Here is a 72,089-nt window from a genome sequence, read left to right on the forward strand (position 1 = left end):
AAAATTTGCTAGCTTTAAACATGCAGCAAACATTTATTTTGTATTTTGTAAATCGGTGGTCTGGAAGTGGAGTTATGGTTTAATTTGATTCACGATGTCAATCCTTCGCATCTCGCCGATCTGCACATGCGAGAAGATGCGCGGCGCGGCCCAGTAGTGCATCGCGCTACAATGGTTTAATGAAAACTTTTGGTTTAACAGTAAACACTGTTTGTATTATCATGATATCATTATCAGAAATAACGAAAAGATGTGACAGTTGGCACTCAAGTGTACCTCTTATTACAGAAAAGAATAAACGGGAAAACTTTTTCCGGCCTGCTGTCGGCGCGCGCACGATAAAAGGCATTTTATACAACGCAAGGACATATTCAATATTCGAATTTCAGCTACTGGTGGGACATATTCAAAATTTTCATTGCATCAATATTTTTCCGGATATACTGATTCCAGTACTTTGCATGATGGTGACTCGTGTCACTCTCACCGACCTCACTGATTGATCACTGGTAAAAATATACTGGTTCCAAGAGGTTATTTATTAACTTGCATCTCCTGCTGCAGTAGTCATGGTGGGGGTTGTTCTTAATCAACTTTGAGTGTTTGAGGATGAGTAGTTGTCATTGGGATAAGAGTTGCTTGGTTTCAGTAGTAGACATTGATGTTTGTAAGGCTAGTGGGTGGTTTTTGGGTAATTGTTAAATATTAGGACAAGAGTAATTGGTTGATTTTGTGATTGCAGATGTTATTGATAACCAACCATAAACTATTTATAGTTTCCTTACAAGGAACCCCTTGATTAATATGTGGACCATGGGTGGGCAATTAGTCAAGAAAAGATGTATATTTACTGACATCCAATTTTGTTCATTGTTTTTAATTGATTAATTATTGCTGATCTGCTGCGTGCTGTTGACCAGTTGGAACAGTGGCGTAACAAAGGGCCCTGCTGAGTCGCTGACCCTGCTGTGTGGGGGAGTGGGGTCATCTTGGGGGGCAAAATCGTCGTTTGAATGGGGGGGGGGGGGGGGGGGGGGGGGGGGGGGGGGGGCAACAAAACTGCAGGTAGAACTATTGGACACATAGAATGAAGAGTTGAAATAACTTCAAACACACCAAATCAAACCGTGTCATTTGGGTACAAGATGGGTGTTTTGGGGGTTGTGGATGTTTTCAGGGCTGTGGTAGATTTTATTCATAAAAAAATATTTCAAAAGCGAAGCTAATTGTGGGTGCTTCACTTGTTACTAATTATTTTCTTATTGTCTTCCTCTTTCATTTAGGTGTTACAATGGCATCGGAAAGTGTGCTATCAAACGGTTTGAATGAAACTGAAACGATGGATGTCAGTGTTAAGGTTGATGAACCTTCAAAAAAGTATGTACTTGATTGTTTATTATTTGGAGATTAATTGGTAGATATGGCCTATATAAGGCCACTATGCGGCCTCTTTACAGCCACTATACGGCTACTATACAGCCTCTATTATACGGCCACGATACAGTCACGATACGGCCACTGTACAGTTACATTGAAAACAATCAACTCGTTTTATTGACTACTGAAATTTTAGGAAAAGACACAAGCATTATAGTTGCACACATGTACATTCAACTATCATATCTGGAAAATCCTATCGAAATAACCACATTCATTCAGGGGGAAGGAGAAGTCTGGCAAGAAAAAGAAGGAAAAAAAGGAAGAAGAACCTCTTATTGGAATCCTTGAATATGTAAGTAACTATAACTAATTATTCGTTAATGTTAGGGCCTTACCTTCCTTACCTGTGATTTCATATTTAAGGGGGCCGGGAGAAGGGTCTTCGTCAAAATTCACTCTGAAATTCACTTTGAAGTTGTTGCTGATAGAGGGGAGTGATAGCTGTTTTTGGTCCCATGGAAAAAATATTGTTCCTAGCATAGCCGAAATTATCGCTGGTCTAATGTCAGCGCTAATGTGTAATTGAATTGTGTGTCCTGGAAATCGAGTCTTAAAATCTATCTTCTCCTACATTTTTTTAGCAATCACCCTCAAACTTTCAGGATATGTTCTAGGCACCATTTAGAAGAGACCGCTCAGACAAAATTTTGAGATAGGCCCTTTTTTATTTAAATTTTTTGTTTAATTTGAAAATCTTGGACCTTAAAAAATCGTAAGAAAACGACGTCCAAGATTTTCAAAATTGAATACAAAAGGCCTAACTTAATCATGTAGAGGTTGCTGTTCAGCAAATTCCCGAATATTGAAAATTCACATCATGTATATTTCAGTATCGATATGCAACAGCAGTTGACTGGCTTTTGATTTTAACTGGATTCCTGTTTGCGATGTTCAAAGGCTTTTCCTGGCCTGGAATCATGATTATTTTTGGTAAGAATGTAATTTATTATTATTAATTAAATTATCTTTAAATAAATTAGGGTGTACCAGAAAATTCCCCAAATTGATTTATTGCTAACATCCCTCTAATTTTTATCTAAGTGAGCAACTTCCCTAAAAAAGCAGCTGTCTGTGGCCCCAAGTGTGCCTCAAGTAACCTTTTGCCCCAAGTGGTATACCCCAAGTGTGCCCCAAGTGTGCCTTGCTAGATTACCAAAGTTTAAAAATGTTTTTTTGATGAGTTACCACTCACATAATCTCGAAGTTTCATTTTCTAAACGTATATTGACCCACTTACGTTTCTCCAGGTGAAATGATTGAAAACTTAGGATCGAATTCTGAAGCTATGGAGAATGATCCAAATATTAATATACAAAAAGAAATGTTAACGTTCGCATTATGGTACATTGGCCTGGGCCTGTTCCAGGTATTGGCTGGATATGTCGCCACAGCATTTTTAAACATTTCTGCGGAGAGGCAAGCGTCCAGAGTGCGTAAAGCGTATTTCAGAGCAATGCTGAGACAAGAGGTGGGATGGTATGATACGGTATCAAGTGGTGAACTTACTACAAGACTCCAGGGGTTGGCATGTTTTTATTATCTTTTAATCAGTTGTCATGGTAACTATCGTAGTTGTCATGGTAATCAGTGCAGTAGTTGTCGTTTTAACCAGTGTAGTTTTCATGGTAACCAGTCTAGTTTTCATGGTAACCAGTAATAAACGTTAATTCAGGGATATAGAGATGATAAGAGACGGTCTGTCAGACAAATCAGGCCTATTTGTCACTTGGACCTTCTGTTTTTTAAGTGGTATTGCGATTGCTTTCTCCTACTCCTGGCGACTATCCCTGGTTATAATGTCTGTCGCACCTATCATGGGTGTTCTTAGTGCTATTTTTGCTAAGGTACCATATTATTTTGCTACTGTTTATAATAATATTTAAATGTACGACAAAAGCTGAAAAGATGTTGAAAAATCTAACAAATATAAAAATGCACTTGCACTTTCTGTGAAATAGGATTTAAAAAAAGACAAAGATTTCAGTTTTAAAATTTCAAAACCTTGCAGTCTTAAATTAAAGTTGTTCCTCGACGTCTAGTCGCACCTGTTTTCATAACCAGCCATATTCTGAATTGTAAAATCAATTATTTCTTATAATCGTTTAAATTTTCTTTATCATGATATTCTGTACTATTGGGGTTATTACTACCAGGTCCTGGCGGGTTTCACAGCAAAAGAGCAGACTGCTTACGCTGCAGCTGGGGCTGTTGCAGAGGAAGTTATCGGGGGTATTAGGACTGTGGTTGCTTTTGGGGGCGAGAAAACAGAGGTTCAGAGGTAATTAGTGTAGTTGTCATGGTGACCTGTGTAGTTGTCATGGTAACCAGTGTAGTTGTCATGGTAACCTGTGTAGTTGTCATGGTAACCAGTGTAGTTATCATGGTAACCTGTAACCTGTGTAGTTGTCATGTTATCAGAGGTAAGTAGAGGTTTCTTAACTCCAGATCTGAGAGCTAAAAATACATCATATAAATTGTAGATTAGAGACCATAGCTATAGAATATATTGTGTCTTCGGTGGTAAACGATCATCTTAGGCATCACTAACTTGTTAAATCTAATCGTAGTTTGAACCTGAGAAAATTGTATAAATATTCAATGACTGTCATACTATTTTAAAGTATTCAATCATAATATAATTGTAATGTTTCAGGTATAAGGGAAAGTTAGACACAACAGTGGAAACTGGAAAGAAAAACACACTAGTTTATGCCTTATCTCTTGCCTCAGTTAATGGTCTCATGTTTTTGATGTACGCACTGGCATTTTGGTGAGTAATCCGATGTAGTAATCATCTCTACATTGAAATATAGGTGATTTTCAAAATATTTTGAAATTACAATCTTCAACCAATTAGACTATTTGAGTACGATTTTACTTTTAATTCTCAGAAAGACCATCTTACACTCAATAATGCCGACCTTGATGTTAACTCTAGGGTTCTTAAATTGCGATAGTGAAAACGCGACAACTAGCGCTGGATAGCGACAACTAGCGCTGGATGGCGTCAACTAGCGTTATCCAGCACTCGTTGCTATCGCAAAAGAACCAACTCTAGCATGGCACTCAGTGAAGTATATGCTCTAATCTGTATAGCATGATAACTGTGACCTACAACAGCATGTAACCACAGTTACCACAGTAACCACAGTAACCACAGTACCCACAGTAAACACAATAACCACAATAACCACAATAACCACAGTAACCACAATAACCACAGTAACCACAATAACCACAGTTACCACAGTAACCACAGTAACCACAGTAACCACAGTAACCACAGTAACCACAGTAACCACAGTAACTACAGTAACCACAGTAACCACAATAACCATAATAACCACAGTAACCATAGTAGGGGGGGGGGGGTCAACCTCATTTTACCTCATGAGGCCAGCCAAAAAAGGCAAAATTGGGATGAGGTAAAATGAGGTAAAATGAGGTAAATAAATCTAGTTTTCTAAGCCTTTTTTAGAGACAAAAAAGGTTTATTCGAAGTCATTATACTATAATTCGAAGCTGTGCATGGTCTCCCATGATATTTAATGGTTTATTAGGGGTGATGTGGTCCCTGGGAAGGGGCATTCCCAGTTTAACCTACTTACTCTCCAAACTTGGGGTAAATAAAACTTCGCATTATAATTATCATTTATGAAAAGAAAATTGAACATTTCAATTTCCATGATCTATTAGGATATTGTTAATAGCACGTGCTAAGTTTTGTAAAGGAATTAGCAATAACTTTAGTGTCACTTTGGCAGTTGCCAATTTATGGGGATATTTCCGCATTGCATGACATGGACCATTTAAATAATGTCTTAATTTGATATTGCGATTATCGAGTCACTCTGAAACAAATTGTGTCTAACTAGACCAAATGTAAACAACAACTGGATTGGATATCTCCATGAATTTAGTCGAAATTGCATAGTGAAAGGTCATTTCATAATAAATTACTCATATAAACTCATACTTCATACAATTCTAAGTTCTTATGTACATGTTCAATGTTCATGATTCGCTGTAGAATAAAGGGCGTTTTACAGAACCACTTTTCGTTCAAATAATTAGACATCACCTCTAATTAGTTGCTCTATAGGATCAGGAATAACCAAACAATTTTTTGTGTATACGGTTTCGTATAATACTGACTTGGGCCACGCCCATATTTTTCACCAATTTTTAACAGGTAAAATTATCTAAATCGTCAATTTAGTCACGAAGGAGTTTGGGAGGAGTTCTAAATGTGTGCTCCTCTAATATAAACAGTAGGAAATGGTTAACTTTAGTCGAGGTTTCAGGTCTCTACAATGTCGGGAAGTTCCTGCAGGAATTTGCGCATTGCGCTGAAGCGCAAGATTCACTGCGCCAAAAGCGAAGGTCGTAGAGACATGAGACCTTGACTAAAGTTAACCATTTCATACCATTGCTATCAGAGTATGCCACTTTCAGAGTCCTGAACACACTCCTACAGCTCTTAATCGTCAATTATATGAATTTTACCTGTTAAAATATATCATCTTTAAGGCCACAGGGGGGGGGTCGAGGCTTTAAAAAATGCAAAAAAACATTATGCTTTGAATCAATATATATTTTTGTGGTGGATACTTTGCCACCACTCATTTGTCTGTAGCTATTTTACTTTTTTTTATAAATGAGGTTAACCAATTCTCATTTAACCTCATTTTTTTGATAAATCGATAATGGAGGGCAGAAATATTGATGCCATTACAACTGAAAACTACGATAAGCTTTGTTTTTATTGTTTTTGTGTTATTTCAGCAGTTAAACTTTGAAAAATATACAAATAAAAGCAAAATACTCAAAAATCACATAACATAAAAAACAGTTTTTTGCCTCTCCTGAAAACCTCGAATTTTTGACTTCAAAATCTATCTTCTTCTAGAGTTTTTATCCATTTCACCTCAAATTTGGAACTTATGTTCCTGACATAAATTTAAAAGTTTGTTATGTAACGATTGTTGTAATTTTGCTCCTAACTCTTATTATGAGGTTAACCATTTTAAATTTTGTAACCCGCACTCATGGTTAACCTCATATCTCAGCTTTGGAGCAAGATATCATAAATCGTTACATAACAAAAACTCAAAATACCTTGAAGAACATTGTTGCCAAGTTACAAGGTTCTAAGTCATAAACTGAAAAAGAAGATAGATTTTGAACACGATTTCATTTAAAGTTTTCATTTACAATAGAATTACAGGTAAACCTCAAAATTCAACGCGCGATATCTTCAAATAGGAAACTTTGTTTTCGGTAAGGACAAAAGCATTTGAAAATTTAGATCGAGCTCTACAACATATCTCAAAATCTCAAAATTGACTTCGGACCCCCCCCTGTGGCCTTAACTGATATCAATTTAGTTTAAAACACTGTTAGTTTTTAAAAAGAACATATTACTTCACACCAAACTAACGCACAATATGATAATATAAAAAAGGAAGGTTTTCCTTGGATTCCGAATTCAACTTTGATTATATCCTGGCACTGATTATCATTTCTCGATTGTTCTCCATTTTCCAATGCAGTCAGCAAGTTCAAATTTAGGTAGACTAGGTTTTCGAATCTTCATATTATGTTCAGAAGCAGGCCAGAAGGGGTTGTTACCAGAGGAATATCTTCTTGGAACAAGGAATTAATGAGGTCTTCATTTATTTCTTCATAACTCGTCACTGACAGTCCGGACAGGATGAGCATTGACGAGATCCACTGATTACTTCATAGCTCGTCATTAATAGGATCAGTATTAAATGAGATCGAATAATTACTTCATAGCTCGTCACTAACTGGATCAGCATAACATTGATTGAAATAAATTTTCGTGCACATACAGAATGAATGGTTAATAATTTAATATATATGTAGACCAAGCTCTGTGCACGGGATGCTTCCTTGAAGAATCCAGTTCTTTTAGCGGGGCACCCTACCTAAAGCCAAATTGAGATATAATAATCATATTCCTAGGGAAATAATCAGAAATCGAATACCAATCAAATAATATGATATATAGGAGTAGTAACCATATTTACTATGCAAAATGCCCCAACCACATAGTGTAAATTCATATAAAATTAAAATTCCATATCATCATTAAACCTCAGTAGTCAATATAATAGCCCAAGCAAAATTAAATAACTTCTTATATACATTACTGTCATACTACAAATTAATTAAACATTTGAAATCTGTTAACCAGAGAATAAATTTCTAAACCTAATGCAAGTGAAATAATTTAGATGCAATAATGAATGCCTAATGTGAGTATCATCTGTCAATGTCCTTGTAAAACAGTCTGTACAAGAGATATGAGTAACTAATATAGAAGAAAAAAACAGGAAGTTGTCGTCTGTTGAAAAATAAATAAAATATCTAGAATATAGATTAGAATATAAAATAACTCAGTCAATGTGTCGTCAATAAACTGTACAATTATCAAATGTTAAAACTGGGTGATACAGTCACCAAAAATAAATACTAAGTATAATAAGTTAATAAATTAAATGTGGTCTATAAAACTACCACTAGGTATAATAGGTCAATAAATTAAAAAACATGACTAACAACTAACGAGGTCCAGTGATCTCTTGCTGATACGTCAAGACAAGATCAGTAAATAGCTATAAATATCGAAAAAAATTAGCTTAGAAATTACAGAGTACAAATTCCTTCTTCACAACTAACTCTTTGGCCTCATCTTTTTAAATCACTCATTCCCTCTGAAACAAGATAATGCTTAGGACTAGGAGGAACTTAGTTAACTTCTTGTATAATTCGGTAAGAGGAAAATTCCTTAGTAAGCTAACATTCTTTTGTAGGATGTTACCACTTATCATATCTGTTATCCAGCATAATCCCACAACTAGACCCTCTTATTCTGGAGTCTTGACAATGACAGCAGCATTAATGTACACTATTTTGATGGTCCAGGTCTCCAAGAAAACCTCCCTCTTTATATTCTCATATTGTGTGTTAGTTTGGTGTGAAGTATTATTTTCTTTTTTAAAACAAACAGTGTTAAACTAAATTGATATCAGTAAAAGATGATATATTTTAACAGGTAAAATTCATACAATTGACGATTAAGAGAATGGGAGCGTGTTTAGGACTCTGAAAGTGGCATACTCTTATAGCAATGGTATGAAATGGTTAACTTTAGTCAAGGTCTCATGTCTCTACGACCTTCGCTTTTGGCGCTGTGAATCTTGCGCTTCAAGCGCAATGCGCAAATTCCTGCAGGAACTTTCTGACATTGTAGAGACCTGAGACCTCGACTAAAGTTAACCATTTCCTACTGTTTATATTAGAGGAGCACACATTTAGAACTCCTTCCATACTCCTTCGTGACTAAATTGACGATTTAGAGAATTTTACCTGTTAAAAATTTTTGCCGAGATTTACCTCATTTTACCTCATGAGGCCAGCCAAAAAAGGCAAAATTGGGATGAGGTAAAATGAGGTAAAATGAGGTTGACCCCCCCCCCATAGTAATCACAGTAACCATAGTAACCACAGTAACCATAGTAACCACAGTAACCACAATAACCACAGTAACCACAATAACCACAGTAACCACAATAACCACAGTAACCACAGTAACCACAGTAACCACAGTAACCACAGTAACTACAGTAACCATAATAACCACAGTAACCACAATAACCACAGTAACCACAGAAACTACAGTAACCACAATAACCACAGTAACCACAGTAACTACAATAACCATAGTAACCATTATAGTAACCACAGTAACCACAGTAACTACAGTAACCATAGTAACCACAGTAACCAAAATAACCACAGTAACCATAGTAACCACAGTAACCACAATAACCACAGTAACCACAGTAACCACAGTAACCACAATAACCACAGTAAACACAGTAACTACAGTAACCACAATAACCACAGTAACCACAATAACCACAGTTACCACAGTAACTACAGTAACCACAGTAACCACAGTAACTACAGTAACCAGAGTAACCACAGTAACTACAGTAACCACAATAACCACTGTACCCACAGTAAACACAATAACCACAGTAACCACAGTAACCATAGATACCACAGTAACCACAATGTAACCCCTCTAGGTACGGAGCTAAGCTAACAGGGGAGGGGACCACTAAACCAGCTGATGTTCTAGTTGCTTTCTTTAACGTCCTGATTGGAGCATGGGGGATGGGCTTCGCTGCTCCGCAGTGGAAGATAATGACTGTAGGGCGTGGGGCTGCTTGTAAAGTATTCGCTACTATTGATAGGGTGTGTAGGGCGTGGGGCTGCTTGTAAAGTATTCGCTACTATTGATAGGGTCTGTAGGGCGTGGGGCTGCTTGTAAAGTATTCGCTACTATTGATAGGGTCTGTGAGATTTACGTGTTTTGTTTTATGAAGAAGGTGAATAATCAGAATAGATTCATCGTCTCCTCAAGTTATTTTTGATTGATTTTACAAGATTTTGCAAGTATTGTACCGCTGTCAAACTTCAGGAATCAAAGATAGACCACGAGGAGGAGGGAGGGGAGACGATACCAGGATTGGAGGGGAGAATAGAGTTTAAAAACTGTAATTTTAGCTATCCTTCCCGATCTGATATTACGGTAAATACCATTTTACTTTATTTTGTTTAATCAAATGGAATAAAAGTTAGAACTTGTACATAACGAATATTTAATAGTAGTGTTATTTAATTAATAGCTTAATCAGATTAATATTTTCAACGATTGAGACGTTTGGGTTATTAATTGGTCGTGCTACATGATATGTTCAGATTCCAGATGTACCAATCTTCTTGTCACCCCTGTAAATCTCAGAAAAATCACTCATAGTTAATAACCAGCTAACTCTCTGATCTCTCAACCTCAGATAATGAAGGATTTCAACTTAGTACTAGAGCCTGGCAAAACACACGCTCTCGTTGGTCAAAGCGGGTGTGGTAAAAGTACTGCTGTGGCTATTCTGGAGAGATTCTACGATGTTACTGAGGGATCGGTTAGTTGTTACCAGTGTAGTTGTCATGGTATCCAGTGTAGTTGTCATGGTTATCAGTGTAGTTGTCATGGTAACCGATGTAGTTGTCATGGTAACCAGGGCCAGTTTAGTTGTCATGCTTCATGGTAACCAGTGTAGTTGTCATGGTAACTAGTGTAGTTGTCATGGTAACCGGTGTAGTTGTCATGGTAACCAGTGTAGTTGTCATGGTAACCGGTGTAGTTGTCATGGTAACCAGTGTAGTTGTCATGGTAACCGGTGTAGTTGTCATGGTAACCAGTGTAGTTGTCATGGTAACCAGTGTAGTTGTCATGGTAACCATTAATTTAGTTGTCACAGTAAATACTCGTGTTGTCTGTTTCGAACAATCTAACGAATACCTATGGCTATAATGGAATATACCAGCACACATATTTTAGGTTTTACTTGATGGAGTGGATATAAAAAAGCTGAATTTACATTGGTTAAGAGAACAGATCGGTTTAGTTGGACAGGAACCTGTGCTTTTCTCCACCTCTGTTGAGGTTAGGATATTTAATCACTAATTTCACTATTTAAACCTATATTTAATCATTAATCTCGATACTTAAATATCATTGATCGATATAATTTGATGATTCTGTTTCGGTATAATTTTATTATTTACCGTTTTGAATTAAGTCATTGCTTTTACATTACATACTAACTTAAATTCAGTAAATTCAGTGAAAACTTTAATAATTTTAAAGTATAATATTCATTAATCAGGAAAATATCCGTTACGGAAGGGAAGGTGTTAGTAAGGAGGAGATAGTTGAAGCAGCTAAGAAAGCGTTCGCTCACGACTTTATAACCCAGCTTCCAGATGTGAGTTGTTGGATTATAGAGTTAATTAATGAGTCAATTAATGAGTTAATTAATGAGTTAATTAATGAGTTGATTAATGAGTTAATTAATGAGTTAATCAATGAGTTAATTAATTGAAGTGAGTTAATTAATGAGCTAATTAATTGCACGATGGGACCACTGGAAGCGCATTGCACTAGAGATTTTTCGCGCGCTGAGTGTTGCCAGGCAAATATTTCATCATGATTCCCATTGGCTTCCAGCTCTATTTTTACTTGGCATATCATTAGTTCATGTTTCAGTTTTAAAGAGAATCCTTTGTTCTGCATCCCAGTATAAATTTTATCAGTTAACTTTTTGATGAAGTTGACTATCAAATGTGCGTAAAGTAATCAGTTTTCGACAGACCACTGCAAGAGAACTTCATTTTTATCCTTCCCAGAAAACTGAGAATATATTGGAAATCATCTCAACTTTATGTGTGCAAATTTTCAGAATGGCTCGACAAGATGGTTTCGAGATAGAGATGATCAAACACGATGTTTCTGTGTTATTTTAATACATTCGCGTGCAATTTTTAACGCCAATTGTAAGATGTAAGCATTGAACGCCAATTGTAAGCATTGAAAATATTAGAGATTTGATAGAATAGTGCATTGTAACAGAATATAATAACACATAGTATTGGATAAAGTAGTTACCACAATAGCTCGATCATGAGATCAGTGGACTGTTTGGATGCATTCAATGTCAGTAGTAAGCTGGGTGTGGGTTCGAAGCTCACCGGGGGTTGAAATCTTCGATTTCAAATCCCGGTGAGCTTCGAACCCACACCCAGCTTAATGTTTTTGCTTCATCCATTAAGTTTATAAATATAAGATATCATTGAGATAAACAAATTAGGTTATTAGTTAGATTAAAACACTACCACAAATATAATACTCCATCATTCACTTTATTACTGAGTACTGACACGTAATAAAGTTTACTATCAAATGTGCGTAAAGTAATCAGTTTTCGACAGACCACTGCAAAAGACCCTCATTATTAGCCCTCCCAGAAAAATGAGAATATATTGGAAATCATCTTAACTTTATGTGTGCAAATTTCCAGAATGGTATGACATGATGGTTTTGAGATAGAGATGATCAAAGACGATGTTTCTGTGTTATTGTAATACATTCGCGTGCAATTTTGAACGCCAATCTTAACAATATAACAATTGAAAATGTTATCAGTTTGATCGAATAGTGCATTGTAGCACAATATAATAACACATAGTATCAAAATGACCAGTTACCACAATGGCTCGGTCATGACAGCAAAAGACTAATTCTACATATTGAAACAAGCAATGAGTAAACTCAGTGTAGGTTCGAGTCTGGCCAGAGGTTGCATTCTGCGATTCCGAAAATTTCGTAGATATCAACCCCTGGCTAGACTCGAACCCACATCCGTTCGAATGCTTTTGCTTTATCTATATTATTTATAAATATAAGGTAAATACAATATCTTATTGAGATAAACAAATAAAGTCAGTAGTTAGATTAATACACGAACACAGATATAATCATTGACATTATTACTAACACGTAATTTGCCATAACTCCGGATTGGAAATATGTTCCCAAGGCCCAATTATTATCAAACCCCATCGATATTGAAAGACTGAAAATAATTCAAAACTACCACTACTTACTCTCATTCTGTTGAACAATCAGTAAAAAGAGTTTTGATGATTAAATGTGAATCCTAATTCAGAAAATGGATTTCATGATGCGTTTGATATTGGGTACGCACTATGCGAACTAGGATTTGCTCCTTGATGAGCATTGTAGCGTTTCCCTTCAAAAAGCATCACTGGCCAGTGCGAAAAGCCTGATGGCTTTGGACCAATTCATTATATTATATTCGACCGACCATATTATATTCAAATTTAACTCTGATCTAAACTGACAGTTCTTGCTTTTTCCACAATTCATAGATGTGGCACTCGCGCCTTCCGTGAAGTTGAGCAAAATTCTGAAATTTTACCAGGCAAACTGGACTTTTCCAACATTGTTGGAAGAGTTTCTAAAGATGATCAAGAAAGTTACTGAAACGATTCAGTCTATCCTACAGTATTTTAGGCCTCGTTTGCAAAATTTGAGCGCACAGAATTAAACCAAGTTCTGCTGTGTTGCGAGCAGCGATAGAAGGAAGTTTTCTCCAACAGTTGAAGAGCGAGGGGTAGTGTGAACGAGTTCATCAGTTCATTCTTTTCTTTTGTGGCAGAATTAACTCCCTGTCAAAGATTAATAATGTGAAACGACTTTAAACATAACCTCAGTAAGTAGTGAGTTGCGATGTGTCAAAATTGTATGATATATATAATAACTTTCCGAATCACAATAAAACATTTTTCATCAGCAGGGGCAAATAATTTGGGATAGTAATTTCAACTTACATCTGTTCTCGGAGAGATAATGTTATAGTCACACTCCTTATCAATGAACTCTTTTCTTGTGTAGCTGACTTGTTTTCCTAAAATTGCATGCTTGTTTTTTGACGGACAATAAAACCTTTAAAGTTTTTCTATAGAGTTTTAAGTCAGCAGCGAAGACTGCTATGGAAAGTATGGATAAGATGAATGAAATTTCGATCAATTCATATCTTATTCATTAAGATTTTTCCGCTGTGTAAGTACAAGGCTTCAACGCCCTAGCATTTTTTAATATCATAGCCTCGTTAAAAATGAAGTATTTATCACAAGGATTTCTTACTTGACTGAGTCTTTGTCTATAATTTTTGCATAAGAGCGGTGAGATTCATCGATATGACGTTTCTTCTGAAATTTATATATAATATTAAAGTCAAGTCGACGATAATCATTGGTGTTATTGATTGTTCCTAAATCAGCATATTTGGCCGTAGACAAAAACTAAAGTATAAAAGATCACACGCATTAAATAAGATTCCATCCTTAAATCCTCCTATATGTAAATATTTCTTACATTTTTTGTCGTTGCAAAGAACGGTTTATTGATGGTGATGTCGCCCTGCAACCACATATGTTGAATACATTGCGTCAGGTTCTTTTCTAGGTTTCCTTGGAAACAACTGTGGTTGCGAAGGTTCCTTGCTTTCCCCTGTTTTGACTCCAGCGGTTCCTCACTATAGTTAGTGATTCCATAACCACCGTTGCGCTCAATCCACTCCCATGAATGAGCGAGAACCTGTGATGTTAAACTATTAGACAAATGCAAAAGATGCAATAATGGAAAAAACTATTTCAATAACGATATCTCTGTTAAAATACAATACGATACGATATGCACAGGTACGGCATATTTCATTCATGTGGCATTTGACAATTCAGTGCCTACCAACACCCAAATCCCGATCATATAGATACAAAAATGTAACTAGTACTTATTACTCATTAACAGCTAGTGAAGTGTGAGTCAATAGCAAGTCGTTAGTTAGCTGATGACGAGTATATAATAAAACTAAAATATGTTAATCTTCTTCAATTGCCAAAGATTCGTGCTTTTCATAGGTTACCTGATTCTTCTATGATAACAGGTGGAGGAGTTGCTACACAATGGCGGGGGGTATCCTTACTGTTATCAGACATATCTGATCCTGGAAAATAATAAGTCAATAAATATGTTCGTCAAACCCTAAAGTGAGAATGAATGTAAAATTATGTCAACGCCTCGAACTGTAACTCACATAATATAAAATCCATTTTAAATGCTATCTTTGAAACTATACGATAATTCGAATTCTAAAACTAATAGTGGCTGTAACATATGGGTTTATAACAAAATACTACACATTTGTTATCAACTATTTTATGTGGTCGGATCTCAGTCAATATTATTAAGGTTCTTAAAACACACGAAACATGAAAAAAATAAAGAGCAATCGCAGTTTGCAAAATAACAAATAAATGTTCGTCACTATAATATTTTCTTTTCACTGTCGCTAAAAGTGCAAAGGAATTTCACTGCCAAATTACTTTGATATCCATGCCATACATTTGCAGTAAGTGTTATGTATCAATTAATGGTATTAACTAATTCAGCAGCAGTCATATTTCGTAACCAATATCTCACAGTCAAACTAGATAGTATAGTTGAGCACTCACTTACCCAAAGGTGTGCTGATGTTGGATGGAGTTGTAGAGGATATCAGAGACATATCGGCTCCTGGAAAATAATAAGTTTTAAATAGATATATTCATCAAACCCCAAAGTGAGGAATGAATGTAACATTATGTCAACGTCTTGACTGTAATTTACATAATGTAAAATCCATTTAAAATACTATCTTTGAAATTATACGATAGTCGATACGTTCGACTTCTAAAAATTTGACACATCTGAATAATATTAAAGATAACAGGACCTAGATTTTTCAAGTTTCAAATGAAATACCTTATACAGCCAGAGAACAACAACAAATGAAACTCACAAATAATTAAAAGATAAAGGAGATATGTCAAATTTTCAAACAGAAGAATAATCTGTTTTAATGTACCAACCAGATGCAGATATAAAGGGATCGAAATCCCTCTGTCCAATGCTTTCTATGCCATCGAAATCATCGTTACCCTCATCTGAATGTTAACTATTTCAATTTGTATTAGAATAGCCAGAATAATTACTCTATATATAGAACAAGAATTGCCCCGTTGTTTCGTTGTGGCGGACGCAAGATTTCCATTCATTTCAACCACAAGCTCTAACCACAAATCAGCTCACTTCATGATATGAAAATTATGTTTTAAATAGGGAAACACTTTTAACTGATTCATTTCAATTGCAATGGAACTTAATTTTTATCTGTAATTTAAGAAATTGTAATCAAAAAGTGAACTATACTCATGTTTTATAATTGTATAAAACATGAGTATTGATTGCTATCATACATTTAATATAAATTGATGTTACCTTCACTTTCTGAGCTATCCTCAGGATCTTCTTGATCCATATAAGCTTGTAAAACAGCCCAATGAACTTTGTTAGCCCCATCAATACGAAGTCCCTGAAAGAGAATTCATTAAGCTTGGGAGGAAAAGTGTTAACTGACTCAAACTAAATTGTGCGAGACAGTTAAATTATGGATTATTTATGATTCATTTTTCTTTTAAAGCAATCAATAAATCATTTGCAGCACAATCAGCAAGAATTATCAGTCCAATGGTGCACACAGCAACTTAGTCAACAAGGCTAGGTTTGATGCTTTATCAAAGATTTCGGAAATTGTACACCTCGAATCACTGAGCTGTTTCGCCAATAAACAATAGATGCTAAATTAAAGTACCAGTAAATCATGGTTTCCCTTTCTAATAGAATGCTTATAGAAAATATGCCACCAAAAGATGATATAATGGAATGGCTCAAAACCATCCGGTCCTTTCAATCAGTTTTAGGTATAGTCAAGATTTAACAACCTAGCGGCACAAAAATCGATAACAGCACATAGCTCATTAACTTTGATAAAATGCATGCACTCGCCACTCATGTGAATAGATTACTTCCTTGGTACTAAGTGGCTGTGAGTCTTTAATTCGGTACTTATAGGGTGTCCTTAACCCATATAATACCAACAACTCTAAACGTTCGAATTTTTTGGTGAAATTTTGTTTCCTAAGCACTGAGGTACCAACTCCGACGGTGCATTAATTATTTTGAAAAAATTTATATTTTTTATAGCTTTTTCGACCCGTACTTTTAAAAGTTCATTGTTGGAGCTTGCTTTTTTGGAACATTGCATCGTACTTTTAAAAGTACATCATATTTGAATGATGTACTTTTAAAAGTACGGGTTTAATAAATAATGTACTTTTAAAAGTACGGGTTTAATGAATAGTGTACTTCTTGAGATACGTTAGTTAATTAAACAGAAACTCAGGGTCAGATAATAAAACTAAAAGCCCTTGTCAGAATGGCTGAATAAAATTTAAACAATAAATACAAAATTTAAGTGGTACACTAAACAAATCATGATGGTGGGAACAGCTACATACTTATAAACTACTATCATAATTCCATTTACCAATTTACTAGAATTTTACGAAAATTTTCAGGTTTTGTGCGTTTTACTCTAACTGATGATAAGGCTAAGGATAAACAAAGCACACAAAGTGCAACGTCACACACTTCACACTTAGCCAGACGCTTTTCACAACTTAAAGAATACCGAAAATGGTGAGAATGAGAAGAGAGTAGCAGAAGCTGAGGGAGTTCTAGAGGAGCAGAAGAGAGTAGCAGAAGCTGAGCGAGTTCTAGAGGAGCAGGAGAAGGTAGCAGAAGCTGAGAGAGTTCTAGAGGAGCAGAAGAGAGTAGCAGAAGCTGAGAGAGTTCTAGAGGAGCAGAAGAAGGTAGCAGAAGCTGAGCGTATTCTAGAGGAACAGAAGAGAGTAGCAGAGGTGGAGGGAGTTCTAGAGGAACAGACGAGAGTAGCAGAAGCTGAGAGAGTTCTAAAGGAACAGAAGAGAGTAGCAGAAGCTGAGAGAGTTCTAGAGGAGCAGGAGAAGGTAGCAGAAGCTGAGCTTATTCTAGAGGAACAGAAGAGAGTAGCAGAAGCTGAGAGAGTTCTAGAGGAACAGACGAGAGTAGCAGAAGCTGAGAGAGTTCTAGAGGAACAGAAGAGAGTAGCAGAAGCTGAGCGTATTCTAGAGGAGCAGAACTGCAGAAGAGAGTAGCAGAAGCTGAGCGTATTCTAGAGGAACAGAAGAGAGTAGCAGAAGCTGAGCGTATTCTAGAGGAGCAGAAGAGACTAGCAGAAGCTGAGATAGTTCTAGTGGAAAAGAAGAGAGTAGCAGAGGTGGAGAGAATTCTAGAGAAACAGACGAGAGTATCAGAAGCTGAGAGAGTTCTAGAGGAGCAGAAGAGAGTAGCAGAAGCTGAGCGTATTCTAGAGGAACAGAAGAGAGTAGCAGAAGCTGAGAGAGTTCTAGAGGAACAGAAGAGAGTAGCAGAAGCTGAGCGTATTCTAGAGGAACAGAAGAGAGTAGCAGAAGCTGAGCGTATTCTAGAGGAACAGAAGAGAGTAGCAGAGGGGGAGAGAATTCTAGAGGAACAGACGAGAGTAGCAGAAGCTGAGAGAGTTCTAGAGGAGCAGAAGAGAGTAGCAGAAGCTGAGGGAGTTCTAGAGGAGCAGACGAGAGTAGCAGAAGCTGAGAGAGTTCTAGAGGAGCAGAAGAGAGTAGCAGAAGCTGAGCGTATTCTAGAGGAACAGAAGAGAGTAGCAGAGGTGGAGAGAATTCTAGAGGAACAGACGAGAGTAGCAGAAGCTGAGAGAGTTCTAGAGGAACAGAAGAGAGTAGCAGAAGCTGAGATAGTTCTAGAGGAACAGAAGAGAGTAGTAGAGGTGGAGAGAATTCTAGAGGAGCATAAGAGAGTAGCAGAAGCCGAGAGAGTTCTAGAGGAGCAGAAGAAGGTAGCAGAAGGTGAGCGTATTCTAGAGGAGCAGAAGAGAGTAGCAGAGGTGGAGAGAGTTCTAGAGGAGCAGAAGAGAGTAGCAGAAGCTGAGAGAGTTCTAGAAGAGCAGGAGAAGGTAGCAGAAGCTGAGGGGGGGGGGGGGGGGGGGGATCAGGTACCAAGTGCTGTACGTGACGTCGACTAAGTGCAACTTTGGAATTTACAAAAAAGACCCACCCACCCCCTTCGCGGTACTAACCGTTTTTTTCGGATAATATTTAGGACACCCACCCCTTTTGCGGTACTAACTGTTGAGAAATCACGGTACTAACTGTGTTTTGGTATATAAAATAAGATACCCACCCATAAATTGCTTTAAACAGCTCATTAGACATTGGGAAATGGACAAAGTATACCTACTATTTAATAGGGATTTTGTTTTCAATGCAGTCGAATTAAATAAAAAGTTGCAAAAAAAAGGAAACAAAATAAAAAAACCCAAAAAAAAGGAAAAAAACCTCAAAACTCAAATAAAATATAACCCACCCCCCGCATTAAGTAAGAGTATATTGAAGGCCGCTCTGGAAGACGTGGAATAACCGGGTGAAAACGTGGATCCTTCAAGATCGACTAAATCCCAGAAGTCACAACAGAAAGTTTCTGTTGTGACTTCCGTTCTGATTCAGAACAATTTACCTGCCATTACAGTCTTACCGACATTAATCAATAATCATGCCAGCACACATTGTGTAGTCTATATAAACCTGTACTTTTAAAAGTACATTTTTCGTGAAACCTGTCCTTTTAAAAGTACATCATTCGAAGATAATGCACTTTTAAAAGTACGTACTTTTAAAAGTACATCATTGTCTAGAATGATGTACTTTTAAAAGTACACCCAATTAACATCTCAATTAGAGGCAATTTATGATTTTTATGTCGCCCCACATTATTGCCTATTTATTGCACAATCGTTTAGGCAATATTAAAAAACCAAATTTGGGATCCATCAAAGTTGGAGAATTGGCTGGTGGTACCGAGAATTTACCATTTTTCAAAGTACCATTTTTGACCACCTTTGCCAACATCCTATAAATTTCTTGCTTTTTTTAACCATCTGGCCAGGGTGTTAAAATCATCAGCATACCTTTTCTAACCTAATGCAAAAAACTGTATCAAAAAATATTTGTCATGAGACAAGTTAGGGCACTGTTTATGAACCGTACTTTTAAAAGTACCGTGGAAGAATATGTGAAAATCACTGCATTGAGAGAAATTATGTTATATGCAGTATGAAATATGCTTTGACTGATGGAATAGCGTGAGTTATATCAGCAGTAATATACAAATACAAAGCAAGAATATTGGAGTGTTCTGACTTTTTTCTTTTATATACCGACCCTGCAGCTGGAAATAAAGTACGTTATATATAATATATTCCTTAAAATTTGTATTCCTTATATATAGAATAATGTGACTGACATAAAATTAAATGTCAAATTTGGATAACAACAGAAATAAGAAATAAAATTGAACATTGCAATAGTTAGACATTTTCATTTTTTTGCAATTCTTGTAGTGAACAAGACCAATCCAAGTTTTAAAAATATAACAGATTGTTGTTTGAAAAGTATTAGGCATACCTTATTAAGTTCCAATAAAGATTTGTTTATGTCCATCTTCTCTATTTGATAGAATTAAGGCGCAGTTGACTTGTGACTCGTTGGATAAAATGTATCAAAACGTATTGTTTATTGACGTAGAACCTTTAAAGCAAATAACTATAACCATATAATTATGTAAAAGAACAATTTCTAAATAAGAACTAGCGCTCGATTTCTAAGATTATATTTCAATGTATAATATTAAATTGTTATTGTGAGTTTTTGATCAAATATTCAATATTTTGTATTCAGATACTAATACATTTTTGATCTTTCACTAATTCGCTTAAAAATGTGCCGCGCGCGCAAAATGATAATCTTGCAATAATAAATACATTATCAATGAAAGAACGTAAACGTAGCGCGCAAACGCAAGCGCGACTAGCAACGCCAAATGCAAAAGAAAATAGCGCGGCGCTATTCAACTCGGTCCCATCGTGAATTGAAGTGAGTTAATTAATTGAGTTAAACTAGGGTTTAACATTACGGGTATCGGCCTTACAAAATGACACGAAAAAGGAGATGGCTCTGAAATGCACAAAAAATGAGTTTTGTTCATGTTTTATTATCCAGATAGGTAGTTCAACAGGTATATTTTTCTTCCCGGGGGTTGATTTGATTGAAAAACCGTAAATTTTGCGATAAAAATTGTCATCTTTGAAATCTTCCAAAAAAACATGCCTTACAAAATGACAATTTCGTCACGGCTGTCATTTTTTAACAGCAGCCTATAGAAATTTGATTTCACCTAGGACAGTTAGATAAATATAATAGATTGAAGATTAGAATAGCTTTTACAGGAAAAAGGATGATTAAAAAAAGTTGGGCAATTTCGCGTGAGATAGTGCCTTACAAAATGACAACCCAAAACGGCATCACTTCAAATCCGATTTGGGAAAAAGTTTCATTATTCTTTCACGTGTCTTACTGTTAGATATATATGTTGTTCATATTATACCAGTTCTGTTTTTACCAAAATATATTTAAAAAGGAACATTTTTTATACTTTGAAAAAATTTAAAAAATGTCATTTTGTGAGGCGTAAAAATAATTTTTCGTTTTCATACTTGAACACAGTATTTGGTTATATTTGATATTTTCTATGACTGGATAGATCACTTTTCAGTGTTTAGTTAACGTTTGACATGTTTTAGGAGTTGTTATTACTCTCTGCTTTCACAAAATAGAAGCTTTATTTCGTTGAGTTTTGAAATCAGAGTTTGAAATCAAAGAGTTTGAAATCAAAGTTTTGATATCAGAACTGCACTTTTTTAATGCTACTTGATTGTAAACTGTCAGATTATGATTATTTTTAACTCCTTCTTGTACTGACTGTCTCTGATCCATTTTAGATGATGAAAATAATTCAATCTGAAACATTGTCATTTTGTAAGGCTTTTCGGTGTCATTTTGTGAGGCATTTTGATCAAAATTGATGATCAAACAAACACATTTAGGCTCATCATCAGCTTACTGGGTTTAAGAATATCAATAATTAGGCAAGGGGCATCCAATATAAATATGCCATCTTTGTATCATAAAATAAAACTGTCATTTTGTGAGGCATAACACTGTCATTTTGTGAGGCTAGGTCATTTTTTTGTCATTTCTTCTACCAAAGTCACTAAATCAGTTTTTTTTATTTGACCAGAGTAGTCTTTGATTGACATAAGTCATGGTAGTACCTGGTTTTCTGGGGTTAAATTCAAAACTTTGGTCTCCATTCTGGGTAACAGTTAGGCGGGGCAATGACTGAACAGCAAAAACGTCCATATTTATGTAAGAAATATAGATTCTATGTCATTATCATTCCTTGGGAAGTGTTAATTAATGCTTTTTCTTTCATACAGTAAAAGGAATAGGGTTCAATGTATAGAGAACCTAAGCTACAGCATGGTCTATGTGGGCTGTCATTTTGTGAGGCCTGTCATTTTGTAAGGCCGATACCCGTAGTTAGTATCAGGCAAATCTGTAAGATGTCAGTTAGCGTTATAACTCTTACATCCGAATGTGAGAGCTCAGAATATAATAGATTATTTTCGGTTAGAGACAAGAACTGGAGAATACATGTCTTCGCTTGTTGTTAATTGTAGTACATATTTAAATTTCAACTCTATTTAAAAATCAGACGAAAGATCTGGTAACTTATCTAGTAACTGAGATCTGGTGACTGGTAACTGGTGTCTTGGTTAGCGGAAGCAGGTACCTAGTCAAGATTAATTGCCATGAACTTACAACTTGCATCTTAATTCTTGTAGATTTTGCATCTTTTGGACTTTCTGATCTGCCACACCAACAGATCTTTTGTACAATGTACTTTCATTACACTGTGATTCAAACTGTAAAGAATGAATTAGGTTGTAAGTTGCGTCCCCGCTGTTTTATCTGGCGTTCAAGAAAAAAATGGCTAAAAAAGATCAGTCGGAGAGAAAAATCAAATTTTCGCTGTGTGGACTTAATATTTTGAAAAAATCACTCTGCTTTAGACGGTATAGAGAGTGTTAGGTAACCAGCAGTTCCCCTACAATCCCCTACTATAGTCTATACCTAATTCCCCTACTATACGTAATACCCTATAATTCTTGTCTAGAACATCAGCTGTAATCAATTACGTAATACAGTGTCTGCTCTAACTAATTAACCCTGCCTCAGAGAGGTGGTACCTTTAGTGTGTACTTAAGTTATGGGTTATATACACACTGTTTTACTGTGTAAAGACAACATAACGATCCTTATTCCGGTCTAGAGCTGCTGAGGATTGCAGTTCACATACACCTTATAATTTCTATTGAAGTTCATTATCATACCTTATCAATTAATTAGAGTGTATAGAAACAGGTGCCAGTAAAATGACATAGTTTACACACTGTCAGTATACTGATTACTGCCATTTCGGGTATAATTCGTGGCACCTTCCCTAGTCCCTACCTCTTACTGCGGCGGTGTTTCTGTTAGGATCATACTCAGTGAAGTATATTATGCATTATTATAGCCTGTACATTTCAATCAAGGTTTTTATTTTAGTATAGTATGATACGTTCATTTTAGTGTGATAAGAATTTTAGTATTTTTAGTAGGGTAAGTTGAGCGTATAATTTAGTAGGGTAAGTTGAGCGTATAACTTAGTAGGGTAAGTTGAGCGTATAATTTACTTAATAACTTTGTTGTGTGGAAACCCTGCACTCTGGGAACGTCTATAATTCATGAATAAATTGCTAGTAAATTACAGGTTAATAATCATTATATTATTATTTAAATAAGCTTCACATGGCACTGACTCGCAGATTATACTCGCTTATATACGGAGTATAATTGACAGTTCTAAACCAGAGATTAATGACGAGCTGCACACCGCATAACTCTCTGATCTTCAGTATAAAATGCAGTGTAATAACTACTGTCTAGTGTGTACGCGTGCGGCACGTACACGGCACGTACGGCACGTACACGCCACGTACACGCCACGTACAAGACACGTTCACGGAACGTACAAGACATGTACGGCACGTACCGTTTACACACTATCATGTGTATAACTGTGTACTGTGTAGCTGTGAGCTTGTTACCATGATTATTTCAATCCGTACAAACCACTTTAACTCTTTAACGACTGTATTCAGCTCGTGTGGTCTCTACTCTCTCTCTCTCTCTCTCTCTCTTGTCAAAACTATTTGAAAATTAGCTCAAGTAAGTTAAGATCCGGATATATGCACTATTTACACTGCTCATTGTACAATGTACAATGTACAGTGTACACACACTAAGATTGCTTCCAGGAGAGAGCCGCGCTTTACTGAGAGATCCATATCCTTGTTTTGCCATGATATTTGGAGGAATAATCGTCCGTTAACCATTTTATTCGGAAATGTGGCAAAATCTTTATAAAAATTTGCGTCCATTGAAGTGCAGACAAAAGTTGTCATGAAAAGTCAGAACCTTGCCAAAGGTCTACAGACTCCATCCAGTGTTTTACAGGGAGACAGATGCTCTTGAACAATTTAAATTACTGTACGTGACCGTAATTGTGTACGTGACCATAATTGTGGACCAAATATATTATCACAGTGGACCACTTATAGTTAAATCCAGTCTGGGTAAGTTCCATAATGTACATTAACTTCAAGTATTTATACCATAATTATGCTTGTGTAATGTGAAATTGCACCGGTATAGAAATGAGGCAGTTTTATTGTTCGTAAGTTAATTTAGGTTACAACTGAGTAACAGAGTTGTACCAGCTTACCAGGAATCAGGGAAGATGTAGGTGACAAAGAGAAAGAGAGAGAGAGAGTAATGATTATTGTCTTACTTCCCTATAATATCATGTATAGTGTAAATGTGTTTTAACTTTATATAGGCCCCTGTACTGAAATGAGAGTTGTTAATAACAGAATAGTGAATCAAAATATTAAAGAATTGGTGTAATTAGCGGTAATTTGTAGTGCCCATTTTACCTGACAACACTAAAATATACCTGTAACTAATTCTTAACAGGGCTACGATACGTTATGTGGCGAGAGAGGGAGTCAGATGTCAGGAGGGCAAAAGCAGCGCATAGCCATTGCACGTGCACTAGTGCGCGACCCTAAGATTCTCCTTCTTGATGAGGCGACCAGTGCTCTCGATAACAAATCGGAGAAAATAGTGCAACAGGCACTAGATAAGGTGGGGAAAGTTTATAACACTGCAAAAAAAATGGGTTAAGATTTAACTTATATATTGTCGTGAAATTAATTTGGATTCAAGATTTAATGCAACAGAAATCGTACTTAAATCTCCATGAAAGTATGTAACTGTAAGACTATTATAAAGGAGTATTTAGTATTGTAAAAGTTGAACACTCCAGGCTAGAGAAGGACGTACGACTCTGATAATAGCACATCGTCTCTCAACAATACGGGATGTAGATAAGATATACGCTTTATCAGACGGAGCTGTATTGGAGGAGGGGACACACGAGGAGCTGATGAAGGTTACTGACGGACTATACCGGGGTCTGGTTAACTACCAACAAGCTGTTCAGGTAATTACTAGTGTAGGTTACTGACGGACTTTACCGGGGCCTGGTTAACTACCAACAAGCTGTTCAGGTAATAACTAGTGTAGGTCACTGACGGACTTTACCGGGGTCTGGTTAACTACCAACAAGCTGTTCAGGTAATTACTAGTGTAGGTTACTGACGGACTTTACCGGGGTCTGGTTAACTGCCAACAAGCTGTTCAGGTAATTACTAGTATAGGATCAATTAACTCATTAATTAGTCATAATTAATTAGCATTGAACAGTTAATTCCGTTATGGAGTACCTACATAGCGGGTTGTAGTCTGTAATAATGTTTCTGATAGGAAAAATTAGTGCAACTAATTGACTTATTAATCAAAAAAATAATTAGTTATTATTTAATTAATATAATTATCAGGATGAAGATGAGAAGGCTATGACAGTTTCAGACAAGGTTGTAAGTATAATGACGGCGGATGGAGTTGAGCTCCCCTCAACTCTACAGGAAATAAAGGTTCTTATACTTCTTTCAGACGCATTCTTTTATTATATGATTAAAGAAATTTACATTTCTTGAATGATAATTTCTTGAAACGTTCGCAATTCTAAACATTCCCGAAATTTTCTTTATTTATCATAAAAATATCCTTATTACTTTATTACTTGCTATACCTTAAACTCTTCAACGTGTTTTACCTATGTTAAAATTCCGTAAATTCAATGTCGATTTATATGTTTTCTCAAGAATAAATTTTATAAAGGTTGCACTTTGATTGATTTATCATTACATCAAAACTATTAATGTAAATTGTCGATATGTTTTTCATTTATTTTCATCAAAATTATGAACAGCATACGATTCAACAGGTCGAACTTGAACAAATATTGGATGTAGGTTTAGTGTGTTGTTTTGATGTTGAGCCAATCGCTTATCTTACAAAAATCTTACAAAAATCTTACAAATATCTTACAAATATCTTACACAGATCTTACACAGATCTTACACAGATCTTACAAAGATTTTACAAAAATCTTACAAATATCTTACAAAGATCTTACACAGATCTTACACAGATCTTACAAATATATTACAAATATCTTACAAATATCTTACACAGATCTTACACAGATCTTACAAAGATCTTACAAAAATCTTACAAATATCTTACAAAGATCTTACACAGATCTTACACAGATCTTACACAGATCACTACCGTTAAATGTGAACACTCTTTTTAGTCTTTGTGAACAGTAACTCATTACATATACTATTTAAATGGCAATTGTCAATGTTAAGTGTTTACATGCTCATTACTCATTGTGTCTATGTGTGAGATTTGAGAGTCCAATAATTTGTTATTATCAATTTATCAACGAACTGAAAAGTTGTTGTTTTAAATTAACTCGCTTGATTACTTAATTGTTGCATGCTCAGGATACATTTAATGGAAAAGTTGGAAGTCCTGTAAAAGAGTCCCGGTATGTTTTGGACATGCTTTCTGACGCTGAAGAAGAGGTTAAAATCTTAACATTTTATATTTTCATTCGATTATTTCATGTAGAACCTTTCATAGAACCTTTCAGACTCATAGATCCTCTCAAATGTCGGATTTTACAGTTTGAAAAAAAGAAAGAAAAAAGATCTGTTCAAAACACATCCCAGGGATCAAATCATCATCTTATGAGATTAAACAGATTGTAACAGCAGGTAAAAGTAGTGACTGACGAGAAAGTGGAAGAGATCCCTGAGGAAGAAATCAAACCAGCTACGTTTTTGGAGATATTAAACGAATGTAATCATGCCGAGTACACTCTGATGGGTAAATACTACAACTCATAATATAATATTACCATTAATGGTAGAAAGAAAGCAGAAGTTAACCCGAATATCTTTATATCTTTAGACTAAAATATTATTAGCTATAATTGTTCCTCATCAACTATTTAAGGTAACAAAAATTAGTGAAATATCTTACTTATCTCTGAAACTCTTAACTTGCTGAGCTTCTATAACGTGCTCCTATAAGTATTATAAATTATAACGTCTCCTATTTTCACGTGGTGTGACGTCATGTCACGTGGTGTGACGTCACACTATAAGTTTGAAGTATAAGTAAAACTCTTTGTTCATTTAGACTTAATCACACTGAGGTTAAAACATTCTGAAACATTATAAACATTAGTATTAAAATAACTGAAACAAATAAACAAGAAATATAACAATCTCCCCGAATAAATAAACACAACTACAAAATCAAGATCGAAAAGTGATCCCGTGCGCGTGCGCGCGCAAAGTTTAAAACAGAAGTGCTTACAAAAACTTTGACCTAAGATGGCGTCCTAGAGTAGACCCTTTCAAAGTGCCAATTTAAAATGTGCACGGCACAAAATATAAATTACCTTCCTAACACAGGTTCTAAGAATAATGCCGATTTCCCTACTCGGGTAAAAATTCAATTAAACCTCCGACAGGCTAAATATAATAAATACGTCAGTCACGCTCTATTGAACGGAATACAAAACAATCAGAATTCAATTCTAATAAAGAGAAAAACATCTACTTCGGAAATACCCAATTCAGGTGAATATGAAACATGAATGTGAAACATAAGTATGAAACGTAAATATGAAAACCGTGAATATGAAATGTTTACTGATAGCCAGAGTTACTAGACGTGCTATCAGGTGCTGGATACAACACTGTGGGAGTTCTGTCTCTACCAGATCTACGCAGTCTTATAGGATTGTCAATAGTTTTGGTTACAGCCTCATTATTACTTTCGTTTTCATTAATCACATTATCTGAAGGCACAATACTGTCATGAACATCGGAAGTCACAATATTGTCAAAAGCATTAGGCCGGGAATCATCACCAATAGGAGCTAGGTGTTTATTGGAGACCGTCAGCTCTACCCCTTCTCCAGTTCTGACATGACTGGTGTTAGGATTGACGTCCAGAAGCTCCACTTCTTCTACGAGAGGATCGTACTTTGATCGATTGGTGTGACGTTTCATTAGTGCTTTAGAGTTATCTGTTAGCCACCAAGGAAGAGAGCTACCAGTTGTTGATTTACGAGGAAAATTAAACACACGTTCGTGAGGGGTATCGTTAGTTGCAGTGCAGAGGAGGGACCGTATAGAATGTAAAGCATCAATAATCACCTGCTCCCAAAGTTTTAGTGGAAGTTTTCTCGTCCTTAAGGCTAATTGTACAGCCTTCCACACTGTTCCATTGTATTTCTCCACTTGACCGTTTCCTTGGGGATTAAAACGTTAAGAACGGCTTGTAGCAATGCCTTTTTCTAGTAGCCATTTCTTGAGTTCTGCAGACATGAACCCACTACCCTGATCGGAGTGAATGAAGGACGGCATGCCAAATACTCCAAAGATTGACGTTAGACAGCTTTTGACAGAATCGGTGGAAGTGTCGGTACAGGGAAAAGCAAAGGGGTAGCGAGAATATTCATCTACGATAGTGAGGATGAATTTGTTTTTCGTGTTTGTTGGGAGTGGTCCCTTGAAATCCAGGTTCAAACGCTCAAATGGGGCCGTAGCTTTTATAAGATGCTGGGGCTGTTGAGGTTTAAAATAGCGTGGCTTAACCTCGGCACAATCCCTGCAGGATCTTGTCATTTTCTTAATATCTTCCACAGAGACAGGAAGATTCCGAGAGCGAACAAAGTGAGACATACGCGTTACTCCTGGATGGCAAAGCTGATCATGTAAGGCTTTTAGACTAGTGATCGCTGAGCAATGAGGATACACTAATCGAGATAAAGCATCGGCTGGAAGGTTATCTTTTCCAGGCCTGTGCATAATGTCAAATGCATAAGGCGAAAGCTCAATCCTCCAACGGGTTATTTTATCGTTCTTAATTTTATCATGGTTTAAGAGACCGAACATGAAGGAAACTGACTGTTGATCCGTGATGACAGTGAATTGGGACCCTAGGAGGTAGTGTTTCCATTTACGAATTGCCTCCACGATAGCGTAAGCTTCTTTCTCTACTGAGTGATGATTGCGCTCTGATGAGTTAAGAGTTCTGGAAAAGAATGCAATCGGTCGAGTGGATTGACAGAGAGTAGCGCCAATTGCATAGTCTGATGCATCCGTTTCTAGAGTAAAAGGAAGATTAGGATCAGGCGTGGCCAGGACAGCTTTGGCAATTTCAGATTTTAACAGTTGAAATGCTTTTATCTGTTTGTCATTGAGAGGAAATGAAGTGACATGAGACAGGGGGTGAATCTTGTCTGAAAAGTTCTTGACCCACCTAGAGTAATGAGCGAACAAGCCAAGTACACTCTTTAGGGATTTGTCATTGTTGGGTGCAGGCATACCCAGGAGAGGTTGTATTCTGTCAGGATCGGGCTTTATGGAATTATGACTAACAAGATATCCAAGAAGCTTAATCGAAGTGACCCCGGACACTGTTTTACTATCATTAAATTCAAGATTGTACTTAGCAGCAGCTGTAAGGAATTCTGCTAGGTTATTATCATGCTCCTCCTTAGTCATGCCTACGATGGTGATATTATCAACATATACGTATACACCAGATAGGTGTTCTGCAGCTATGATATCGTTGACAGTTCTTTGAAAGGCAGACACTCCGTTAGTCACCCCGAAAGGGATAAACATGAAACAGTAGAGCTTACCATCAGCTTCGAAAGCGGTATATTCTTGCTCGTCTTCGGCAATAGGGACCTGGTGGTAAGCAGATGAGAGATCAAGTGTACTGTAGTACTTGCGCTTTAAGATATCTTCTACCATCTCGTCGATTCGAGGGACTGGATAAGCATCCAATTTAGTAAATCTGTTTATCGTTTGGGAGTAATCGATGACAAGGCGTTTCTTGTGATTCTCATTCCCTTGGTGGACCAGGACCTGGGCTCTCCATGGAGACTCGCACTCTTTAATGATTCCTGCTTCTAGCAGCTTTTTAACCTCGACTCTGATAAATGTTTTATCAATGTTAGAATATCTCCTTGATTTGATACTTATAGGGTGGCTGTCTCCCTCTAATTGTCCAAAGAGCTTCGGTGTTTTGATGAGACAAGCAGCTGCAGATACAATAGTAGGAGGTTTGTGGCCTCCAAACTCCAATGTCACGGATTTGTAATCAGAAAGGATATCTAGTCCTATGATCATATCAGCACATAAGTCCTTCATTACCACAATCGTTTGATTTGGTAATAATTCACCATTGAAATGTACATCTACTGTACAGTGACCGACAGGATGAGAGATGTGGGATGAAGAGGCCATACTGACAGGTGCATGGTCTCCGCGATTAATGTCCCATTGATGCTTCCGGACACTGGCATTACTGAGAAAAGTTGCTGAACTTCCAGAATCTACCAAGGCATCAAGCTCTCTTCCATTGACAAGGACTCTGGTAATACTCTTGGACAAGCATGGAGGCGAAGCTGCAAGATAATGGTTGTGAAGAGCCGATGATGTCCCGTTTTGGGATTGAGAGCTACTGTGAGGGACTGCTGATGATGTCATATTCTGAGAGCTACGATATTGATTGTTACGTCGATTCTTGCCGCGGGCACTGCCGCCCCGAACTTGAGATTGGCGACCGGCTTTGCAGACTTTCTGGAAATGTCCCTGAATTCCACAACCGTTGCAGTTAGAGTTAAAAGCAGGACAGGCCTGTCTGTTTGTGTGCGGTTTGGGCCCACCGCAGAAATAACAGGAGAATTGAAATGGAGCAGCTGCTACGAAGTTGTCATCATGGTTAGCACACCCTTCTGAATCTGACACTGATTCATTGTTATTAACAATTGCGTTGAGAGATGAACTTTGGTTGACATAAGATTGGGCCTGAACCTTTGCTGCCTCTAGCCCTCTAGCTAAGGAATAGATGTCTGACAATGCAGTCTTCTCGCTTTCCAATACCCGTTGACGTATACCAGGAGACTGTAGGCCAGCTATAAATGCCTCTCTTATGGCTTCATTTTGGTGTGTAGCCTCATTTACTGCACCGAAAACGCAGTCTTTGGCTAAAAATTTGAGTTTTTGGTAATAGGCGTCCACTGTATTGGAGTCTTGCTTGCAAGTGTTAAGCAGGTGTCGTGCAAAAATGACGTTCCTCTTAGGATTGAAGACACTCTCCAATGCTGCAATTGAGGCTGTGTAATCAGCTGTCTCCGAAATATGAGCATAGATCTCCGTGCTTACATAGTTTACGAGTAGGTCCTGTTTGTTAGCCTCCGTAATGCTAGTGATTGATCCAATGAACTTCACGAACCTAGCTTTCCAGTGCTCCCACTCCTTGGAACTGTTGGCGGCAGAGGGGTCGGCGCTAAAAGTCTCAGGACGCAGTAGTTTGTCCATAGTTGTTACCTCAGTGTGATTAAATGAAGTATAAGTAAAACTCTTTGTTCATTTAGACTTAATCACACTGAGGTTAAAACATTCTGAAACATTATAAACATTAGTATTAAAATAACTGAAACAAATAAACAAGAAATATAACAAAGTTGTATTTAAACGTTCCCTATTTTCACGTGGTGTGACGTCACACTATAAGTATTATAACGTTCCATATTTTCACGTAGTGTGACGTCACACTATAAGTTTTGTAATGTTCCATATTTTCACGTGGTGTGACGTCATGTCACGTGGTGTGACGTCACACTATAAGTATTATAACGTTCCATATTTTCACCACCAGGATAACACTCTCTCCCTCAGGTTTGGGAAGTCTGGGTGCGGCAGCTAATGGTGTTACTATGCCTGTCTTCGCGGTCCTCTTTGCTGGTGTTATTAATGTGAGTCTACTGTTTCTCTTTCTCTCTCTTTCTCTTTCTCTTTTTAGTAGTTATTAATGTGAGTCTACTTTTTCTCTTTCTCTTTCTCTTTCTTTTCTCTTTCTCTTTCTCTTTTTAGTAGTTATTAATGTGAGTCTACTTTTTCTCTCTTTAAGTCTTTAGTATTTTGAGTAGCCAGCATGATTTGATGATTTCTTTTATTGTGCAGAAAAGATGACTCCACTTCGTGAACCATGTTAATGTAGAAGTAGATGATCTTATGATGAACATTTTATATCCAAACTTAATTTTCAAAAGATGTACAAACACTATGTAACCTGCAGGATCTAGTAGAACTAGCCGTTGCTCATCAAGCAGGAGAGGATCCGGATTTCAGTAAAACTGACAAATGGGCCATGTACTTTGCCTTCCTGGGAATTGGGACTGCACTTGCTTTCTTCACCCAGGTACTACGGTTTTAAAGTTACTAAATCAAATAGCTAGTACAATAACTAAAATAATTTAAAAACAGATGCTAAATTCAGTTGTCATCATCGTCTCCTCTGCTGTTATTATATTTCGGAATGTATTTATGTTGATAAGATTGATAAAGTACTGCGTCACAATTAGTCTTTATCTACTGAAAATTCGTATAACATTTCATTTTGTTTGCTTTATTTGCTTTTAATACACTCATCAAGTATTTATCCCTCCAAAAATTTAACGCGATTTCAAAATTTTACCACGTGTCAAAATTCACGTGTCAAAATGATAGATTATAACATTACTGACTATTTCTACATGACTCTACTTCAGACATGTCTGAAGTATGTATACTGTATTGGACTTATGAGCGAGAGTTTCACTTTCACTTTCACTTTCACTTTCACTTTCACTTTCACTTTCACTTTCACTTTCACTTTCACTTTCACTTTCACTTTCAATTCTACATGACTCTACTTCAGACATACTGTATTGGACTTATGAGCGAGAGTTTCACTCGAAGATTAAGAGTCAGATCTTTTAAAGCTATTCTACGACAGGTAACTTCATAAATGACAGTTTTTCAATTGCCATCCAACATTTTTTATTATATAGTGCTCATGTTTTATACCGCAGAAATAAACTAAGCACTGACAGCGAAAGATTTTCAAAGTTTCAACTTTAGATCCACTTTAATTTCAGAATTTAGCGTTTTTCGACGACCCCGCCAACTCAATCGGAGCCCTTACCACCAGACTATCCACTGAAGCAAACGCTGTCAAGGATGCCACAGGTGAAAATGATTAAGATTAATAAACTAGATCAGAACCTGCTCGAATGTTTTATAAAATTTCCGTTGCAGCAGGTAAAATTATCTAATTACCAAGAAATAATCAGAGATTATGTCTACAGTAATCACTATGATCACCACATGTTACACCGTGTCAGTTATCAGGTTAATCTACTGAATCACACCACTTGACCACAATATTACCATGGAAACCTGTAGCTGCAGGTACACATGTCACACCACGTGACCACAATATTACCATGGTAACCTGCAGGTACATTTGTCACACCACGTGACCACAATATAACCATGGTAACCTGCAGGTTTACTTGTCACACCACGTGACCACAATATAACCATGGTAACCTGCAGGTTCACGTGTTGCTACCGTGATCCAGGTTGTGGTTGGAATGTCTGCCGCGCTTGTTATAGCTTTTATGACAGAGTGGAGATTGGCTCTGGTATGCCTGGGTTGTATTCCCTTCATCGTAATTGGAGGTTTGTGGAGTTATGTAGCCAAGTTCATTCCTGTTTAGTGTTACTGAAAAAGATATTATTAAAGGCTGATTATTTGAGTTTAATGATTAAAGACTTTAAAGTTAACCACAGGAAAAGTTATAATATTATCTTAATTTTTGGACTTGTTCGGTGGTTTATCTGAAGAATATGGATAATCGAGGCATCTTTGTAGGTATAGGTTTAAAACTATCGAATAAACTCCCACTTTTCAGGTATAATTCAGATGTGGCAGGTAACTGGAACTACCAAGGGAGTAGCTAAACTTTACGAAGCTTCAGGTACTAATTGCCTAATTAGCTAAACTTTACGAAGCTTCAGGTACTAACTGTCTAAATAGAGATATATCTCTAAGTGACTAAATCTGCCGATAGAAGTTTACAGCACGTTGTGTAATATTTCCTTATTTCTTTTCATTTTCAATTTAGAGGGTTATTGGAATTTCTGAATGGTTATTTGACGGTTAGTTACGTTTCTATACAGTATGCATGCACAATGCACATGTTAGTATTGAGTTACTGAAACTGCGTTTTATCAGGTAAAACAGCAGCTGAGTCAATAGAGAACATAAGGACAGTAGCCTCACTTGGTATAGAGAACCTCTTCTATAAACACTACTGTCAAGCGCTCAGAGCACCCAGGAGGTACAATTTTATTTAATTCCGGTTATTTGCCACACCCTTTTCCTTTTCTCATAGTCCGCGATGAATCGACGTTTCAGTGTAAGTGTTTGATATCACTTGAAATTACTGTTACCCCACCAAAATTAAGGTCTAAAATATTAAAATTCCAGAGAAACGACCCGGAAAGCTCACGTAGTGGGTCTATGTATGGGTCTGAGTGAAGCGGCTACTTATTTCACCTTCGCTGCTGTGTTTGGGTACGGTAGTGTTCTCATTGCAGACGGGCTAACTAGCTTTGAGGATGTTGTTAAGTGAGTTACATACATATTACATGTCTGTTTCATTTTGTTAAGTGAGTTGTTTTGTTTATGTGGTTTATTTATTTTTCGGCACATATTCAGTGAGTGAAGAAAGTTTCTAAAATGAAAATTTACAGCAATTATTTTGTTTCCCCAATTTTACTCCCAACATAAAATATCAAGAAAAATATGGTATTTTTAAATTATTGGCAGTGGTTATAATTAAAAAGCAATTCATTGAACAAAAATAGATATTTAAACACAATTTTAATATAACCTCAATACAAGATCTTTTAAAAAAAACAGGAATGAAATAAATATAACTAAATTCCTGGAGCTGGAGTCTGAACATTAATGATATAAAATCGTTTACAATTTACCTAATTACCTGAATCAAATTTCAGTCATTTTAGACCCTTCCCCTCGACCCGGAAAGCCAATTTACAAATAGCTATTGTAGTTATTGCGGGTATTGCCTATTGTATAGAATCCGTGATCTCAGTAGTTACAGGATCATTTGTGGGGCCAATGTTTCTCATTTCAATTATTTCTCCTGCTGCATGCTCTGCCACTATCACTGTAGACATTACAATGTCTCTCTCAGTCTCATTCCTCCAGAGGTTCCTCGCTGACAACACTGTGTAACTCGTTACCATGGTGATCATTGATGTTGCATAAACAAACAAGGATCTCACTGCTCGGAGGTTGAGGTGCTTAGAGATGCTGTCATCATAAAGGATAGGGTTAATCATTGAGTTTATAGGTAAAATACCAATAGAGAAGATTGAGTACAAAAATGTTGCATCCAGCACCTCACACGAATGTAGGACACAGATCACAATGAATGGTACCCAGCAGATAAAGTCCGTACAGATGATAAATGCGATCTTTCTATTAGTTCTCCTCCTCCTTTTGGATGCTGCATCATTTTTTTGGACGTTAACAGCATGGGATGAACGTGTTGTTATGACTCCTATGGAGATGTAGCAGACTGCTATTATTAAGAAGCACAGCAGGTCTATTCCTAGAATTGTCCAGACAAAATGTCTCTGAGGGTCCGTGTTTTTGACGAAGTATTTGAAGAGACACACTCCATCGTTTCCATAAAAAGTGACTTTCCTTCTGGTTTCAGTGATGTTTGTGTAGTCATAGTCATGTGAAAATATACCATCCACCATTTTATTGATCATATGCCAAGACAGTGTCCGGTTTTTCATTCTCCCATAGAAGCCTTGTAAGCCCGCAAAGTGAGTCTCCTTGTTGACTCGTCCTATGAATATTCTCATCGCAGCGTCGTACGTCAACCCATTGACGAAGTAGTCCTCAAATCTATTAATCAGTGGAAATACCGATATGAAGGTAGCTACTGAGCAAAGAAGGAAACCTGTCAATAACATCTTAAGTTTCAGTTTGGAGGTAACATCACCTTGGGGCTTCATGACAGAGTAAACTCCTTTAATTCGAGTCATGCTCAGCCCCGTCATGGCAAATAAGGAGATCTGTGATCCCATGGAGCTTATCACCCCTAGTACCTGGCAAAAAGTACTAGTGAGCCACATGTTCTGTTGGGAGCAGTAATCGTGTCCGTATATTATAGTGTCAAGAGTAGCGATGAAAAGTAGATATACACCTATTAGTAAGTCCGCATATGATATCATTACGATGAGGCATTTGTTTACAAATACCATTGATTTGTCACAAGTTTTGAGAAACACAATGCTCTTTATGATGACCCAGAAGTTTGCAGAAACGGCCGTCACCCCCATAGTCCAAGACATCAAAACCAAGAACCAGTTCTTGAGGATTCTAACTGAGCAATCTTCATTACACTCATCTGATAGATTAGAGCAGTTGATAGTGCCATCACATTTGTTTGTAATCGGAATATAGAAGCCTGTGTCAGTGCACTGGAAATGGTTTGTACACATGTTTTCGTCAGAACCGTCACCACAGTCGTCCACTAGGTCGCATACCTGTTTAAATTCTAAACATTTGTAATTGTTCTTACAAGCAAAGTAATCCATTATATAAGCAGCTTGACGTTTTCTTAGGAAGGTTAGATGTTTGTTGTCGGCAATGGTAAAGACTTTGGAATATAATTGTTGAGAGCACTGTTCTGGACTTCCAAGGCTTTGGATGGGGCATGAAGAGTTGATACATTTTTTACTACAACTTGTCAGAACGTAATTCTCCCCAAACAGGCTGTCACACTCTATGGCTTTGGATGGAATGTGGATTTGAATGTTAGTCTGTCCGAAAACACCAAGAGTTTCATTACCAAGAAAGTACTGGTTCACGCATTCATCTTTGAGGTGTTCAATGTTGCCAAGTCCTCGAACACAGTATGAAAGATGTCTACTCAGACCATCTGATGAACTTAGTGAAATTGAGGAGGGTATCTCGATTGATAAACGAGCAAGTTTGCAGACTTGGAGTTCATTACCACATGTCTCTATACCATCGCACAGCTGTTCGAATTCAATGTAGTCCGCACGTCCGGATGAACAGAGGTATACATTTCCACAGGATGCAGCATCTCTAACATATCGAAATGTTTTTCCTTGTCCACAACTTGGCCAATCTTTTTCTTCGTCCTTTCCATCTGTGCAATCTCTTTCACCGTCTTTTAACCAAGCTAACCGGATCGGAAGATTTCCCGCTGTTGTTAGAAGTCTACGTGTGCACGTTTCCACAGTGAGACTAGAATTTCTGCAACGAAAAGTTTTTTCGTCGCTTTTGTCTGTGCAATCGTCCTTGAAGTCACACAGGCTGTGTTTATGCACGAAACATGCTGACGAAGTTTGAACGCAATGCGTATCAAAATGGTCATCACACAAAGGGTTCCCTATGCATATTTTCTGTGAGGATATGCTCGAATTATACCCTTCAATCTCACAGAAAATTCCGACTTTTAAGGGATCGGAGCAGTTTGTCTGGTCTAAAAATTTGTCACAGTAAGGCTCGAAGTGCATCATAGTTGCACATCTGAAGTGGTCTGGAAGTGGTACCTTGACCTGCATTATATTGTAGACCGAAAAAAATGTTGACAGTGTGCAGGAAGATTGCGTATCATTCGAGACTAAACATGTGCTGTCATACGTTTCTGGACAATTCCTGATGGTGTTGCAGCTTCTCATGGGGCTCAAGTAATCCTTCTTCACATTTGAGTATTTGATGTCACAGTAGCTTCCGTATTTATATCCGTTACAATTAGCCTCATCCTCACATGTTTGCATGTCACATCTATCATTGCACAAGTCACTGGCATAGGTCTGTTTCCCGCTTGGAAGTTCCGCCATTTCACTACCTTCTTTTTGACACCCAATTTCTTCAGCAAGATTATTGTTGAAACAATCCTGGATATCCTCACACAAATAGCCGGACTGATATATGCTGTCCTTGTGAGTCACGAGTGAACCAATAAACGAGGGTACAACCTCAGAGCAAATGAAGACTCCGCAAAGCGTCTTCCCGTCTCCCTTCATAACCGCGGCGGTGATCGCATCCAATTTGCAGGCCTGGTAGAAGTATGGGTCGTTTGAGCAAGTGATGGTATACTCATTGACAAGAACAAGTTCGGTAAGCTGCACTAGACCCAGTCCATACACTTCATCAGAATGCGTGCATTTGTAGATAAGTTCTTGGTTTGCACATTTCACGTTTCGCAGAAACCCGTTCACTTCGGTTAACTGCCAAGAGGCGTCTTCGTTAGAATTTGGAAGTGTTTGACAATCTGAAATGTTTAATGCTAGTGTTGGACAATTCCACGTTAAGCTGTTAAGGTCGCGTTTGGTGAAAATGCGAAATTTTTAGACAGGCACATAATTTTAGTGAAAATAAGTTCTCTAGACTTTCAACGTTATTAAGCTAGGTAACCAATGTTTTTTGTTTGATATTGAAAGGCAGTAAAACTATCAGACCGCGATGAATGGGGACTTGCCATATTAATATCCATGAAATTCCATTTACTGAAGTACGGTTCCAAAAATTAGACCTCTGCAAAGTGTCAAAACTGTTCAGATCAAACAATTTTTCTCAAAAATATCCGTAAGGACGGTGTCGCGTTATAATGCTAAAAAACCACTGTAACCTTTCTCTTCTGTCAAAGGCAAAGGAGTACCATAGTGGTGTCGCGTTATGCTAAAAAACCACTGTAACCTTTCTCTTCTGTCAAAGGCAAAGGAGTACCATAGTGGTGTCGCGTTATGCTAAAAAACCACTGTAACCTTTCTCTTCTGTCAAAGGCAAAGGAGTACCATAGTGGTGTCGCGTTATGCTAAAAAACCACTGTAACCTTTCTCTTCTGTCAAAGGCAAAGGAGTACCATAGTGGTGTCGCGTTATGCTAAAAAACCACAGTAACCTTTCTCTTCTGTCAAATGCAAAGGAGTACCATAGAATTTGTCAGGATCTTATCTTTCACGATAAACATTTTGGAAGGACGGTCCGAACTTGCCACGTCCGTTACATTTTTACATTTTTTTGAAACTTTTCTAAAAATCTAAAGATTTATTCTAAGCTGAGACCGTCTTAGACAAAAAGATGTGATGTTTTCATATTTTCAGATCCAAAATTGAACAGAAAATGACTGAGTTATGGACACGTTTTTTTTTAAGTGTGGTGAAAATGACTTTGAGTGCCATGACACTTTTGACAATTAAAGTAAAATGACTAGTAACTAGAAAGTGTTGCACAGAAATGCCTTTAATCTTAACTGCCCCTGTAAGGAAAATCCATTAGTTAGTTAATATGTCATAATATAGTACCAAGGTAGTGCCAGTTTTCAGCATTTTGGACTATAATGTTTAAAACGCCCGTAAAAAACTGAATTTTGCGACTTTTCTGTTCAAAATTCAGATTATGTCTCAGAAGTATTCAAAGAATATTTGGATTGGGGTAGGAATACTTGAACTGTGCTCAAAATAAGCAAAAAGTCATTTGTTTGGTAAAATTTCTAGTTTGGTTGAAGGGGTTGTACAAGGCCCATACTTTCGATCAGCTTGTGAATGAACTGTAACAACTTTGAAGAAACGTTGGTCTGTAATAATGTAACCTAGGAAAAACCTATTGTGTGCCTGTATTCAGTAAAAATTCACTCACAAAATTACAATTGAGTTTTTTTACATTGCAGTAGCTAGACAGCAACAAATTAGAACTTTTTTCAATCGTACTGTCGAGATTAAGTCTGCTCAACAGCATTCTGTTCGAAAATCAACTTAAGAGTGTGTCAGTTTTCAGTAAAAAGTCATTTTTAGGTCAAATTCATCACGATTCAAAATTCGAAAGAAATGACTCTTTGCTGAATATTGGCACTATACAATTGATGTCTGACAGCATAAGCAGGTTCATCAAGATGATTCTTTACAAAATCTAACGATATTGTGTGTTCTAATTCAGCAAAAAGTCATTTTATAAATAATATTTTTAGCTTAAAATCTTCATAGAAATGACTTTTTGCTGATTATTGGCACGATAAAGTAGATTTCTGACAACAATATCATGTTCATCATGGAAATTTGGGACATACTATTGATGTTTGAAGTTCATTGTGCCAGTTTTAAGTTAGTTATAGCAGGTTATCACAACACTGCTTACATAGCACAAATTTTATGTGATTTACTATTGGTATATGCCTAGAAAAAGAAGTCATTTTAAGCTGAATAATGGCACACAGTGCAACAAAATTGTGCCACATTAAACAAAAAAGGCACACCGCTCCCTCAAACAATATTCTGAACTAAAAGGAGTGCCATTTAGCAGTAAGAATGACTATTTCTGTCAAATAAGTCACTTTTTACTGATTTTCAGGACACATTTGTTGTTTAAATTTTCAGGATATAACTAAACTAAGATTCGTATCTGCAACATAAACAATTTGGTGGTTTGAGATGATTAATAATTCTGATATTGACTTACAATAGTTGGTAATTCCCACGCTGGCTGCAGCAGTCACTACAGCTAATTAGTGGCACTCTAATATTATTATCTTTTTTTGACCCCTTTATGAACACATTACTTTCCGAAATAGATGCTTAAACTAACACTTGTACACCCATGGATCAAGAAATAGACAATTTTTGTCTTTTTACATCATTTATCTATATGACTGATATGCTGAATTTGGGCACTCGGGACATAATTGAGTGTAAGCAGTACAGAGTTCAAGCCGTCTTTTAACTGATTAATGGCACCTTCAATCTAAAAGTCAATAAGGTGACTGAAAAAGAGAACTAAAATTTCGATACTTATTTCATCAATTAAAAAAAGATAAATTTCAAGCTGATACATGTGTGACTTTTTGCTGATATCTCGCACATAGACATGTAAGAATAAGTTTAAAGACACAACCAAACATTATCTTATCCAGAAAATAGCACAGTTACGCCTTGATCTTTTTAATATTTTGACAAGAACCATCAATAGAGCAGTCGTATTCAGATATAAAAATGACTTTTTGCTGGATTCTGTCACTTACTGGAATTGCTAATAATGACTAAAATGCTGAAAACAGTTACTCGCTCCAATCTACTAGTGTTATGTGAACAATATTTGAGCAAAATATGGCGAAATCAATGGAATTAGTCAATTGGAGGTTAAAATGGTTTGCTGATTTTTGGCACTCAGTTTAATTGCTCATAAGTCATATTCTGCTTGAGCCTGGAACTTCGTTTTTTCAAATCACAACTGCTGAATATTTTCACTTCATCCTATGTACAAATGTATGGTTGCACTTTAAAAAGCATTGCGACTTTTTCCTCATTTTGTGCACTCTACTTTGAAAAAGGTGAAATCAGCAACTCACCACACTTAAAAAAAAACGTGTCCTTATGCATAATTTTGCATATGCCCAATGCCCATAATATATTTTATGGGAGTAGCCGTAAGAAAAGCATGAGCCTAAAATGGACAGTTTTGGTTATTGTGACCCTCATGGACGTTTTTGAGGCCTAAACACTGGTAGAAATATAGACTGAGGGAAATTAGCATGACAAACGTGTCAAGTCAAAAATTTGGAAAAATCAGAAAAATTCGTTTGTCTATCATAGTCGCATCCAATGTCCTTCACATTTTCAAATGGCTTTGATGCGCAAAAAATTGAGTATTTGGTCTAAAAAATTAATCGGACTCCTGAAACCACAGAATGTGTTCACTATGGCAACGTGAAAGTTTTGCATTTTCAAAAAAGGAAAAAATTTCACCTCACACGGTTGCCTGTTTTTATCAACGGGGAATAAAATGAACATAAAAACAGGAAGAGAGTGCAATGATCTCAGGGGATAGTTTGTTAAAAATGAGAAAATGTTATGCAAATAAAAAAAGTAATCAACCAATCCCAAAATAGAGTGGACCGTGGCCAGTGCCTTCTTTTTGCAAACAAAATGAAATGATTTAAATCACTACCGTAGAATGGGGGAACTTCGCAATTTAAATCACTACAATCTCAATTAATGCAGAATGATACCGAGAATTAAATCGGTTGCTCGCTTTTCACTGGCGACTGGCGACGGTCCACTTTACAGTTTACCCAATTTTTAATTATGCGATTGGTGATAAACGTTACAATTTGGTGATAAACGTTACAATTTGAAGTTAGAAACCTACCGTTTGCGCAGAGATACATCGGTTGGGCCAGGATGAATATCAATAAACACTTGATGCTTAACATCCTGAGCAGCCAACAGTTATTGGTGTCTTGTAAATTAATATTTATAATAATCTTTAACAAAATCTTCGTTTTCAAAAGTCTTATCGAATATCAGAAAGAGAGAATAGCGTGGTTTTAGTCCGCATTCCATCTTCCATCACATAAATAATTCTTTTCGATCGTAAATACAAGTCCTATTCCTAATAATCTTAAAAAATAAATGACTTCAAGCACTCAGTGCTTGACTGAGTATCGACTACTAACTCAAAGGAATTGGGGCTGACTTTTATAGTGTCCATCCTTCTGCTCGAGAAAAGAAGAATACGTAATTTAGCTTTATTTGAAATTCTAGCTCATTCTGAGGGAAAAATTAATTCAGCCGATCGATCGATCTTAAAATAACACAATAGAGATTCAGCCGATCGATCAATCTTAAAATAACACAATAGAGATTCGATGGCATTATGAAACGATTTCTATTAGTAATCTCAACCAAAGTGTTAAATCAAAAAGGTATGGACATCACGAGACCGACCAAACAAATCAATCTGCTCCAAGGGATTGCAAACCAACAATGGATCAAACCACCTTGCTATTAATATCAAAACAAAGAACGGTGAAATCTGCCCCAAGGGATTGCAAACCAACAATGGATCAAACCACCTTGCTATTAATATCAAAACAAAGAACGGTGAAATCTGCCCCAAGGGATTGCAAACCAACGGTAATCGTACTCTAGTGCGACACGTACTCTAGTGCGAAGTCCGACAAAAACACCATCTGTCACACTACAGTACGTGTCGCACTACGATCCAGGTAGCGTACTCTAGTGCGACAGTGTCGATCTTGGAGGTTTCGCACTAGGGTACGTGTCGCACTAGGGTACGTGAACCCAAACCAACAATCCATTGAAGCATATCTGTAATATTTGAGCAGACTTAGAGGGAGTTTGAGGTGTTGTTCACTACCGTAAAATCAGTCTAAGACTTTCCTGGTTCTTACCCATGTAAACGTGTGTTAGGCAGTACCCTCGTCTCATTTGTCCCTACTGTGTACCCAAACACACTTGAATACCCAATCATGCAGCTGCTGTTTGTAGACACCAGAGTTGCCCCTTAGGCTCAGAGACATTACCCGTTTTCTTACTTTGTATTTGTAACACTACATTATAGTGTAACGCATCATATTATGCCCGTAATGCTTTGGCTTTATATTAAATTCTAAATTCCCCTAGTTACTGTCTCGGTAAAATAGTTTGTATTATATTTCTGGTGTGACAAGTAACGACAATTTGGATTTAGACTATTGGTGCTGACATCATGAAACCAGAAACACACTGTTCGGGGTTTTCCAGATATAATGAAATCATATCATAATATACGGTATTCACGGTTCTGTCAACTCAAGAAGATTACTCAACCATTCCTAAAAGAATGATACTAGATCTTGATATGATCACCTGGTTGCAAGGTGCCCTCTAAAACACGATAATCAAATGATGTGTCAACCGTCCGGCGCCCTGGAGGCACAGTAAAGGTGAGGTGCGTCGCTAAAAACTAAAGAGTTCTCGTCTTGGTTGGCGACTCTTTTCATCTTGATGAAATTCATGATTCTATTAGCTGAATAGTTAAATGAAATGGAGGTTCGCTGTACAAATGTTGTAACACCTGATTGACACCATCTGGCTGGATTGCCATTTTAAGTATATATAATATTTAGACTGACCCAAAATCCACTCACTTCAGATTTAACCACAGCCATGAACACTCTGCTCATACTAATCCTCTCACTAGCTTCCTGCTCGGGCTACACACTCCAGGCCGAGGAAGGTCTCCAGTCCCCTCGAGCTCTTTTCGCGCTCTTCCAGGAGTTTCAGGCTCAAGGTGGACGACTTTACAGCCTAGCTGAGGCACCAATGAGGATGAAACTCTTCAGGAAAAGCTTAAAAAAGATCGTAGAACTGAACTCGCAGCGCAACACATGGGAAGCTGGCCTGACACTCTTTGCAGACTTGACCGAGGAAGAGCAGGCCCAGTACAGAGGTATGAACGACTCCCTGTACACTCCATCAGGCAGAACAGCTCCCTCCTCCTCGCCTGGTGCTCCCACCTCTCTGGACTGGAGAGCAACTGGTCACGTGTCACCGGTCAAACTACAGAAGGGCTCTTCCTGCTGGACCTTCGCTACCGTCACCTGTCTTGAGGGGCTCTACAAGGGTCTGACAGGAGATTTGATGGAGTTTGCTGACCAGGAGCTCATGGATTGTGTATACCCCACAGACGATGACATTAGGAATGGAAGAGGGTTCTACACGGAGGCATTTGATTGGATCACGAAAACCGGACGACTTGGTCTGAGAAGTGAAGCACCCCACACAGGTAGAGATGGAGCTTGTAACTACGGGAGGAAAACTAACGCGTTAGCTGGGTATAAGCTGACTGGGTACATGGACACTGTGAGAAGTGAAGCTGGTGTAGTGGCTGGACTCTCTCAAGGTCCTGTTGCTCTTGCAATACAAATGTACAGGAGTAGCCTACAATATTACAAAAGAGGGATTTACAGGTACAGCACCTGCCCAGGGACTGGGGTAGACCACGCTGTGACTGCTGTAGGTTACACCCCGGAGGCTATAATCCTCAAGAACAGTTTCGGAACCAAATGGGGAGACCAAGGGTACATCTACTGGGCTCGAGGCATGGCCGGACACAATTGTCTTCTTTTCCAGGACGGGGCATATCCTCTTCTTGTCAAGGACAGCGAGGTGGAGATGGAGGAGTAAAGAATCCAAACTTTTGAAATTCAGTTTTTAAATTATGATGTGTGATGAAATATTTCAATAAAATCTTTGCTTTTTAATGGCTCATTGATTATATCTAGATGGTAGGTAAATGTAAATGGTCCAAAAGCTAAGCTAAAATAATTACCTTAGTCGGAAATATTATGGGGGGTCTAATTTGGTGTGAAAGCGGCAATGTGGTTATAATTGCGAAAAACAATGTATCAATATTTGAGATTTGAGATTTTTTCACGAAAGGAAAGTCGCAGTTAAAATTGTGGGGCGGTCGAATTTGTTTTTTTTTCGGGCCAAAGAACCATATTTATAACAGTCCATATTTTAACACCATATTGTTATTTATAACACCCATAATTCGTGACCCGACGAGCTAATCGACCGTCCTCCCACTCAGCAACGTCCTCCCACTCAGAAGTAGAAGAGAACCTCCTCTATTATTTATATATACAATTAAACCAAAACCCATACATGGGTAAAGTGGACCGCTGCTGGTGTCTCCCTTTCCCAAACAAAAGAGAATGATTTCAATTTGAATAACCGTCCTCGAATGCAGAATGATACCGAGAAAATGGTATCGAACATTAATTTGTGTCTCAGAAAATGATACCGAGAATGGTCGCTTGCTTTCCCTGTTCTGTGTTCTCTCGTACTTTATGAAAATGTCTCCCAAGAATGACAAAAAGAACAAATATTTAGTGAAAGCATTGTGCTCAAATCTTAGTGAACGTCATGATCTTTTCCCATTATTATTTTCGAACTACAGTCCAGGTAGCAACAAATCCGCACTTCCAGATGTGCGATTTAAACTATGTGTGTTTCACACGCACTGTCGAACTTCCTTCCACTACCTGAACTGAAGTTAGATACGTACAGACGCTTATGTGGAAATCTTAGGTGTATTATACCCAACAATGACCGGCGAACTGATAGCTACTTCAGAAGCAATGAAACTACGATCTTCTAAATAAAAGAAAAAAATCTTAGGTATAGTATATATGGACACGTTCATTTGAGTTTGAGGATATTGGTAAATATAAGTGACCCTATTAAAAGGCACAGTGTAGTTGACTTTGTCACACTATGAAATTACACAAACCCTTGATGGTTAGGATAATCGTCTCATCCTCTAGGCTAACTTTGTCACATAACGATAACTTAATCAGGTGATAAGATATCGCTTAAATACGGCCGGCACGGAAATGGTTAAATTGTCACACTATAAACATGTGACAGAGTAAATATGGACCCCTTGCTGCCGTTTTTGACCAAAATTTTGAGTGTCCAGTTGATTGGATGGGTACATATGACCATTACCTACATATTTCACGACTTTTTTCGTTAGATGGTGCACTCAGGTTTACTCTGTCACACATTTAAGAAAATATGTGAACAATGTTTAGGGAACCCTGATAAGCAATGCTGAGTAGTGTAGGTTTATTTAATGGCCAGGAAGTGCTAGGAATTGTTATTATATCATATAGTCGCAAGGAATTAAATTACAAAAGGCACAGACAAGTTTACTTTGTCACATAATCTTGATGATATCTGAACATGTGTGAAATTGAACGAATAATGATATACCTGCTTAAACCCTTTGTATTACGTACTATGGATCAAACAACACTGCTAGTACCATGCACCAGTCACATAAATCATTATCGGGTGGTAATATGTTAACAGTGTCACAATTAAACTACCGCAACATGGTCAAAAATAGGGTAATTTCGTCACAAAAATTATTATAACTCTGTCAGCTCCTTGCTGGAAAAATAACTAGTTTATCGAAATTTTGTTGATGATAAAGTTACATAATAGTATTCTAATAGAGGTATACTTCTTCAAAATAGGGGCAAGACATGTTTACTTTGTCACATCAGTTATTATAAGAGTTAGGTAATCGTCATCAGATTAACCGATCTTTTTCGAAGTATGGATCGATTAATATAGGCAATAAAGCATCCTAATTCCTGTGCCAATTTTAACACACTATCTTGATATTGTTGGGGCAGGAAAAGTTAATTTTGTCACATTTTCAGTGTCTTTGACAAATTAATCTAAAATTGTTAAACTTGAGCTCTGATGTTCTGGACAATATTCTACCAATCGCGAAATGTTGAATTCTAATAGAGTTATAGATCTTCAAAATAGGGGCAAGACATGTTTACTTTGTCACATCAGTTATTATTAGAGTTAGGTAATCGTCACCACATTAAAATATATTTTTTTGTAGTTTGGATTGATTTATTTAGGTAATAAAGCAGCCTATGCTAATTTTTACACACTATCTTGAAATTGTTGGGGCAGGAAAAGTTAATTTTGTCACATTTTTAGTGACTTTAGTCGGATCCCAACCGTTCTAAAAGGCTATCTCGTTAGCTTTTCGTGTTAAAAGCGATTTCTCAACGGTTATCACCTCTCTAGATGATTCTTAAAACATTTGGACTTCATTGCATTTTTGAAATAAATGCAATGAGGGCGTTTTCGGCCACACCCTTTTTCAGGGTTTCGCGGTCACTCGAATTTTTGTATTTCAGCCCAGGAAGGTCTTAAAGACTATTCCGATACACCAAAATGTGCCTAATAGCCATATTTATATACAACTTATGAAGCCACATATACCTTAAAATGCTTCGTTTCGGAAATATGGCCGAAAAACGATTTTTGGCTTGACGCAGTTCATAATTTCCGTGATTTTTGGCATTTCCGCCTAGGAAGGTCGTAGAGACTATTCTGATACACTAAAATGTACATAATGGCCACATTTATATACAACTTATAAAGCAACATATACCCTAAAAGACTTATTTTCGGAAATGTGGCTGAAAAACGGATTTTTGCCGAGCGAACAATGACAATATTCACAAATGGGCTATTGGACTGTTAACTAGAAAGGTCTTAAAGACTCATGAGCAACACAGCATTTGTCACAAGATGTAAGATGACTCACTTTGTGTCCAAAAACACCTACAAAAATCGGAGAATGATCTACTTTATTGGGCATCTCTCTTAATGGGCCAGGCCAGCAGCATATTTGTGTCTTACGAAAGGGCAATTTTTCAAAATTACGGTTTCTTTAGTAAAGTTCAATGGGTCAGTTTCTAACAGCAAATTGTTCGCAATTGCCGACTCATGCACATCATATACTCAAAAACGCTCACTTTAGGAGTCATTAATAAATAACTACTACAATATGATTTGTGAAAACTCCAACAATTTTTCCTTGGCACCAATTTAAATAAAATGTGTGAAGTGCCAGACCAAAATTCAACTTCAAACTTTTTATTCATTCATGCCATGAAACCATGATATATGTACCAAGAATACCGGACCTAAAATAAATCGGCACTGGATCCGGGCCAGATTGTTGCTTGACCGCTGACCAGTACCCCACTTTATAATTATGATTGATTTCGCTACCTCGACCAATATTGGTCTGTAATCCCTGGATTGAGATCTGTTGGCCGCAGTTTAATTTAGCTAATTTCCTATAATACCGCAGTGGTTTGGTTCCCACTTCAGAATGACCCCATATTCTTTTTTTCAGTCGCATAGATTTTCCCATCGTATGATAATGTGTGTCGTTCCCTCGTTTTTTAATCAAGTGGTGACTGGCTATTTCTTCTGTTATTTCAGCTGTGAGCTGCCTCGAGATCTTATCTGGGGCATGGGCACAAATACTAGAACATTAGAACTGTAATTCTAGAACCTCAGATTACATGTGAAATTTTTCCAGCTTTGGGTAAAGTGGATTTTAGAGCGGGAGGGGTCTAAATGACCAAAATCTGAACGATCTCTTACTGACGGGACACTAAGGGACAAGGGACGGATCTCGGGCCTAATAGCTGTTTTTTAATGAGAGGCTGGAGTCTGGACCTAGATGGTCAACGTGAGGATAGCATGAGGATTTAGGATGCTCTGCCTGCCTTTCGTGGGGTCTTGTAACCCCGAAAGCTGGTATATCTTATCTAAATTAACCTTGGTTACATCCCGTGCTGTTTCGAATATATAATTAGATTTATAGGTCCAATATCAAGCAAAAAAGTCTGATCTCCGGTACTGATGTTACACTAACATAATCTCCGACGCGAGGATCTCCGAAGTCCGATCTTAAAGTTGGATCTCAGAGCCAAAAAGAGGAACGTAAGCCTTGGTTCCCCTCTTTGAGAGTCAAACAGGAAATTCGGTGTTATAAACTCAAACTCGGATTCGTAGCACAATTGAAAAACCAAAGAACAAAAATCTTAATGAATTTCCCGACATCCTAAAATTAATATCAGGTCGTATTCGATTCAGTGGCCCAAACTCCAGTAGGTTACAAGACTTAAGTTCAAGTCGAGGAACACTTTGATTAAGAATGATCCTTGTCTAGTTGGAGTTTTCGCATATCAAGCAGTAGTTATCTACTAATCACTCCTAAACTGAGCGTTTTAGAGTCGAATATCGAACCCTGCCATTCGGCCAAGTAATCTTAATCTGAAGTTCTAGAATAACAGTTCTAATGTTCTAGTACTAATGTATTGTGTCCTAGATAAGATCTCGAGGCAGCTGTAATAACAAAAGAGCTAGCCAGTAACCACTTGATTAAAAAACGAGGGAATGACACACATTATCATACGATGGGAAAATCTATGCGAACCAAACCACTGTGGTATTACTATTATGGTAAATGAGCAAAATTTAACTGCAGCCAACAGATCTCAATCCAGGGATTACAGACCAATATTGGTCGAGGCAGTGAAGTCAATTATAATTATAAAGTGGGGTACTGGTCAGCGGTCAAGCAACAATCTGGCCCGGATCCAGTGCCGATTTATTTTAGGTCCGGTATTCTTGGTACATATATCATGGTTTCATGGCATGAATAAATAAAAAGTTTGAAGTTGAATTTTGGTCTGGCACGTCACACATTTTACACCTCTGGGACGACTTTCGCAAATGCGAGAGGAATGACCCCGAGGAGGGCTCCATTGGTTTTAGTAGGTTGCATATTTAAATTAAAAAAAAAAAAAAAAAAAAAAAAAAAAAACATTATAATTATAAAGTGGGGTATTGGTCAGTGGTCAAGCAACAATCTGGCCCGGATCCAGTTCCGAGTTATTTTAGGTCCCGTATTCTTAGTACATATCATGGTTTTATGGAATGAATAAATAAAAAGTTGAATTTTGGTCATTACATTTTGGCTAAATTGGTGCCAAGGAAAAATTGTTGGAGTTTTCACAAATCATGTAGTAGTTATTTATTAATGACTCCTAAAGTGAGCGTTTTTGAGTATATTATGATGTGCATGAGTCGGCAATTGCGAACAATTTGCTGTTAGCAACTGACCCATTGACCTTTACTAAAGAAACCGTAATTTTGAAAAATTGCCCTTTCGTAAGACACAAATATGCTGCTGGCCTGGCCCATTAAGAGAGATGCCCAATAAAGTAGATCAATCTCCAATTTTTGTAGGTGTTTCTGGACACAAAGTGAGTCATCTTACATCTTGTGACAAATGTTGTGTTGCTCATGAGTCTTTAAGACCTTTCTAGTTAACAGTCCAATAGCCCATTTGTGAATATTGTCATTCAAGTTCGCTCGGCAAAAATCCGTTTTTCAGCCACATTTCCGAAAATAAGTCTTTTAGGGTATATGTTGCTTTATAAGTTGTATATAAATGTGGCCATTATGTACATTTTAGTGTATCAGAATAGTCTCTACGACCTTCCTAGGCGGAAATGCCAAAAATCACGGAAATTATGAACTGCGTCAAGCCAAAAATCGTTTTTCGGCCATATTTCCGAAACGAAGCATTTTAAGGTATATTTTGCTTCATAAGTTGTATATAAATGTGGCTATTAGGCACATTTTGGTGTATCGGAATAGTCTTTAAGACCTTCCTGGGCTGAAATACAAAAATTCGAGTGACCGTGAAACCCTGAAAAAGGGTGTGGCCGAAAACGCCCTCATTGCATTTATTTCAAAAATGCAATGAAGTCCAAATGTTTTAAGAATCATCTAGAGAGGTGATAACCGTTGAGAAATCGCTTTTAACACGAAAAGCTAACGAGATTCCGTTTCGTCTCAGACTACTTAGACAAATTTAACCTGAAATTGTTAAACTTGAGCTCTGGTGTTCTGGACAATATTCTACCAATCGTTTCTGAAAGAATGCTGAATTCTAATAGAGTTATAGATCTTCAAAATAGGAGCAAGACATGTTTACTTTGTCACATCAGTTATTATTACAGTTAGGTAATCGTCATCACATTAACATATATTTTTTTGTAGTTTGGATTGATTTATTTAGGTAATAAGGCAGCCTATGCTGATTTTTACACACTATCTTGAAATTTTTGGGGCAGGAAAAGTTAATTTTGTCACATTTTTAGTGACTTTGACAAATTTAACCTAAAATTGTTAAACTTGAGCTCTGATGTTCTGGACAATATTCTACCAATTTTTTCTGAAAGAATGTTGAATTCTGATAGAGTTATGGAATATATAGATCTTCAAAATAGGGGCAAGACATGTTTACTTTGTCACATCAGTTATTATAAGAGTTATTATAAGAGACTATTTCATTATGTAATCATTGTTTTTAACCTATTTACGATTTCGTATAATTTTTTGTGACAATGTAAACATCAACTGATCTTAACTTGCATCAACTACATTGTCATCATGTAAAGTTTTCCCGCCTTTCAAACCAAAATCAGATATAAATAATTCGCCCAAAATTTTAAATTCCATATATTGTGACAGAATTAACCTCATTTCCCAATAACCAAGTGCCTGTATTAGCTAACTATTCAAAGCAATATATTTTAGGGCTATGATTGGTACTCCGTACTTTGTAGATCAACCATCAAATAATGAGTAAAAAGGGTTTTGAGGACACCTCACAGTAGAATAGAGGTATGGTATTCTGAGTGTGACAAAGTTACCCAAATATTGCCTTGTAACCGTTCGATCCGTGCCCTTTAACCAATTTTGTATCATAATTGTTAGATTGACCTAATCTACTATGTTTCAGACCAAGGAATGATAATTAGACAACTGCAGTTAACTAAGTCACACAAAATGTGACATTTGAAACATTATAGTGCCTAACAACAATAGATTTTCTTTCTGAGCAGTGCATATGGGAGTATGGGTTACGTGGCTAATGTTCAGAACTTCTAAACGTGCTAGGTTAATAGATGTCAAAATTAAGCCACTATCGTCAAAAACGCTATTATTTTTGTTTACCAATATCCTCAAACTCAAATGAACGTGTCCATATAGGAATACAAGGAACACAAGGAATACAAATTCAAAATCTTAAGTTACAACAGTAACTGTTAAGATAATAACAATATCATAAGATTTAGATTTATAATATTTTTATTTTAATATAATTTACTAAAAAGAAAAAGAAAGATTTTTTAAATAAATATTTTGTTTACAGTCCCCTTGTTAATGCTTGAGCCAGAAAGTCCACATACCGATATAGATAATTTCAGTACTTTGCGCTTTTAACCAGATATATTCAGTTGATTCTAATTTAATTATCATTGAATTGCGGTTAGGTTCTTCCATATTTTTAAAAATTTTATGATTTTGGGCCCACAGGTTTCTTGATTTAATGTCCTCTAAGACTGATGAAATGTTAGCTCTGCACAACCAGTGAAATAATTTCCCTACGATTCAACTGTCGGTGAATTAATGTCACATTTGAAGGCCTATTGCAAGTGCCTTAGGTATAGCACAAAACTCCAGGAGTCCAGGGGCTGGAAGTAAAATTAATGTCAAAATAAGACCCTGAGAGTTTAGGCCGAACTGAAGTTTATTCAGGTTTGTTAATGAGTCAGGCATTGACTCATTGAATTTCGATCTATGCCTTTTCTCTCCAACACTACTCAGTCTAAATTTAGAAAATGTAGCAGACTTCATGTTTACGTGGAATGTTTACTCTCTTTAACACACCACACGAAAGTGTTCACATTCCATTCGAAAGTAGACACGTACGGAAAATAAATTGCGTGAGCCCGTTAGTTTGTGTAGGTTTAGTTGCAGAATCGGGTAACTTTCTGTATGCGAATAATTTTGCAGTTAAAATCAGAATAATTGCGTGATCACACAATTCGCGATATTATGTCAGACCTAAAAGTTCAAATATTGAAATACCGCTCTTGTACAGTTGTCCTTTAAAAGTAAAATACAATTTTTAAGTAAAATAAAATAAGAAAAACGGACCCTGAAAATATATCTACGCTATTATCAATCTACGAAATTCGTCGCATGTCATCAGTCATGTCAAATCTTGATTAGGAGATACCTACCTTGAGATTAGCAAGTTATTATGTTTCTCAACATTTCAGAGTTTTCAGCGCTATAATATTTTCCGGTATGATTGTGGGGGAAGCTATGTCCTATCTTGGTGATTACACAAAAGCAACAGTGTCCGCTGCTAAGATCTTCAAGCTCATCTACAATGTGCCTGCTATTGACGCTAACTCTAGTGATGGTTTGAAGGAGGTATGATTATTTTGTTCTTAATGGTACAATGTTCATAGACTCTCGCCTCTCAGTTAGTATACCAAGCTCAAGTATTAAGTTCTTCATATTTCGTATCAGTAATCAGAGTGTAATATTCTAGTGTATTCTGTCTATGACAGTGGAATTTGTTTGCCTCATTCGTATTTTGCATTTGTTGATTATTCATTACTGATAGCAATTAGGAGGTCTCATTAACGATATTATTTCATATTTGTTGATTCTGGAGCGCGAAAAAGTTAGGCCTAATTTGTATGAAAACTACGCTATCGTTACTACTTTAAACTTTTAAAACTCTCACGCGCGCGCATGTGTTAGCACGTGAATTTAAACTAGCGAACGTAAACATTGGTAAAGTATAAAATGAATGGACGCTAAAACATGATGTGACAGAACTAAGTTTGGTCGGTTAAGAAATTGAAGCGATCATTTCCATCACGACAATGAATTGGACATTGCTAACAGTTACGATATCTATTACTGTCAATTATATTCTCACAATATCGATTCCCCAGTTTGCAGTGGAGGGAAAGCTGAAATTCTCAGATGTGGTGTTCAACTACCCTACCAGACTTAACCATCCTGTATTGCAAGGTTCATTTGCAAAACTCTGTATTTTTACTCACTTCGAGGGATGAGATTTCAAGTATAATATGAAAGTAAAAACTAAAACTGTTGAGTGTTCCAGTGAACAAAACAGTCGAAGATTAGAACCATGATGTTTCAGAATAAAATCTTAAAACAATTATTATAACAGCTGTTGAACTTCTTAGGACTCAGCTTAGAGGCACTCAGAGGACAGACAGTAGCTCTAGTAGGTCAGAGTGGGTGTGGCAAAAGTACAACAATTCAACTTACTGAGAGATTCTACGATTCTCTCGGCGGATCTGTGGTAAGTAGAGAAATGTTTTTTTTAAAACAATCTTTTTGTTTATTCTTCTTGATTTTTTGAATGGTCAATGGTCATCAGTTTGAGATCTTCTTTACTATTGGCATCGTTTTGTAATTTGTTCTTTTTTTTCTCTTTTAGATCACCGTAGTCTAATATAATAGAGTTTTTACATCGGCAGTTAACAGTTTTTCCTTTCAGTTTTTGGACGATAAAGAGTTGAAGCAAATAAATGTATCGTATCTTCGCAAACAAATTGGACTTGTTTCGCAGGAGCCGATTCTATTTGATACTTCGATTGCAGGTACGAATTATGATTTACCAAATTGATCATTTTCAAAGCGATTTCAGATTAGTTCGAAAAATTACCAATAATCGAAACGCATTGAAATGTGACTTATGTATTGAAGTTCAAGATTAAAAAAAGACTAAACCAGAACCATTCAGAGAACATAATGTACGGCGATCTTGATCGTCAGATCAGTGAATCTGAGATTATTGAAGTTGCAAAGTCTGCTAACATTCACGAGTTTGTTGACAATCTTCCAGAGGTTGGCAAGGATTTTAAGAAGGACGTTTTAAGTGATTAAATAGGGTTAAATATACTCATTAAACTTTCAATTCTTATTTAAACTGCTTGCAGCTTTACTACATTTTCTGCTTAAAACATGTAATATTTGATCTAAGTAATTCATCCCGACACTCCCCCCTAGAAATATCAGACACGAGTAGGTGAGAAAGGGGGCCAGTTATCAGGAGGTCAGAAACAGAGGATTGCAATAGCAAGAGCTCTGATCAGGAACCCTAAGATACTTCTGTTAGATGAGGCTACCAGCGCACTCGACACTGAGAGTGAGAAGGTATGATCACCAGACTACTTCTAATATTCGGTCTTAGTTTTCTGAACTTACATTTCGGATTTAGTGAAATGTTTTAAAGTATTGCTGTGAATTCGGTCTTAGTTTTCTGAACTTACATTTCGGATTTAGTGAAATATTTTAAAGTATTGCTGTGAATTCGGTCTTAGTTTTCTGAACTTACATTTCGGATTTAGTGAAATATTTTAAAGTATTGCTGTGAATTCGGTCTTAGTTTTCTGAACTTACATTTCGGATTTAGTGAAATATTTTAAAGTATTGCTGTGAATTCGGTCTTAGTTTTCTGAACTTACATTTCGGATTTAGTGAAATATTTTAAAGTATTGCTGTGAATTCGGTCTTAGTTTTCTGAACTTACATTTCGGATTTAGTGAAATGTTTTAAAGTATTGCTGTGTTAGCCTAGAGATTTGGCTTCTAGCTTTTGAAAAGTAATGAATTAGACTACTAGGTCTCTTGCCATATTCATAGTTTACCAGGTCACCTGTACACTGTACACTATATTTCTGGTAATATAGCCACGATTACTGTCATATATCCTTCACGTGACGTCACACTCCCTAACGTGACGTCACACTCCCTCACGTGACGTCACAATGTTACCCGTCTCGAACTGACTTCGTCTCCCACACTAGATTGTTCAAGAAGCCCTGGATAAAGCTAGGAAAGGAAGGACTTGTCTTGTGATCGCGCACAGACTCTCTACCATACACACTGCTGACATGATATGTGAGTGCTGGCAATTTGGGCTTGATCCTTACATACTTTACATATTATCATGATTAATGGTAACATGCCAAACTTTTCCAGATTCTATTCACAGTAGGTTTCGGGCCTGGATACTGACAAAGTCTGCCAACTCTATAGTCTATATGAATTTTTCTTGTATCACGTTGTGACCCTCATATCATTTCATTTAGTGGGGGCCTAGTATCAGGGCGAAAGTCACGATACAACCGTGCACTTGTGCGCGGCGGGCCTACGACGTGAGGCAAACTTTTTCCTGATTTGGCCATACAATCTATCATTGCATGACCCTACAAATATAACCAATTTCCTTGAAACAGGTGTTATAGATGAAGGTAAAGTAGCAGAACAAGGTACACATCAGGAGTTGATGTTCCGACGGGGAATGTACTATGCGCTCAACTCTCAAAATACCGAGGATGCCGAGAGCTAACATACTTTAAAGAGCTAACATACTTCAAGATTTAGATTAATGAGATATTATTTGCTTGCTGTGCAGTTGGCTGGAGAGACTGGACTGTTGAGGATTGCACTTGTTCTAGAGAGTGTAGAAAAAGAGATTTGAGATGTCTAGGAAAGCAGGAAAATAGACGCAGTTGTCTGTAAGAGATGTAACTTAATGCAACTTAATTTGTATGGTACCTGCAACTTAATTTGTATGGTACCTGTTATAGCAGGTATGTTTTGAGACAGAAGTAACTACCCACACGCAACCTTTTAATAACTCACGTAATTCGTATCAGAATTGTTCAAAAATTTCAGAGAAATTCTAATACGAATTACTTTAGTTATTAAAGGGTTGCGTGTGGGTAGTTACTTCTGGGCCACCCTGTATGATGAATTTTAATGAATTTATCGGAACCAAAAATGTTGGCAATATTTTATTGTATATCTAGTGCAACAGTTCAATACTTATGATAATAATCCAGTTTCAATTAATTTCAATTTTAACTCGACAATTGTTTAATCGTTATTACCACAGAAAGACTGGTTGTATAAATTATAAAATTAAAAGTAGGATTTTATAACGTTGAACTTGTATAGATGTTGAATGGATTATGTTTTTATATACTTGCTGTACAATTTAAAATTGACAATGTACATTTATCATGACTATGAAAAAATATAGTTAGACTATAATGATTCTGGTGTGATGATTTGTCAGTGTTATTAACCACGGTACTAATTATAAGACAGGTGTTAGTTAATGCAAGTACCGGGCAATAATCACCTTTCCCATGTCAATGATATTTAGTACTTTATTTCCTCCAAGAAATTATTAATTTAGAGCTCCTTTTGACTTGGCTAGAACTATACATGGGAGGCCCCGGTTATACAAAGAGAGTCTATCGAGCGCCTTAAAATTTGCTTTTAGGGAAATTCTTCATGCTAATTCGTATTTCATTCTTCATGGTATTGTGAATTTAATCAAGACTTTCAATTTTGTTGGGTTGACACAAATTGATACAACAATGTAGAGCAAGAATATTGATCGACTAATAGTAGTACATTTAATGTACAAAAACCTTATTACTAAAAAATTATCATATAACAATGGAAGTAAGATTTTTGTACTATACTAATTAATTGACACGGGAAAACATCTTCTCATAACCTATTTAATGGAAATATCTTTGTCTCTAAATCTATGATGGTGCAATCACCTTTCAAAGTCTCTAAGCAATGGTGCAGGTGGAATGGAGTATCACAGTGTCTCGACCTTTAACAGGTTGGCCGTCACGAATTGTGGAGGAAGTCTGGTCTGAAAACAATATCTTTTAACTATCGTGTTCAAACAATTTATAACGTAGCCAACTGGAAAACTACTTTAAACTTGCACGTGTAAATATTAATATAAAAGGAAATGTCGAGTCTTACTCTATAATACAACAATTAATTAATTAAAATGGAATATATCTATTATAGCAAGTAACAACACGGTATTAGCAGGAATTTTCGTGGATATGTGACCTGGAAAACGACAACGTAATTTTGTACAATAGATATTAATTGAGAATAAGGAACTACGATAATCAACTACATTTTTATTATTCTTAGATCTAGCATGCTGAGACTAATAAATTAAGACAAAGAACTTACTGGATTATTGCGACTAGCAAGCTTATCAAAACATAACGTGGCCGGTCCAAGTATCTGAACAACCCTATCGACTGTGCTGACCTAAAACTGACTCTTTCTCCTATTGTCATCCCCATGTATCGTCTCCGAACCTCACAGAGTCCTGAGTCTGCTGCTCATTATCGTTAAACTCTGCCGCTCATTATCCATTTTTACGATCCATAGACCACCGTCTGAGACTGTGATTATAGGCTGATCTGCTATCAGGTGTTCTTTTGTGGTGTTCTGATTGGACACCTCCATGGAATGTCATCAACCGTGTCGAATTGTCGCTTCGTTAAACACAAAAATATTTGTTTGTTAATCAAACTTAAGCCTCTTCTCTAATTCAGTTACACTTCTTATATAAATGATCTGCTAAACTTAAAGAGACATATCTTAAACATAAAATCATTCAAGCACAGAATGACTGCAAATTTTCGAGGTTCATTATACTAGATAAATATTAATGAACATCAAAAACTTTTCGGATAGAATCAATAAGTATATTGATGATAATTATTAGACAGAACCCATGATCAAAATTCCCGTAATAATATGGCAACTATAAACATTCTGTTACTTAAATATCACACCAGTCATCGTTAATACATTTTAATAATGTATTTTAATGTAAATTTCCAATTTTCAAGACTACCCAAATTTGCTCACAAAAAAATTAATTTGGTACAATACAGTGAATGTAGTGGTCAGAATATCCACAAATTTGTTCATCTAAAGATAATACCCTAATATGTTATTGTACGCTTTAAGAACCCAAAATTAACATTAAATCATATTGTTCACGTCCACTCCAGTGGTCACAGGTCAGGAATTTATCCGATAGGATGGTGTTGAGAGATGACCATGCTTTTATCTTCCTTGAAATTCCTTGGCGTACCCTGCTGACTGAAAATAAATAGGAATCAAAGTATAGCAGGAATAATAAAATCCAATCCAGTGCAAATATCGGCTACAAGTACAACAATGAACATAATATTGCTATGAAGATAAGGCAATAGCGAAACGTTTCAATGCATACTTCTCTAATATACAATATAGCAACCAACCTCAAATCAGGTATAAAAAAGAAGCATCTAAGGGGTCGTTCACATATTACGTAATCATTTTTTGAAACATTTTTCCCCCCCCCCCCCCCCCTCCGTACTCAGTTTTACAAACAGCTATTATGTCAAAATTACACTAGCGTAATCATTCGGAAACCCCCCCCCCCCCTCAGCTGATTACGTAATATGGAATTAAACTGGAATTAAACTGGAATTAAACTTGAAATTACCAAGGAGAACACTAACGGACTCGTTTTGGCTATACATCAATTCATAAATAAGTTCATATATGAAACAAAAGCCGAATAAAAGTATGAAAATAAAATCTTAAAATTTAACCGCGTTACAATATCACGAAGTGGAAATAAAATCAAATATAATACTATAATTTAAATGCTAATAGAAATTCTGGATGTGTGCATAAAAGCAAGTCCAAGGAGATATGTTAAACTACATAAGGTGATGAGACGTTGAAGGAGATGAGTAGGGGACGTGAAGCGAGGATTAGGACTTAATCATAGGATTTCGAAGGTTTGAAGAGTCTGTTAGGTGGTGATTGCTAGGACTTCATAGGAGGTGATAACTAGGACTTCTTTTCAGGAGGATGTCGAAGGTGAAAGGATTCTGTGAGGTACTTTCCAAATTCAGTAGCATGGAATGAGTTCATGATGGCCCCATATTCTTTGAGCATTATGAGGCTTTTAAGGTTGTCTGAGAGGTTGGACCGGAGGGAGTTGTAGCTGGGGCATTCATTTATAACGTGGTCCTCGGTTTCAAGGATAGGTGTTTCAAAGAATGGTAGTTCTTCGAAGAACCGCATGACGTCGGTGTCTGAGGAGCAGCAAAAGCGACATGTTTTCAGTGCTGTGTTGTAGCGATCTCCAGTGTAGCGACCTTTCTCAATCCTCAGATCGTGACTGCTAGATCGAAGTTTTGCAATGTTAGCTCTTTTGACCCTGCATGGGAGCTGTAAGTACAGTTCTTCACCAAACTCAGCTTTGACCACAGTGTAGAATGAAATTTTAGGCTGGTTGTGAAGATCCTTCTTCCAGTGGTTGACAAATGTTTCGTGTATGTGTTCACGAGCCGCAAGGGTGTGGGGTAGGTGTGGCTTAGCGACAGTGCTCGTCTTGATGATAGTAGACCATGCATCATACCAGGTAAGGTTCAGTTGTTTCTGTTCCTGAAATGTATGGTGCAAGAGGGTGTTCACGTTACCTACAACCGCTTGTGATGCTCTACAGAAGTAGGCAATACATTGAGGGAGGACGGTTACTGTCCAGGGGGTTCTACCTGTATCTCCGTAGCAGAAGTTGTTATTTGCCTTTTTGTGGACACCCAATATCCATTTAAGAATTTTCAAGTGAGTAGTTTCAAGAGCATCTTTTGCTGCTGCTTTGGGAAGACTCGCTTCTTGATTTTTTGAGAGGATGGCTTTCACGATGTTGGTTGATGGCAGCCAAATAGGGCATCCATATGTGGCCACTGGCTTGACTAAGCTATCAATGAGTTTTAGCATCGTGCTAGTGGTAAGGGCTCTCGTGTCAATAGTTCGTCTCAGAGAGAAGAATGAGCGAAGAGCTTTCTTCCTAAGTTCATCGATTGCTTGCTTGAAGGAACCGTTCAGGGAGAACTGGATTCCTAGATAGCAGTATTTTCTGACGGGTGCGATGTCCAAGTTGCCTAGTTTGAAGCCGTAAGCACATTTCAGTATTCGTGAGCTTGTGTTAAAGACCATCACGCTGGTTTTGTTGATATTCACAGACAGCTCCCACTTTTCAGCATAGTCATGCAAGCAATTGAGCAGTTTCTGTAAGCTGCCCGCATCCAGCGCTAAGAGTACCAGGTCATCTGCCCATAGGAGGTGACTTACTTTTACACCGTTTAATAAAGGTACATCCAATTCCTCGATTTGTTCAAGTCTGATCGAGAGCTCGTGGATATAGAGTTTGAAGAGCTCGGGAGACATTAGGTGTCCTTGTTCTGTGCCGATGGTGACGTCAATGGCTGCGGATAGCTTTTGAATCAGCTTGACTCGGGTTGAAGAGTTCTTGTACATGTGGCTGATGCAGTCGAAGAATTTGCCTGTTATGCCCATGTTTCCCAGCTTGAACAGGAGTGCTTCCCTGCATACGCTATCGAAAGCCTTGCGGTAGTCGACAAAGCAGGCAAAAAGTCGCTTCTTCTCTTTCTTGGTGTATTTCTCAATAATGGTATTCAAGGTGAGTAAGTGGTCGTTACATTGGGCTCCCCTCCTGAATCCAAGTTGATACGGTCGGTCCGGACAGGCTGTTTCTCTAAATTCGATCAGCCGTTTAAGGAGAAGGTTCGAGAAGAGTTTGCCGAGACAGCTCCCAATAGTAATAGCCCGATAGTTATCAGGGTTTTGCCGGTCACCCTTTTTATGGAGGGGAGTTGTGATCGAGTTGTTCCAGGGGTAAGTTCCATGCTGGAGGCAGGCATTAAAGAGTTTTACCACGACGAGTTGAAGTGAATATGTGAACGACCCCTAATAGTTATGGATCCTTTATGCCGAGGCAAAGTGAAAATGCTATCCACCTGAAAGCTGTAAGTACTGAAGAAGTATCTCAAATCATAGGGAAACCGAAAAACAAGACAACCCTAGACACTAAAATGTCTGCTCTCAAGTTAGCATCATCAAGTAGTTCCAGATTTAACAGTACACTAGCTCATATATTATCTGCCTCACTCAATGACATGAATGAGGGCATATTTCCTACCCAGCTAAAGCTGGCGCGTGTCGTACCTATGGCTATTCACAAAGGTGGACTCACTTATAGAACTGATGTGGCTAATTTCGCTGTTTCCCTACAGTTCCCTCCGGAACAGTCTGACTCTCAATCCTAGCTCGCTGGTTGGAAACTGGTTTAGGTTAAAGTGTGTGGAGTAGTCTTTAACAGATACTGAAGTTAAGTGGAGCTGTTCAGGACGCCACTGTAGTCGATATGGCCTGCTGTTACGCAGCAAAGCAGCTGTAAAACCAACAGGTACATTTTAGAGTTTGAGAAATGTGATGGTTGAAGAAAGACTGCGCTTTTAAATTAAATGTATAAAACAATTGAAATATATTGTAGCAGATCTTTAGGAAATTAGTGTAAGATTTTGTATAAAGAATAGCAACTGAGGCCGAGGTGTCAAATCATGTCGGTTAAAATTTGATAATATTTAACCGCCCTACCATCTGCCGATTTGATAAATTAATCAACTTGGTGAACAATCGTACCATTTCACCGTTGCTATGTGTTTTCATTGGGGACAGCTACATTACATAAAACGCTGAAGTAATATTTCAGCTATAATGCCTTTTAGTTTTACGGTTTTGGATTTTTTAAAATTTTGTCTCTACCAAACTGCAGTTTTACTGGTACTTCACCCATACTAAAATACTACAGTACTACTACAGTACTACTACAGTACTACTATAGTACTACTACAGTTATACTACTACAGTACTACTACATGTACAGTACTACTACAGTACTACTACAGTACTACTACTACTGAGATACTAGTAAATAGGAAAGATCAGTCTTGGAGGATGAAGGAGGTTTGGAATAGCTCATGTAATGTCCGCATAATCTCATAATACCTCTGCGCGAAGTGGGCAGTGGCTAACGGAGAGGAAGGGGCGTCTAAAATGACGTAATCTCATGTAAATGATCCCCAGGAATATTTTCTGCCGTCTTTATTGTGGCTCCAAAAAGGATAGCACAACTACCTAAGGATAAAGCCGCATCAATGACCAAAAATACTCGCTTTATTCCACGACTAATGGTGCAGCACGATTCAGTATATCACTTTTCGTCCTATTCCTAAAAATAGCCCTGCTTGAACATTGAAGAAACCGATCAGATTTTAGATCATTTTTATTTCTTGCCGCGCGCCAATAGCTGCCCCTCAACAAAAAATATAATGAGCAAAAAACTACATTATATTTATTATCTATATATTTATCTATATATTATAAATATATTTATTATATTATCTATATATTTATTTATCGCAGCTGCCCTCAGAAGCATCCGGATTAACTTGAATAACCCTGGAATAGTCTCCACGATGAGCCGTTCCTTCTCCGGACAAAAGACTTGGTGTATTTTGAATTTGAATTTAAATATGCGTATATAGAGTGAGGGGCCTTGTGGCGGTTCGGTCTAGTTAGCTGGCATCATGAATAACAGCTGTGATCATTAAAATATGACCGCCTCCAGCAATAATGACGACAACTCTTTAGCTTAGAAGAATATTTTTATTTTGCAGTAGTCTAACTTCAACTGTTCAAGAGTTTTCTAAAAACCGAGAAAAGGTGCCATTTCTAAAAAGGGTCCGTTCGTTTCGTTTGTCCAGCAAATGTCCAGACGTCCATATGACGTAACATCGATGAAGATTGAAGATTGTAGAAATAGAGTAGGTTCCATGCCACAAAAATGAAAAAAAAGCTTATCTGCCCCAATACTTTCATTTTCTTTTGCATGGAAATTGATAGGGCTTAGATAAACAGCAGCTAGTGTTATTATTCCGGACAAGAAATCTGAGGTTTGTGCAGTGGCGTAACGAAGGGCCCCGCTGACCCCTCTGTGCGGGGGGGGGGGGGGGGGGGGGGGCCAAATCGTCGTTTGAATGTGGGACAATTTCGAAAACTTAACTAAAGTACTAGCAAAACTGTGCGTTTTGCTCTAGATATACACTATCTAAAATCACCTAATTTGTTCAATTTTAGGGAGGGGCAACAAAAGGGGAGGGGCGCCGACAGGGGGCGCTTTTTCGGCGGGGGTGGCGCCAACAGGCAACGTTACGCCATTGGGTTTGTGAGTGGCTGAGCTACTTCTTAGAGCGGAGAGGTGTGTTTTTAGTAGTTTTAAAGGTCACCACGACCGTTATTTCTACAGAATGAAAACCACTCGTATAAAACTTGGTTGCCATGAGTCTATAATATAATACGTATTGGACGAAGGGACACTCAGGGCGCTATAAATGTAGACTGAGGTCACTTGTCAGATACCTCTTTAACGAGAACAAGTCTTTAAACCAAGCTGTTGTTAATGTTACAGTTAAGCAGGAAAAACCGGCCTAAAGATTACTCAGCTGACTGTTAATATTATAAAGTGTGTGAGATCATCATATTTTGGGAAGGACATTAGGCAACCCTTGCTTTAACAGAATAATGATTCTTGCTTTAATCATGTCTACGTAGAATTTGTTTTTCTTATCGGAGCATTAGCTCACGCGATAGCTCACATTGTACTTGAAATGAACACATATCTATATCACATCAAATTCCGAAAACAAGGTCATTATATTTATTATCTTGGCTGTATAATTATGAGCGTTACGTCGAATTTGGTTATATAAAAAGATAAAAGCTGAAATGTCAGAAATGATGTCAGTTAACTGTAATTTGTGATTTTTCCTTTTAAGGGTACATTGTCATTAGGGAACTTATGTGCAGTTATTGTAGAAATGTAGGTTACAAGATTCGATGGTATTGACGGTGATCAAACTGACGATCAGTTTGAGGATAATTCTCCAGCTTTCCTTCGCTAATTTTCTCGGTAAGAGAATTTAAAATAAGATGTTTTACAAACTTATGATCCGAGGTTATACCAGGCTAAGCCCTCCAAATATTATTAGAAATGCTTTATTTATATATAGGAAATTCTTATCAATGATGAAAGGGTCTTTCGAAAAAATAAGAAAAAGGATAACACGGGACCCAATTGATAAATTATGATCATAAATTCCAATACCGTTTTTCAACTCAGAGTGGAAGGTTCCCAAGACGAAATTTTCTTATGACCAGCACTTAAAATATTTGGACCAAACCACACTTGCTTCACTAGACTTGGTACCTATCAACATTAAGTCTATTCTACTGATGAAACTAGAACAAACAGGTCCCTACGATCCAAACGGCGGCCGCGGCGATCTAGAGATATATTTCACGTTGTACAATCCGGATGGGAAATATCTTGCCTTCGGCAACATTTACTACAGGTAAGAAAAACGAGTTATGTTGTGGGCTATTGGAATTATTTGTCTATTAGTATTGAGGAAAACTTCATTCTGATGCATAATGGTAATGTTAAAGAACTTTTAAAATTTGATTTACTACACAGATTTCGGGAGCACGGCGTAGATGGTGGTGGAATAGCAATTGGGATTTCCCGATATAATCGAAGATATTATAACAGTTGTATTCGCGATTACCTGGCCAACATGGTCGCCTGGAACTTTTCTGCAGAGTCATATCGGAATAATGTTGTGGCAAATGGAACTATCAAAGTATTTACTAAAGGGAATGGTGGGAGTTTCGACCGAGGAGAGTGGATTGCAGCAGTTAAAGGAGCTACCCAAGTCATCATATCAATAGAGAAAGGGCTGAGTTATGTAAAGACTCAATACAGACGCGTAACGCAAGGTTTTACAATAACTTAAATTGTATCATTTTGTCGCTTTGACATCTAGACTTAAACTGCAGTCATTTCAAATCCAATAAATCATTATTTATTACCACGATAAGGCCAGTTGGTAGATCACCGACCGGCTATAAGCCGGCTACTAACCGGCTATAAGCCGGTTAGTACGATAAGGATAACACTAACTCCCTTATCCACTAGGAGAGGAGGACTGTGTTGGTTACCCTGACGACTGCATAGCAGCACTGCTAGGTACAGAGAATAAATAATATCATGCAGTCGCTGTAAGATACAAAGGAAAATACTAAAGTTAAAAAAGGCTAATTTAGGTTGGGGTAGTAGTAGTACAGGTGGTACAGGGTTCAGGGGTGCCGGTTTCCGGTGTATAGGCGAGGTTAACGGCAGGGCAGGGAAATTATTTTCAACCCACGGAACAAAAAAATTAAAAACAAAAAACAGAAAAGGAAAAACAGCTGATTAACTAAGATATCGTCAACATTAGAAACTCTAATCTCAGGACTAACTCTTATACCTGTCAGGATATCTCAATCTGTTCTCAGTCGAAATTGTGGATTATTCGAAAAAAAGGTAATTATATTCAGAACGATTATGTTTGTTTGCTTATAATTGAAACCCTAATTTATCATTTTATCAGTTCGTTAAACTTTGATCGTTACTGGGTGTTACAGCTGCTCTGGTGTAATTTGTTTTTGTAAAATTTGTCAACAGTTGACAGTTTGGTAATCTCTATCTCATCATATCTTAGTGAGGAGCCTATTTGAGCATTGCTCGGTTATATGGAGACCAGTCACAAAATCCCAGATAAGCAAGCTGGAGGGCCTCCAAAAGCGTGCTATTAAGTGGATTCTTCACGAGGAGTATATGAGTTATCCACCATCCACATACATTCAAAAATGCAGACAGCTGAAGATTATGCCGATTGAAGACCGCTTTGACTTCTTGGATCTCATCTTCTTCTTTAAAATTGTGAAGCAACATATACCTGTCACTTTACCCTCATATTTGCAACCATTTCAAGGCCACTCAAGGCTCAGAAATAGTCACATGGACTCTCTATGTTTTGTAAGCTCTATCTCACCTCGAGCAAGCTCCAACGCTTTTGCCAAGAATTTCTTCTATAGGACCCACACTAAGTGGAATCACATTCCTCTAGATATCCGTGAGATAGAGAGTATCACTGATTTTAAAAGTAAACTTTCCACTTACATGTGGGGGAAAATTATCCCGGTGGATTCGGACTCTGAACTTGACTATTCAATAGAAACAAATCCGTAAAATAGTTTATTCAAGATTATCTATTCTTGCTGTCTGCATTCACATATTTCTCAATTTCATCTCACAGCACAATATTTTATGAATTGATTGAATGGGTGTGTGATTTTGTTTAAAGTAACTTATTACAATTTTATAAGGGCCCATGCTTGTGCAGGAGCTGCATTTGCACTCAATATCTGTGTTTTGGTGACCCTCAGGTCCTTTGGTTACATACATTTTGTCCGAGACAATTTCAACTTTGACAATCCATGCTTAGAGGACAATATTATATTTAACTAATTCATTGTGTAAACTTGTATGTAATTGACTGATTTGAAAGATTTCAATAAAAAAATCAGACGATCTTATTGTCAGCCAGATTAATCCTCCGAAATGACATTTATTCAATCTTTATGAGATCGAGATTTTCACAATATCTTCACTCTTTGAAAGTAGTTGGTTAGCTTTAAAATTATAGTTTTGTGATAGATAAATAATCTTGTTAAATTTTTACTTTTTCTACCATTTATTTTGTTGAATTTTGTTAGTTTTTCGAATCAACTGATTTTATTAAAATTTAATCAATTAAACTTTCCGAATTTGGTAATGTATTGAGCATTAAATTGATTTATGCGAAAATATTTATTTATTGATGTTATAACGAAACTATTAAGCCCTTTAAAGGATTTTATAATTAAACAATAAATGACGAAGTCACAGACCAAACAAGGTCGAGAGAAGCAAAATTGAAATTTTTGAAAAAAATCAAAGTTGTATATTTTACCAATCAGCCAGGTCATAAGATACCGCTTCATAAATTCTTGTGAGTGTAGCTGATGATCATATTCCTGTAGTAAAGTACATTATAAACTATACATTCCTGTAGTAAAGTACATTATAAACTATACATTCCTGTAGTAAAGTACATTATAAACTATAAATTCCTGTAGTAAAGTACATTATAAACTATACATTCCTGTAGTAAAGTACATTATAAACTATACATTCCTGTAGTAAAGTACATTATAAACTATACATTCCTGTAGTAAAGTACATTATAAACTATACATTCCTGTAGTAAAGTACATTATAAACTATACATTCCTGTAGTAAAGTACATTATAAACTATACATTCCTGTAGTAAAGTACGTTATAAACAGTACACACCTAGTAAGTGAGTAGTAAGTACAGGGGGGGGGGGGGGGGCAAAAGTTAGTACCCATACGTTGGGTCTTATACCACCGCCGTGTTTTATATTTGAGAGTTGTTGCTTTGCAGAAGGCATAATGTACCTACTTGTTCAAGGATTCCGTTGAAAAATTCGACTTTTTGGGGCCACACCCAATCAACATTGAATTGCTTAAACTGGTGTTTGTGAACATGTTAGAGACTCCGTTGTAACATATTGCAATAGGTCATTTAGGCTGTAGGCCTAAATGAAAATGTTCATTAACTCCATGACTCTTTAATAAAGTTATCATCCTAGAATGTCATGACCATAATCAATCACGAGTTACAATGTATAACTTAGCATCGTTGAGTGTTCAATCTTCTAATTTTCAACCGCTATAGAGTCCTCATGTTATAGGAGGGTAACACTCTTGAGTCGCCGCTCTGCAGTCCTACTTCCGACCTTCACCGGCCTACAGTCAACCGCTCAACAGTCCACCGCTCTACAGTCCTCATTTTAGGATCGTCCCGCTCTAAAGTCCTCATGTTATGAGATCTATAAGGGCGGCCGCTCTAGAGTCCTACCCTGGCGATTTGACACCGCTCTACAGTCCTACTTCCGACCTTCACCGACCTACAGTCCTACGCTCAACAGTCCTCCGCTCAATAGTCCTGCTCCCGGTCATTTAATCCGGAATATAATCTGAAAAGATGGTGCAAAACGGATTTTAAATGACGAAGTTATCAAGCAATTTGTTTATCTCGTTAGCAAAATTGATTGGGTACTCAATGATTACCCAATTACGACACCGTAATTGGGCTCTCTGTACGATTACCATAATGCAGATCTAGCATCGTTATACTTCATATCTCGGTCATCTGAGAAGCCAAACACCATTCAATAAAATTTGACTACCCAAACTATCAAATAAATAAATTTGCCAGGCATTTTTCAGAATTTGGCCGCCAAATTTTTTTAAAGGCCTAACTCAAAATTTCAATACAAGAGATAAAGTCGAAATGCGATTCTACGTTGATTCTGAAAATTTCATGTAAAAATATTAAAACCCTATTGAGTTCTATTGTTTTGAGCGAAATCAGTTTTGCAAATATCGCGAACTGAGATATGGACGATTTAGTTCATTTTTTGTGATTATTTGAACACAGAATCCACAGTTAGGTAGATACTGAGCTGATAATCATAGAGAATGTGTAGTATAAGCTTACCTTTCATATAAAGTTAGTTTCATTCAAAAATATTGATATTTGACCAATTTATGGGCCAAAATCGATCAAATTTGGTGCGTATGCCCAAATATGGTCATATGGTTTTTGGCTCATAACTCAGTCATTTTGTGCCTAATCTTGATGAAAATTCATATACTTGTTCAGGGGACCACTAGCTACAAGAAGAGGGCATGTCCAGGGTATTTGGCTAAATTGGGCCTAATTTGAACCAAATCTGGGCGTGGCTGCCCCGCGGGCACCGTTTGGCGGTTGGGGTCGGGGACCAGATACTAGATAGGAAAGTGTGTTAAAAATGAGATAGAGGTTGTTATATTGTCGTTCCTACGTTTTGACGTTTTGTATCCCTGTTACGTATGTTATACTGTAATCATCAAGGGACCTTTGAGATATTATTATTAATTAAGCCAGTCTTGGAGGATGAAGGAGGTTTGGAATAGCTCATGTAATGTCCACATAATCTCATAATACCTCTGCGCGAAGTGGGCAGTGGCTAACGGAGATGAAGGGGCGTCTAAAATGACGTAATCTTATGTGAATGATCCCCAGGAATATTTTCTGCCGTCTTTATTGTGGCTCCAAAAAGGATAGCATATGACCTAAGGATTAAGCCGCATCAATGACAAAAAATAATCGCTTTATCCTACGACTAATGGTGCAGCACGATTCAGTATATCTCTTTTCGTCCTATTCCTAAAAGTAGCCCTGCTTGAAGAAACCGATCAGATTTTAGATCATTTTTCTTTCTTGCTGCGCGGCAATAGCTGCCCCTCACCAAAAAATATCATGAGCAAAAAACTACATTATATTTATTATCTATATATTTATCTATATTTACGTCTTCAGTTTACAAATCAGTGAATCACAAACATACTATGCGGGGGGACTACAGACCCCTCAAAGTCCTTTACAACGTTACTGCCAGGTTACATAGCACTGAAAATCAATATCATCAGAAATTCAAATTCAAAGCAATGCCGTCATAGTATTACAAAGCCCCAAAACGCAACAATGCTTCAAACTCTATTATACCATGAGCATGCAAATAACATAAATCATCTAAAAACTAAAAAGGGTAAAATAAAATAAGAATATAAGAATATAAACTAGGTCAACTAAACAGTAATACAACAACTCATCTCACCAAAGAGATCCCTAGACATTAGATATTATAAATATATTTATTAATATTATATTATCTTTATGTATTATGTTTATTTATCGCAGCTGCCCTCAGAAGTCAGAATATCAGAAGCATCCGGATTAACTTGAATAACCCTGGATTAGTCTCCACGCATCAATGAGTCGTTCCTTCTCCAGAAAAAAGACTCGGTGTATTTTGAATTTGAATTTAAATATGCGTATAGAGTGAGGGGCCTTGTGGCGGTTCGGTCTAGTTAGCTGGCATCATGAATAACAGCTGTGATCATTGAAATATGACCACCTCCAGCAATAATGACGACAACTCTTTCTTGTGACAGCTGGTATTATCCTCTGGTTTAAAGTAGAACCAGAGTTGGATCAGAAATGGATCCTTCCCAGCCTACTATCCTTACCCACAGCTTCACCTCTACCTTCCTCCAACCTTGCCTGGAAGTTCATCCTACTACTGTGCTTAGTTCTTTTAGATCTGCGTTTAAATTATTATAACCGAGTTAAATTATTTTGAAGGTATTGAAGTATTGAATGATATTATGATTGATGTTGTGCAAAACTATTACTACCGCTTTATTACTGCCAATTGCTGTTACAATTTGTAGAAACTGATTTATACATTTATACATATGATATCAAAAAATCAAATCTCAAAAATAACAAAGTAACAATCTGCTCTCTTTAATTATTGAAATCCATCCAAGTAAAAAGTTGTATTACCAGAGAGGTTAAATTTAAATTTCAAACAACCTTGTCTACAGCTTCTTGGAAGAAAATGGAACCGGATTCTAGTGGACGTTCTGAAACTGGTAGGGCTACAAAACTAAGTTGGAACACATCTTGTTTGAATACTGTTGAACCAAATTCAACTCTCTGCAACAACACAAGCAGACAAAATTTCTCAAAATCCGTTTTATCTGCTCAACTGGTTCTAAATTCTTGAATCCAGCCAAGGGTATAATGGGTGTTCTGGGAGTGCTAGGGCCACCAAACTTTGTGGGAACACTATTAGGGTCAATACCAAACGATTCCTACCAGTTTTGGGGCTTCCGACGAGTTTTAGAAAAATGTTCATTTTTGTTCATTTCGTTCATTCCATGACTCAGGGAGTCTTGGGCGACTATTTTGACGTCAAAATAGTTAGTAAACACATCCCCTACACCGTACAATCATCTCCAGCACTCTGCAGCCCCTTTAACAGACTGAAATGACCGTATCAATATCGGATACTCAGGCTTTTTGATACGGAAATGGAATTAAGTCTCTAGTGGGCGTTCTGGGAGTGCTATGGCCACCAAACTTTGTAGGAACACTATAAGGGTC

At 37.1% G+C, this 72,089-nt stretch overlaps 1 protein-coding gene across 3 annotated transcripts; it reads left to right on the top strand.

Moving 5' to 3' along the window:
- The first annotated feature begins 1,283 nt into the window (after nt 1-1,283).
- Nucleotides 1,284-57,724, top strand: LOC134814925 (ATP-dependent translocase ABCB1-like). Of its 3 annotated transcripts, XM_063823266.1 has the most exons (35): nt 1,284-1,377; nt 1,660-1,732; nt 2,271-2,370; nt 2,688-2,961; nt 3,113-3,284; nt 3,594-3,718; nt 4,094-4,210; nt 9,561-9,729; nt 9,956-10,066; nt 10,332-10,457; nt 10,877-10,981; nt 11,205-11,303; nt 24,853-25,023; nt 25,205-25,381; nt 25,779-25,874; nt 26,228-26,251; nt 26,796-26,876; nt 27,066-27,180; nt 32,064-32,140; nt 32,464-32,586; nt 33,085-33,162; nt 33,305-33,395; nt 33,765-33,890; nt 34,124-34,189; nt 34,447-34,552; nt 34,702-34,842; nt 53,611-53,767; nt 54,301-54,379; nt 54,559-54,677; nt 54,876-54,978; nt 55,122-55,225; nt 55,388-55,534; nt 56,187-56,280; nt 56,619-56,979; nt 57,112-57,441. In XM_063823266.1, the coding sequence occupies exons 1-34, from the start codon at nt 1,292-1,294 to the stop codon at nt 56,729-56,731; spliced, it is 3,945 nt and encodes a 1,314-aa protein (XP_063679336.1). In that variant the 5' UTR covers nt 1,284-1,291; the 3' UTR covers nt 56,732-56,979; nt 57,112-57,441. The 3 variants fall into 3 exon arrangements, with proteins under 3 accessions (XP_063679336.1, XP_063679338.1, XP_063679339.1); XM_063823268.1 differs by lacking the exon at nt 26,228-26,251 and having other exon boundaries at nt 57,112-57,724; XM_063823269.1 differs by lacking the exon at nt 26,228-26,251 and having other exon boundaries at nt 27,069-27,180; nt 57,112-57,440.
- The last annotated feature ends 14,365 nt before the right edge of the window (nt 57,725-72,089 follow it).

This window comes from Bolinopsis microptera, chromosome 5, assembly GCF_026151205.1.
Source record: "Bolinopsis microptera isolate Bmic1 chromosome 5, MBARI_Bmic_1.0, whole genome shotgun sequence".
In the NCBI taxonomy this organism is placed as follows: Eukaryota; Metazoa; Ctenophora; class Tentaculata; order Lobata; family Bolinopsidae; genus Bolinopsis; species Bolinopsis microptera.

Coding starts and splice junctions, on each gene's coding strand:
- LOC134814925 (XM_063823266.1), top strand. CDS start 1,292: ATGGCATCGGAAAGTGTGCTATCAAACGGTTTGAATGAAACTGAAACG. Junction 26,252..26,795: donor AACTTGAACAAATATTGGAT/GTAGGTTTAGTG, acceptor TTGCATGCTCAG/GATACATTTAATGGAAAAGT. Junction 54,380..54,558: donor TAACCATCCTGTATTGCAAG/GTTCATTTGCAA, acceptor TGAACTTCTTAG/GACTCAGCTTAGAGGCACTC.